This window comes from Lithobates pipiens, unplaced genomic scaffold (assembly GCF_037356315.1).
Source record: "Lithobates pipiens isolate NorthernLeopardFrog02 unplaced genomic scaffold, aLitPip1_a1.2 Scaffold_1, whole genome shotgun sequence".
Taxonomy (NCBI): domain Eukaryota; kingdom Metazoa; phylum Chordata; class Amphibia; order Anura; family Ranidae; genus Lithobates; species Lithobates pipiens.
This window is the reverse complement of record NW_027507685.1, coordinates 142435822-142507910: the sequence shown is the minus strand read 5'-3', so window position 1 is coordinate 142507910 and position 72089 is coordinate 142435822. Positions and strand designations below refer to the sequence as shown.

The window sequence follows — 72089 nt, the reverse complement described above, 5'->3', positions numbered from 1 at the left end:
TTCGGCCCCCTTGAACTTTTCGACCTTTTGCCACATTTCAGGCTTCAAACATAAAGATATAAAATTTTTATTTTTTGTGAAGAATCACCAACAAGTGGGACACAATTGTGAAGTGGAACGAAATCTATTGGATATTTTAAACTTTTTTAGCAAATAAAAAACTGAAAAGTGGTGCGTGCAAAATTATTCGGCCCCTTTACTTTCAGTGCAGCAAACTCACTCCAGAAGTTCAGTGAGAATCTCTGAATGATCCAATGTTGTCCTAAATGACTGATGGTGATAAATAGAATCCACCTGTGTGTAATCAAGTCTCTGTATAAATGCACCTGCTCTGTGATAGTCTCAGGGTTCTGTTGAAAGCGCAGAGAGCATCATGAAGACCAAGGAACACACTAGGCAGGTCCGTAATACTGTTGTGGAGAAGTTTAAAGCCGGATTTGGATACAAAAAGATTTCCCAAGCTTTAAACATCCCAAGGAGCACTGTGCAAGTGATCATTTTGAAATGGAAGGAGTATCAGACCACTGCAAATCTACCAAGACCTGGCCGTCCCTCTAAACTTTCAGCTCAGACAAGGAGAAGACTGATCAGAGATGCAGCCAAGAGGCCCATGATCACTCTGGATGAACTGCAGAGAACTACAGCTGAGGTGGGAGAGTCTGTCCATAGGACAACAATCAGTCGTACACTGCACAAATCTGGCCTTTATGGAAGAGTGGCAAGAAGAAAGCCATTTCTCAAAGATATCCATAAAAAGTCTTGTCTAAAGTTTGCCACAAGCCACCTGGGAGACACACCAAACATGTGGAAGAAGGTGCTCTGGTCAGATGAAACCAAAATCAAACTTTTTGCCCACAATGCAAAACGATATGTTTGGCGTAAAAGCAACACAGCTCATCACCCTCAACACACCATCCCCACTGTCAAACATGGTGGTGGCAGCATCATGGTTTGGGCCTGCTTTTCTTCAGCAGGGACAGGGAAGATGGTTAAAATTGAGGGGAAGATGGATGCAGCCAAATACAGGACCATTGTGGATGAAAACCTGTTGGAGTCTGCAAAAGACCTGAAACTGGGACGGAGATTTATCTTCCAACAAGACAATGATCCCAAACATACAGCAAAATCTACAAAGGAATGGTTCACAAATAAACGTATCCAGGTGTTAGAATGGCCAAGTCAAAGTCCAGACCTGAATCCAATCGAGAATCTGTGGAAAGAGCTGAAAACTGCTGTTCACAAACGCTCTCCATCCAACCTCACTGAGCTCGAGCTGTTTTGCAAGGAAGAATGGGCAAGAATTTCAGTCTCTCGATGTGCAAAACTGATAGAGACATACCCCAAGCGACTTGCAGCTGTAATCGCAGCAAAAGGTGGCTCTACAAAGTATTAACGCAAGGGGGCCGAATAATTTTGCACGCCCCATTTTTTTATTAGTTAAAAAAGTTTCAAAAATCCAATAGATTTCGTTCCACTTCACAATTGTGTCCCACTTGGTGATTCTTCAGAAAAAATAAAAAATTTATATCTTTATGTTTGAAGCCTGAAATGTGGCAAAAGGTTGGAAAGTTCAAGGGGGCTGAATACTTTCGCAAGGCACTGTACGTCGGCACATTGGCACCGACAGGCACAAGCACGATCAGACCCCCTCCCGCTGGATGCGGCGGTCCGTTTCGCTTCGGGAGCGATCCGGGATGAGGGGGTGGCCGTTGGTTTCTGGCTATCCCCTCTCGATCGCTCCTGGCGTATGAGAAGCTTCCCCCGCTGTGTATTGTAAACAGAGGCAGGAAGGAAGTGATGTCACTCCCCTCGTGTCGGTCTTTTGGACCAGACGGCGAGGAGAGAAGACATCCAAGTAAGTGCACCAACAGTCCACTGACATATAGGTACACATAGGCACACTTTTCACCCTAGTCACCCCCCGTTCACCCCCCCGATCGGCCCCCGCCCCCCCCCCCAGTCACAGTATCACTGATTGCAGTGATCATTTATTTACTGATCACTGCATTTAGTGTCAGTTGTGACTGTAAAAAGTGTCAGGGCAGCTAGTGTTGGGCCCCTTTAGGTCCAGGGTAGCCCCCCTACCCCCCCAATAAAGGTTTAACCCCTTGATTGCCCCCCCAGTTAACCCTTTCACCCCCTTGTACCAGTGTCACTAAGCGATCGTTTTTCTGATCGCTGCATTAGTGTCACTGGTGCAACTAGGAAGCTCGTTTTTTTTTAGGTTCACCGCCAAGTTTTTATAGTGTTAGCTACCCCGATATATAACCTAATAAAGGTTTTAACCCCTTGATTGCCCCTAGAGTTAACCCTTTCACCAGCGATCACTGTATAAGTGTCACTGGTGACGCTGGTTAGCCAGTTAGTTATTTAGGTCCCCCATCAGGTTTTTATATAGCGTCAGGTACCCCCATATAAATACCCAATAAAGGTTTTAACCCCCTGATTGCCCCTAGTTAACCCTTTCACCAGTGATCACCGTATAAGTGTTACGGGTGATGCTGGTTAGGTAGTTCACTTTTTATAGCATCGGGGCACCCGCCATTTATTATCCAATAAAGGTTTAACCCCCTGATCACCCGGCGGGTGATATCAATTAGGTTTTAGGGTCAGATAGGGTCTGCGTTGCCCCAGGCAGTGCTAGGTTAGTGCCAGTAACGCTACCACCCACGCACAAAGCATACACCTCCCTTAGTGGTATAGAACCTGAACAGATCAATATCTGATCTGATCAGATCTATACTAGCGTGCCCAGCAGTTTAGGGTTCCAAAAAACGCATTGTTAGCGGGATCAATCCAGATACCTGCTAGCACCTGCGTTTTGCCCCTCCGTCCAGCCCACCCAAGTGCAATATCGATCCATCACTGTCACTTACAAAACACAACACACATAACTTCAGCGTTCGCAGAGTCAGGTAGCGTTTTATACAGTCGCTGACAGCCCAGGTGCTTTTTTACCTGTGAGTCTCACTAGTGTACCCCTAAATTTAGAGCCCAAAATGGCAAAGCGAAGGTACACTAGTGAAGAGGCCTACACGTTTCTGAGCATGACAGATAGTGAAGAGGAAGACACTGATCTGTCAGATTCAGGCTCAGAATACGAACCTGTAGAGGACAGCGGCTTCATGACAGATAGCTCTGACGACGAAGATGAGGTCCCTGCTAACATCAGGTGTACCCGACCCCGATCTTCTGATGTTGTTGAGGTGCAAGAATCGCAGGTTCCTCGCATGGAGCAGAGAGCCAGTACTAGCGCCGCTCATTCTTCTGGTGAACTGGCAAGCACCAGCGGCCTAGTACACCCTGGACGTACATCCAGCACTGCAGTATCACGTGGTGACGTGGCGAGTCCCATAAGTGCAGTTCAAGATGGCGAGGTGGCAAGCACAAGTAGTGTCCCGCTGCCACCAAGAAGAAGACAAAGGCAGGCCCGTCGTTCCCATAGTGCCTTTCCTGCAGAATTCGCCAATCCTGATTGGGTGCCCACCACTTCTGCAGCACCAGTACTTCCCCCATTCACTGGCCAACCTGGTATTCAGGTGGATACAGCTGATTTTACGCCACTTGATTTTTATTCGCTGTATTTCACGGAAGATCTCTATAGATCTATTGTGGACCAAACTAATTTATATGCTGGTCAACACATCGCCGCTAATCCCCAGTTGCCTTCCCTTGCCAGAGATTGGAAACCAGTTACGGTTTCCGAATTTAAGACCTTTCTGGGCCTTTCCCTCAACATGGGCACACATAAATTCATGACGTTACGGGCTTATTGGTCCACGCATCCGACTGACCACATGCCCGTGTTCTCTAACTCCATGTCCAGGAAACGATACGAGCAGATCTTGCGGTTCATGCACTTCAATGACAATGAACTTTGTCGTCATTGTGGAGACCCTGAATACGATCGGCTCTACAAAATTCGGCCCCTCATAAACCACTTCAACCAACGTTTTGCAGACTTGTTTACTCCCCATAAAGTTGTCTGCGTTGATGAGTCCCTGATTAAGTTTACTGGTCGCTTGTCATTCAAACAATACATTCCCAACAAGCGTACCAGATACGGGGTCAAGCTCTATAAGTTCTGTGACAGGGCCACAGGCTATACAAGGAGCTTTATGGTTTATGAGGGTAAAGATAGTCACGTAGAGCCGGAGAACTGTCCTGACTACATAGGAAGCGCTGGCAAGATAGTGTGGAACTTGGTGTCACCCTTATTCGGAAAGGGGTACCACTTGTACGTGGACAATTATTACACGAGCGTGCCACTGTTTAGTCACTTGTTTGATCATCAGATTGGAGCATGTGGCACCGTGCGACCTAATCGCCCCTGGCTTTCCCCAGCGGCTTGTAGATTCCCGTCTTAGGCTGGGGGAGAGAGCCTGCTATTGGTGTAATAATTTGCTCGCTATGAAGTGGAGGGATAATAAGAATGTTTTCGTTCTTACCTCCCTTCATGCAGACACAACGGTCCAAATTCATACGGCGACTGGTATTGTGGAGAAACCCCTCTGTGTCCACGAATATAACAAAAATATGGGAGGGGTGGACCTCAATGACCAGTTGTTGGCGCCGTATCTAGTTGCCCGTAAGGCCAGACGCTGGTACAAAAAGTGTCTGTTTACTTATTTCAATTGGCTTTGCTGAATGCTTATGTGCTATATAAAGCTTCAGGCGGGACTTTACCCTTTCTTTTCTTCCAGAGAGAGGTTGTCACAGACCTTCTGTATCCAGATGGTTCTACACCTCACCATTCCCAACCAAATGCAGTAAGCCGGCTGCATGAGAGGCAGTATACTTATGCCCTCCCGAGAACCCCTACCCAACGAGCCCCCCAAAGAAGATGTCGTGTCTGTACCAAGCGCGGATATAGGCGTGACACCCGTTGTTATTGTCCACGCTGTCCTGGCAATCCTGGTCTTTGCCTTGGTGAGTGTTTTGAACGCTACCATTCACTAGTGAAGTATTAGCGTAGGGTACAGCATTTCACAGGCTAGGCACACTAACACAGGGTCTCCCAAGATGCCATCGCATTTTGAGAGACCCGAACCGTTACAGTTGTTACAGTTTACAGTTCAAAAAAAAGTGTAAAAAAAAAATAAAGTAAAATAAAAAAATAAAAAAAATTATAAAATGTAAAAACCAAAAATAGTTGTCGTTTTATTGTCCTCTCTCTCTCTCTCTTCTCTAATTTTTTATACTTTACTGTTTACTGTGTTTTATTGTTAACCATTTTTTTTGTTTTCAGGTACGCCATTCAGCTGCAGCTTGGATTTATTTATCTTGACAGCAACAGCGTTTGCTCCCACGATACATAAAGCCGTGACTCCAACGCTGTAGGAGGTGATTTTACCACTACAGTTTAAAAAAAAGAGCATATATGCCGAAGCATGGGGGCAGCAGGGGCGGAGGAGCGATTTTGCTTGACGGAGGGCTTGCCCGTGGAAAAGTTCGACCATGTGTACGCGGCATAACTTTTTTTGCGGGAGGATGCCCCCATGCTTCGGCATATATATATTTTAGGTACAGGTTGTGTTAAAAAATGTTTTATTTTTCACTGTTTTTTTTGGCATTTGCTTTGCAGGTATGGTATGGTAAGGTTTTACTGTTATACTGTAATGTTACTTTGTTTTAACGTTAACCATAATTTGCTTAGCAGGTACGCCATTCAGTTGCAGCGTGGATTTATTTATCTTGACAGCAACAGCGTTTGCTCCCACGATACATAAAGCCGCGACTCCAACACTGTAGGAGGTGATTTCACCACTACAGTTAAAAAAAAAAGAGCATATATTTCGAAGCATGGGGGCAGCAGGGGCGGAGGAGCGATTTTGCTCCTAATGCTGCGTACATACGGTCGAAATTCCGACGGAGGGCTTGCCCGTGGAAAAGTTCGATCGTGATTACGTGGCATAACTTTTTTGTGGGAGGATGCCCCCATGCTTCTGCATATATAAATGGTGCATGTATGTCCATCATTAGAAGTGTGTGGATGAAGGGAGGTATTCTAATGGGGGGCATACCCACTGATCAATCTCTTTTTTTTCGTTCAGCCAACATGACTCTCAACAAATTGCTTGGGGTGTCTACTTTCCAAAATGGGGTCATTTGGGGGGGGGGGGGGGGGTTTGTGCTATTTTGGCATTTTATGGCCTTCGAAACTGTAATAGATAGTGAGGAGTGAAATCCAGAAGGTAGCGATTGGTTTTCGGGGCCCCGTACGCAGCTAGGCTCCCAAAAAGTCCCACACATGTGGTATCCCTGTACTCAGGAGAAGCAGCAAAATGTATTTTGGGGTGCAATTCCACATATAACCATGGCATGTGTGAGCAATATATAATTTAGTGACAACTTTTTGTAAAAAAAAAAATTATTTTAATTTTTTGTCATTATTCAATCCCTTGGGACAAAAAAATAAAAATATTCAATGGGCTCAACATGCCCCTCAGCAAATAGCTTGGGGTATCTACTTTCCAAAACGGGGTAATTTGGGGGGGTTTTGTGCCATCTTGGCATTTTATGGCCTTCAAAACTGTGATAGGTAGTGAGGAGTAAAATAAAAAATGAATGCTCTTAGAAATCCCGAAGGCGGTGCTTGGATTTCGGGGTCCCGTACGTGGCTAGGCTCCCAAAAAGTCCCACACATGTGGTATCCCTGTACTCAGGAGAAGCAGCAGAATGTATTTCGGGGTGTAATTTCACATATGCCTATAGCATGTGTGAGCAATATATCATTTAGTGACAACTTTGTGCAAAAAAAAAAAAAAAGTTTGTAATATTCCCACAACTTGTGGCAAAATATAAAATATTCCATGGACTCAACATGCCTCTCAGCAAATAGCTTGGGGTGTCTACTTTCCAAAATGGGGTCTTTTGGGGGGGGGGGGGGGTTTGTGCTATTTTGGCATTTTATGGCCTTTGAAACTGTAATAGGTAGTGAGGAGTGAAATCAAACATTTGCACCCTTAGAAATCCTGAAGGTGGTGATTGGTTTTCGGGGCCCCGTACGCAGCTAGGCTCCCAAAAAGTCCCACACATGTGGTATCCCCGTACTCAGGAGATGCAGCAAAATGTATTTTGGGGTGCAATTCCACATATAACCATGGCATGTGTGAGCAATATATAATTTAGTGACAACTTTTTGTCATTATTCAATCCCTTGGGACAAAAAAAAAAATATTCAATGGTCTCAACATGCCCCTCAGCAAATAACTTGGGGTGTCTACTTTCCAAAATGGGGTCATTTGGGGGGGTTTTGTGCCATCTTGCCATTTTATGGCCTTCAAAACTGTGATAGGTAGTGATAGGTAGTGAGGAGTGAAATCAAAAATTTTCACCCTTAGAAATCCTGAAGGTGGTGATTGGTTTTCGGGGTGCCTTGCGCGACTAGGCCCCCAAAAAGTCCCACACATGTGGTATCCCCATACTTGGGAGAAGTAGCAGAATATATTTTGGGGTGCAATTCCACATATAACCATGGAATGTGTGAGCAATATATCATTTAGTGACAACTTTTTTTTGTCATTATTCAATCCCTTAGGACAAAAAAAAAATATTCAATGGGCTCAACATACCCCTCAGCAATTTCCTTGGGGTGTCTACTTTCCAAAATGGGGTCATTTGGGGGGGGTTTGTACTGCCCTGCCATTTTAGCACCTCAAGAAATGAGATAGGCAGTCATAAATTAAAAGCAGAAAATGTACTCTAGTTTGTAGATGCTATAACTTTTGCGCAAACCAATAAATATACGCTTATTGACATTTTTTTTACTAAAGACATGTGGCTGAATACATCTTGCCCTAAATGTATGACTAAAATTTAGTTTATTCGATTTTTCTTATAACAAAAAGAAGAAAATATCTTTTTTTTTTCAAAATTTTCGGTCTTTTTCCATTTATATCGCAAAAAATAAAAATCGCAGAGGCAATCAAATACCATCAAAAGAAAGCTCTATTTGTGGGAAGAAAAGGACGCAAATTTCGTTTGGGTACAATATTGCATGACCGCGCAATTACCAGTTAAAGCAGTGCAGTGCGAAATTGTAAAAAGACCTCTGGTCCTTAGGCTGACAATTGGTCCGGGGCTGAAGTGGTTAAAAAGATGAGAGAGGCCTGTAATTGTCATCATAGGTTTGCCTCAACTATGGGAGACAAAAATGTGAAAACAAATCCAGACAATCACATTGTTTGATTTTTGAAAGAATTTATTTGCAAATTTTGGTGTAAAATAAGTATTTTGTCAATATCAAAAGTTCATCTCAATACTTTGTTATATATCCTTTGTTGGCAATGACAGAGGTCAATTGTTTTCTGTAAGCCTTCACAAGGTTGTGACACACTGTTGCTGGTATGTTGGCCCATTCCTCCATGCAGATCTCCTCTAGAGCAATGAGGTTTTGGGGCTGCCGCTGGGCAACACAAACTTTCAACTCCCTCCAAAGGTTTTCTATGGGGTTGAGATCTGGAGACTGGCTAGGCCACTCCAGGACCTTGAAATGCTTCTTATGAAGCCACTCCTTTGTTGCCTGGGCAGTGTGTTTGGGATCATTATCATGCTGAAAGACCCAGCCACGTTTTATCTTCAATGTCCTTACTAGGGATGAGCTTCGTGTTCGAGTCGAACATACGTTCGACTCGAACATCGGCTGTTTGCCCATTCGGCGAATATGGAACCTTATGGACTGTTTGCGCCAAATTCGTGTGTTGCTCACGGCCCACAATGCACTGCGCCATCGCAGTGCATTGCTGGCTCATGATTGCAAGCATGCACTGTGACCCCGCATGCTTGGCCAATCACAGTGCCGGCAGCGAGGAGAGCCATGATTGGCCACAGGCAGGATGCCTGTGGCCAATCATAGCTCAGGATGTGTAGTACACGCCCCACACTATATAATGCCGCCAGTGCGGCGGCCTTGTGTAGTGTGTTGGCGTCTGTAGGAGTTAGTGGGTGTTCTGTTTACCTTCAACACAGTATACACTGTTCGTTATCGGCCGATTTTGCGTTCTTGCTCTTCTGTAGTGGGTGTTGTCTGCGTGCCCTGACCGCAGTATACACCATTATATCCACCTATATAGCTAGCTATATTGCTCTTTTTTAATAGAGCTTGCAGTCAGTTGTAGGAGATTGTGCATGCTGTCTGCGTGCCCTGACCGCAGTATACACCGTTATATCCACCTATATAGCTAGCTACATTGCTCTTTTTCAATAGAGCTTGCAGTCAGTTGTAGGAGATTGTGCGTGCTGTCTGCGTGCCCTGACTGCAGTATACACCGTTATATCCACCTATATAGCTAGCTATATTGCTCTTTTTTAATAGAGCTTGCAGTCAGTTGTAGGAGATTGTGCGTGCTGTCTGCGTCCCCTGACCGCAGTATACACCGTTTCAAAAAGCTTAAAAATTGATTTTTTGACCGCAGCTACACTTTAAAAATGTACCAGTTCAAAATTACACACAGATTCTACTTAACACTAGTGATGGCCGAACGGTTCGCCCGGCGGTCGTTTCGCGGCGAATTTCCGACTTTCGCCGTCCGCGGGTTCGAACGCCTTTTTCCGTCGTTCGCCCCGGCGGACTTACGTGTTTAATGTATACAAGAACTTTAACCTTTCGTGACACGTTTATCATGTGTTACAGGACAACCAATTGAGACATGACAGCTCATGGACACTTGGACATTCCCCCTAACCTATAAATACACCCGATCCGGTGGCCATTTTACATTCTTTCTTCTGTCACTGTAGGGAAAGGATCCTGTGTGGAGTAGGGACAGAGAAAACGCTAGCTATTTGGTACACAAAAGTTCTTTTCAGGACTGGTATAGGTGTTAGGTCAGCAGCCTGAGTTTCTTTTGTCAGTTTAGATAAAGGGACAGAGCGCTGTATGCTGCTATTTTAGGGACAGCTCAGCCAGATTAGTCTTTCTTCATCATCATCATCATCATCATCATTAGCTGTTACTATCAGGTCCACAAAAGAGCTGTTCCAGCTAATCGTTCCAGCCTACTCTTTTTTGCCAATTTGTATAGGGACAGGCAGGAAGCAGTGTGTCAGGCAGTGAGGATAATTTTAAAGACTTGCTGTTACTATTAGTTCCACAAAGGTTCTTTTCAGGACTGGTATCAGTGGTACGGTAATAGGCTTGTACACGTATAATATTCTTTCTTCCAAATATAGAAAGAATATTATACTTGACTGCTGCCCTTCTGCTGCAGTCTGCTAATCATTCACAACTCACTTGTTCCACAAAGCTCTTTATCAGGACTGGTAACTTGGTCTGTCTAGGGTGCTACGGTACATAGGCTTGGGTGCGGTACAGTCTGCTGTTCTGTAAGGACCGCTATCGGTCCACAATACATAGGGTTGCCGTGCACTACTGCTGACCGCTGCCCTATACTGCAGCAGTCCTTCATTGGTATAGGGACTGACGTACAGTCTGCTAATCACTAACACACAACCTGCTTGGTCCACAAAAGTTCTTATAAGGACTGGTAACTTGGTATAGGGTGCTACGGTACATAGGCTTGAGTGCGGTACAGTCTGCTGTTCTGTAAGGACCGCTATCGGTCCACAATACATAGGGTTGCCGTGCACTACTGCTGACCGCTGCCCTATACTGCAGCAGTCCTTCATTGGTATAGGGACTGACGTACAGTCTGCTAATCACTAACACACAACCTGCTTGTTCCACAAAAGTTCTTATAAGGACTGGTAACTTGGTATAGGGTGCTACGGTACATAGGCTTGAGTGCGGTACAGTCTGCTGTTCTGTAAGGACCGCTATCGGTCCACAATAGATAGGGTTGACGTGCACCACTGCTGACCGCTGCCCTATACTGCAGCAGTCCTTCAGCGGTATAGGGACTGACGTACAGTCTGCTAAACACTAATACACAACCTGCTTGGTCCACAAAAGTTCTTATAAGGACTGGTAACTTGGTATAGGGTGCTACGGTACATAGGCTTGAGTGCGGTACAGTCTGCTGTTCTGTAAGGACCGCTATCGGTCCACAATAGATAGGGTTGACGTGCACCACTGCTGACCGCTGCCCTATACTGCAGCAGTCCTTCAGCGGTATAGGGACTGACGTACAGTCTGCTAAACACTAATACACAACCTGCTTGGTCCACAAAAGTTCTTATAAGGACTGGTAACTTGGTATAGGGTGCTACGGTACATAGGCTTGAGTGCGGTACAGTCTGCTGTTCTGTAAGGACCGCTATCGGTCCACAATAGATAGGGTTGACGTGCACCACTGCTGACCGCTGCCCTATACTGCAGCAGTCCTTCAGCGGTATAGGGACTGACGCACAGTCTGCTAAACACTAACACACAACCTGCTTGGTCCACAAAAGTTTTTATAAGGACTGGTAACTTGGTATAGGGTGCTACGGTACATAGGCCTGAGTGCGTTACAGTCTGCTGTTCTGTAAGGACCGCTATCGGTCCACAATACATAGGGTTGCCGTGCACTACTGCTGACCGCTGCCCTATACTGCAGCAGTCCTTCATTGGTATAGGGACTGACGTACAGTCTGCTAATCACTAACACACAACCTGCTTGGTCCACAAAAGTTCTTATAAGGACTGGTAACTTGGTATAGGGTGCTACGGTACATAGGCCTGAGTGCGTTACAGTCTGCTGTTCTGTAAGGACCGCTATCGGTCCACAATACATAGGGTTGACGTGCACCACTGCTGACCGCTGCCCTATACTGCAGCAGTCCTTCAGCGGTATAGGGACTGACGTACAGTCTGCTAAACACTAATACACAACCTGCTTGGTCCACAAAAGTTCTTATAAGGACTGGTAACTTGGTATAGGGTGCTACGGTACATAGGCTTGAGTGCGGTACAGTCTGCTGTTCTGTAAGGACCGCTATCGGTCCACAATAGATAGGGTTGACGTGCACCACTGCTGACCGCTGCCCTATACTGCAGCAGTCCTTCAGCGGTATAGGGACTGACGCACAGTCTGCTAAACACTAACACACAACCTGCTTGGTCCACAAAAGTTTTTATAAGGACTGGTAACTTGGTATAGGGTGCTACGGTACATAGGCCTGAGTGCGTTACAGTCTGCTGTTCTGTAAGGACCGCTATCGGTCCACAATACATAGGGTTGCCGTGCACTACTGCTGACCGCTGCCCTATACTGCAGCAGTCCTTCAGCGGTATAGGGACTGACGCACAGTCTGCTAAACACTAACACACAACCTGCTTGGTCCACAAAAGTTTTTATAAGGACTGGTAACTTGGTATAGGGTGCTACGGTACATAGGCCTGAGTGCGTTACAGTCTGCTGTTCTGTAAGGACCGCTATCGGTCCACAATACATAGGGTTGCCGTGCACTACTGCTGACCGCTGCCCTATACTGCAGCAGTCCTTCATTGGTATAGGGACTGACGTACAGTCTGCTAATCACTAACACACAACCTGCTTGGTCCACAAAAGTTCTTATAAGGACTGGTAACTTGGTATAGGGTGCTACGGTACATAGGCCTGAGTGCGTTACAGTCTGCTGTTCTGTAAGGACCGCTATCGGTCCACAATACATAGGGTTGACGTGCACCACTGCTGACCGCTGCCCTATACTGCAGCAGTCCTTCATTGGTATAGGGACTGACGTACAGTCTGCTAATCACTAACACACAACCTGCTTGTTCCACAAAAGTTCTTATAAGGACTGGTAACTTGGTATAGGGTGCTACGGTACATAGGCTTGAGTGCGGTACAGTCTGCTGTTCTGTAAGGACCGCTATCGGTCCACAATAGATAGGGTTGACGTGCACCACTGCTGACCGCTGCCCTATACTGCAGCAGTCCTTCAGCGGTATAGGGACTGACGTACAGTCTGCTAAACACTAATACACAACCTGCTTGGTCCACAAAAGTTCTTATAAGGACTGGTAACTTGGTATAGGGTGCTACGGTACATAGGCTTGAGTGCGGTACAGTCTGCTGTTCTGTAAGGACCGCTATCGGTCCACAATAGATAGGGTTGACGTGCACCACTGCTGACCGCTGCCCTATACTGCAGCAGTCCTTCAGCGGTATAGGGACTGACGTACAGTCTGCTAAACACTAATACACAACCTGCTTGGTCCACAAAAGTTCTTATAAGGACTGGTAACTTGGTATAGGGTGCTACGGTACATAGGCTTGAGTGCGGTACAGTCTGCTGTTCTGTAAGGACCGCTATAGGTCCACAATAGATAGGGTTGACGTGCACCACTGCTGACCGCTCACCTATACTGCAGCAGTCCTTCAGCGGTATAGGGACTAAGAGTTTTGTCACAGGGTCATTTAAAAAATGACATGCAGAGGAAGAGGCAGGCCCTTCCGCAGGGGTGGTAGGGGTAGGGCAGGAGCAACAGGCTTGAGCCAAAGTGGGAAGTTGCAGAAGGTGCGTTCAATTACTTTAAAGGATGCACCAGACTTGGTTGAGTGGCTCGCTCAGCCTTACTCTTCTGCACCCTCCTCATCCTCTCGATCTGCACCCTCTTCTTCACTCTCTGCTATGTGCACCCCCAAAGACACTACCACCAACAACACGACCACCACCACCACCACCACATACCTTCCGCTTGAGTCACTGGAATTATTTTCCGATCCATATCAAGAGGACATTTCTGATGCGCAGCCACTCTTGGTATTGGATCAGGAAGAGGAGGTAGCAACAAGCGCTACTCAGCAGTCTGACGCCAGTACCCAGATCAGCCCAAGGAGGAGGTTGGTCCCCGGTGTTGCTGCCTACTCTACTTATAGCGGTGGGGAAGGTGACGTTGATGATGACGTGTCTAGTGATGTCACGTGGGTGCCCACAAGAGAGGAAGAGGAGGGGAGTTCAGAGGGAGATATGGACCAGCAGATAGGGAGGAGAAGCAGCAATGACTTACATTGCACAGCAGGGACAAAGCAGACTGCAAATGTATCAGGAGCGAGTCATCGACCATGTACGGTCACATCTGGCGCTCCCAGGACACCGGCACATGGCTCCGCAGTGTGGGCTTTTTTTAACGTGTCCGCTGCTGACAATAGCGTTGCCATCTGCAATCTTTGCAGTCAACGCGTTAGTCGCGGTAAGCCCAATACTCACCTAGGGACGACCGCCTTAAGAAGGCACATGAGCAGCCATCACCGAGCCCAGTGGGAGCAACGGAACACACAAAGCCACACTGCAGGCTCTCACCGTCCAGCCTCGTCTTCTACTTCTCCTTCTCCTCTCTCCTCACAATTGTCCTCCACTCCACCTTCCATCACGCCAAGCTCACATTTTTCTGCAAAAAGGCAGGCTTCCGTGGGCCTAATGTTTGAGCGTAAAAAAATGATGACGCCGGATAACCCTCTTGCCCAACGGTTGGCGGCTGGCTTGTCAGAACTCATAGCCCGCCAACTACTGCCATATAAACTGGTGGACTCGGAGGCCTTTCGCAAATTTGTGGCCATTGGAACACCACAATGGAAGGTCCCAGGAAGGAAGTATTTCTCAGAGAAGGGCATCCCAGAGCTATATGGCCATGTTCAGCGGCAAGTGAATGTATCTCTGGCACACAGTGTCGGTGCCAAGATACATCTGACCACAGACACGTGGTCTAGCAAACACGGGCAGGGAAGGTATATCAGTTTTACTGCCCACTGGGTGAACCTTCTGACGGCCGTCAAGCATGTAACCCGTGGCACCCGTGTAGATTTGGTTTTACCGCCACGGATTGCATGCAGGCCTGACTCTTCTTCTCCTCCTCCTACTCCATCCTCCTCCCTCTCCTCCTCAGCTGCCTCCTCCTTTTCCGCTGCTAGCGTCTCTTCCACTGCACCGCCCAAGCTCCCCAGAACCTATTCCACATGCCAGGTGAGACGTTGCCATGCCGTGCTGCGTCTGTTGTGCCTGGAAGCAAAGAGCCACACTGGCCCGGCACTCCTTTCAGCTTTGCGTTCACAGGCAGATGAGTGGCTAACACCGCTCAATTTGACAGTTGGTAAAGTGGTGTGTGACAACGGTGCCAATCTGCTTAGCGCATTGAAACAGGGCAAAATCACGCACGTGCCGTGCATGGCACACGTCTTAAACTTGGTCGTGCAGCGATTCCTTGTCAAATACCCTGGGGTCCAGGACATCTTGCGGCAGGCAAGGAAAATCTCGGCCCATTTCAGAAGATCTTACACGGCCATGGCTCGCCTTGCTGACATTCAGCGGCGACACCATCTGCCGGTCAGACGTCTTATTTGCGATTGCCCGACGCGATGGAACTCAACCTTCTATATGCTTGATAGGCTGCTCCAGCAGAAACGTGCAGTTAACGTCTACCTGTATGAACTCTGCGAAAGAAACGGTTCTGGGGAGCTGGGTTTTTTTTCACCGCGCCAGTGGCTGCTCATGCGCGACACATGCAGACTTCTGCGGCCATTTGAGGAGATCACCAAACTGGTCAGTCGCAGCCATGGCGCCATCAGTGACATGGTACCTTATGCCTTCTTTCTGGAGCGTGCATTGCGTCGTGTCATTGATCAGGCTGTGGAGGAGCAGGAGCGGGAAGATGAGGAAGTCGCAATGCTGGATGAATTCCCAGGGGGGGCTACTCTATCTGAGACAAGTCAACAACAGGAGTCTGATGAGGAGTCAGAGGAGGATGGTGCCGGGGCGGATGAGCAGGAGCAAGAAGAGCATGCTTTAAACCTTTCTGGGATCCCTGTTGTGCGAGGATGGGGAGAGGAGAATGAAGAGGACGACATTATCCTGGATGATGAGCAGGAGCCAGGCCACCACACCGCTTCCACTTTAGTGCAAATGGGGGCCTTCATGCTCCAGTGTTTTAATAGGGACCCCCGTATAAAAAGCATGAGGGTCAAGGACCAGTACTGGGTGGCAACGTACTTAGACCCCCGGTACAAACACAAAATGGCGGAAATGTTACCGCCGTCGCAGAGGGCTGTCAGAATGCAGCACTTCCAGGCCTTGCTTCGAGAAATGCTGCATTCTGCTTTTGCGTGCGCTGGCAGAGGAGCAATTCCCACTCCCAGAGAAGGATTTGCGGGTACCAATCCAACAGCGCCTGCAAGAAGAGGCCGGTTTGAAGATGTGTTGGTGACTTCGGATATGAGGTCATTCTTTCAGCCGACCCATCGACAGGTGTCATCCGGATCCAGCATCAGGGAACGCCTAGACCGTCAGGTGTCCGACTACATTGGGTTAACGGCCGATGTGGACGCTCTGAGGAGTGATGAACCCCTAGACTACTGGGTGGGCAGGCTTGACCTCTGGCCAGAGCTTGCCCAATTTGCAATCGAACTGTTGGCTTGCCCCTCATCCAGTGTCCTGTCCGAAAGGACGTTCAGCGCAGCAGGGGGGATTGTGACCGATAAGCGTACTCGCCTAGCTCACCACAGTGTTAACTACCTCACATTTCTAAAAATGAATGAGGCATGGATCTCGGAGGAATTCAACACATGTGATCAGTAGACCATGTATATGTCTATAAACAATTTTTGGAATCAAGCACACAGACCTTCTTAATTCATTTGGCTCACTTCCCTGACCCAAAAAAGCACACCGTACTATATGCCCCTACCCTCCTCTTTGAAGAGGTTGAGCGGTGTCATATTTCTACTGGGGCTGCTTATTATGAGGGGTTCCCACCATCCCTGTGCTGTGCTGACTTCCTCCTGGGTGTTCTTATTATGAGGGGCTCCCACCATCCCTGTGCTGTGCTGACTTCCTCCTGGGGGTTCTTATTATGAGGGGATCACACCATCCCTGTGCTGTGCTGACTTCCTCCTGGGGCTGCTTACGGTGCTGCTGTCAGCGCTGTATGTCACGGAGCTGCTGTCAGCGCTGTATGTCACGGAGCTGCTGTCAGCGCTGTATGTCACGGAGCTGCTGTCAGCGCTGTATGTCACGGAGCTGCTGTCAGCGCTGTATGTCACGGAGCTGCTGTCAGCGCTGTATGTCACGGAGCTGCTGTCAGCGCTGTATGTCACGGAGCTGCTGTCAGCGCTGTATGTCACGGAGCTGCTGTCAGCGCTGTATGTCACGGAGCTGCTGTCAGCGCTGTATGTCACGGAGCTGCTGTCAGCGCTGTATGTCACGGAGCTGCTGTCAGCGCTGTATGTCACGGAGCTGCTGTCAGCGCTGTATGTCACGGAGCTGCTGTCAGCGCTGTATGTCACGGAGCTGCTGTCAGCGCTGTATGTCACGGTGCTGCTGTCAGCGCTGTATGTCACGGAGCTGCTGTCAGCGCTGTATGTCACGGAGCTGCTGTCAGCGCTGTATGTCACGGTGCTGCTGTCAGCGCTGTATGTCACGGAGCTGCTGTCAGCGCTGTATGTCACGGAGCTGCTGTCAGCGCTGTATGTCACGGAGCTGCTGTCAGCGCTGTATGTCACGGAGCTGCTGTCAGCGCTGTATGTCACGGAGCTGCTGTCAGCGCTGTATGTCACGGAGCTGCTGTCAGCGCTGTATGTCACGGAGCTGCTGTCAGCGCTGTATGTCACGGAGCTGCTGTCAGCGCTGTATGTCACGGAGCTGCTGTCAGCGCTGTATGTCACGGAGCTGCTGTCAGCGCTGTATGTCACGGAGCTGCTGTCAGCGCTGTATGTCACGGAGCTGCTGTCAGCGCTGTATGTCACGGAGCTGCTGTCAGCGCTGTATGTCACGGTGCTGCTGTCAGCGCTGTATGTCACGGAGCTGCTGTCAGCGCTGTATGTCACGGAGCTGCTGTCAGCGCTGTATGTCACGGTGCTGCTGTCAGCGCTGTATGTCACGGAGCTGCTGTCAGCGCTGTATGTCACGGAGCTGCTGTCAGCGCTGTATGTCACGGAGCTGCTGTCAGCGCTGTATGTCACGGAGCTGCTGTCAGCGCTGTATGTCACGGAGCTGCTGTCAGCGCTGTATGTCACGGAGCTGCTGTCAGCGCTGTATGTCACGGAGCTGCTGTCAGCGCTGTATGTCACGGTGCTGCTGTCAGCGCTGTATGTCACGGAGCTGCTGTCAGCGCTGTATGTCACGGAGCTGCTGTCAGCGCTGTATGTCACGGAGCTGCTGTCAGCGCTGTATGTCACGGAGCTGCTGTCAGCGCTGTATGTCACGGAGCTGCTGTCAGCGCTGTATGTCACGGTGCTGCTGTCAGCGCTGTATGTCACGGAGCTGCTGTCAGCGCTGTATGTCACGGAGCTGCTGTCAGCGCTGTATGTCACGGAGCTGCTGTCAGCGCTGTATGTCACGGAGCTGCTGTCAGCGCTGTATGTCACGGAGCTGCTGTCAGCGCTGTATGTCACGGTGCTGCTGTCAGCGCTGTATGTCACGGAGCTGCTGTCAGCGCTGTATGTCACGGAGCTGCTGTCAGTGCTGTATGTCACGGAGCTGCTGTCAGCGCTGTATGTCACGGAGCTGCTGTCAGCGCTGTATGTCACGGAGCTGCTGTCAGCGCTGTATGTCACGGTGCTGCTGTCAGCGCTGTATGTCACGGAGCTGCTGTCAGCGCTGTATGTCACGGAGCTGCTGTCAGCGCTGTATGTCACGGAGCTGCTGTCAGCGCTGTATGTCACGGAGCTGCTGTCAGCGCTGTATGTCACGGAGCTGCTGTCAGCGCTGTATGTCACGGTGCTGATGTCAGTGCTCTGTATTACGGTGCTGCTGTCAGTGCTCTGTATCTCCTGCACCCTCTTGTTTGCCTACCCTGGTCCCTGACCTTCCCTCTCCTCCATTGCCTTCATTAGCTCCATAGTCCTGAATTGTCAGAACAATTTCCCAAATAAAAAAAAAATGCTTGTAGTTATCGATCCCAAATTCACCTCATACATGTATTATGCTATTGTCCAGGTGGTGGGACTACGTGCTACCCCCTAATAATTACCCCGTGGCCGCAAATTCGACCTAAAGGTTTGCGAAATTCGCCTCCCATTGAAGTCAATGGAGCCCGCGGCGAACGGTCGTTTTCGCGAACGTTTGTGTCCGTTCGCGTTTCGCGTTCGCGAAACGTCCCGTCGGAAGTTCGTCCATCACTACTTAACACAACAAATCTACACAGTCCCTGTCTTGTTTGCACCGCCTGTATACTGCTGTTCTGAGTATATAGGGCCTGGGGGCCCCACGTCTTTCCTTTTTTTAATATGGGTACGGGGTTCCCCTTAATATCCGTACAAGACCCAAAGGGGCTTGTAATGGGCAGGGGGGGCTACCCATGCCATTTTTCTCAATGATTTTCATCCATATTGCCAGAACCAGATATTACATTAAAAACGCAAGCAGTTTGAAATTACTTTTTTTCGGTTAAATGTATTTTTGTGCAGGGACTGTTCTAAACATGGGAAACACATGGCACTTCACAGGCATACTATAGACACCCCCCAGGCACGATATTTAAAGGAATATTTCACTTTTTTTTTCACTTTAATCGTCATTAAAATCAGTGCTCCCGCCAAAACGGCCATTTTTAAAAACATTTTAGGCATTGATCCATGTCCCCAAACCCTTTTTAGGATAGTGTCTTGCATATTAGCCATTAAAATTAGCACTTTTTATTTCGAACGTTCGAGTCCCATAGACTTCAATGGGGTTCTAATGTTCGTACGAATTTGCGGTCCGTTCGAAAGTTCTGGTATGAAACCGAACCGGGGGGTGTTCGGCTCCTCCCTAGTCCTTACTGATGGGAGGAGGTTTGCACTCAAAATCTCACGATACATGGCCCTATTCATTCTTTCATGTACACGGATCAGTCACCCTGTTCCCTTTGCAGAGAAACAGCCCCAAAGAATGATGTTGCCACCCCCATGCTTCACAGTAGGTATGGTGTTCTTTGGTTGCAACTAAGCATTCTCTCTCCTCCAAACACGAGTTGTGTTTCTACCAAACAGTTCTACATTGGTTTCATCTGACATATGACATTCTTCCAATCCTCTTCTGGATCATCCAAATGCTCTCTAGCAAACCTCAGATGGCCACGGACATGTACTGGCTTAAGCAGAGGGACACTTCTGGCACTGCAGGATCTGAGTCCCTGGCGGCGTAGTGTGTTACTGATGGTAGTCTTTGTTATATTTGTCCCAGCTCTCTGCAGGTCATTCACTAGGTCCCCCCGTGTGGTTCTGAGATTTTTGCTCACCGTTCTTGTGATCATTTTGACCTCACCAGGGTCTTGTATGTCTTCCATTTTCTAATTATTGCTCAGATTCAGTCTTCCCAGCTTAGTGCAGGTCTACAGTTTTGTTTCTGGTGTCCTTCGACAGCTCTTTGGTCTTCACCATAGTGGAGTTTGGAGTGTGACTGTTTGAGGTTGTGGACAGGTGTCTTTTTTACTGATAACAAGTTCACACAGGTGCCATTAATACAGGTAATGAGTGAAGGACAGAGGAGCCTCTTAAAGAAGAAGATACAGGTCTGTGAGAGACAGAAATCTTGCTTGTTTGTAGGTGACCAAATACTTATTTTCCACCATAATTTGCAAATAAATTCTTTAAAAAATCAGACAATGTGATTGTCTGGATTTGTTTCCACATTTTGTCTCTCATAGTTGAGGTATACCTATGATGACAATTACAGGCCTCTCTCATCTGCTATGCATACTAGCTCATTATGCCTTTGCCTTGCAGGTTACATTTTTTTTTATTGCCTTTACTTCCTCTTTAAAGCTTATAAAATATACAGTATATAACTTTTGAAATGCGGAAACACCTTTAAAACAAGACATAGTTGTGCTGCTTTGGTATATCTTGTTGGTGTAAGTGGACAGCTGACATTGTTCTAGTGATTGCACAGCTGGTGACACATACAATACTACAGATCCCAGAATCCTTTGTGCTCCATGGGAATTACTGCAAGGTTTAAATAGACCATCATCCATGTGAGTCCTCATGTTACCTTCCAAAACGTTCTGTTCCCTATTGGATGCCGCAGCTGGCAGGGAGCTCCTGATAGGCAGCTGACTGGGGCTGTCAGGCCCAGCCAGAGTATGGAGTAAACATCGAAGGCATTCTTCCTTGACTAAATATAACTCAGGAGATGTGTTCTCAGAGCAGCCGGCTCTCACCCATGTAAAAGTTCATTAGCTTACTTACATACAACAAAACCTTCAAGGGGCACTGCCCAACCCTTTTGCCCTGACCTTTTGTAAGAAATCTTGGTTTAGAGATCTTGGGCTATAGCAACAATGCCAGCCCCTCAGCGAAGGAGTAGAGCCAGGGACAAGAATAATGTCCTAGCCCGGCCAGAGTTTATTTCTCTCAACCAGTCAGCAACATCACCTCCGGAGGCCCGAAACTACAATAGGAAACAGAGTGGGCAATATGGAAACGCCAGCGAAGGTGCCCGGGAAAGACGGCAAAGCCAACCGCTACCAGAAGAGGACTGCATGCAACTAAATCCCTCATTTAAAGGGATTGCATGGAATTCGCTCATGGCTATTGATATAGCTATGTCCAAAAGGCTTGGAGTCTGTGCCAACAGTACATCTTCGTGGGCAAGTGCGCGCTCCATGGTCAAGCTGATTGGAGTAACAAGCCATGGTCTATCCTGGATAGTTGGCACGCTGATTTGTCTATGGAATAGCAACACACTAGCTGGACAAGAAGTTCTTGTAAATCTACTTCTAGGTAAGTTATGCTTTATTACTCTGCATTTATACCATTCGGAGCTCTTTACAGAAGTTGACATCCCATAAGGGCATGTATTTTCTAGGTAGTAGTCCCACTAAATAGTATAGAAACAAGGGTAATAGATTATACACCTATGAGCAGCTTGTGTTCCTGGAGAATTCTCCCCACCACTTGGAAATTTGAATTCTACAGTGCTACTAATACGACAAACTGATTATATATAGCACAACTGTGCTTTGTGTGTGCTGCCATTCATCCCAAGAATTTTTTTTTGTCATACTTACTGGGGATTGAATGAAATTAGGGGTATGCGTGTTACTTGCACCTAGCCTCCTGTTAGTATATAGAAGGTGGTCTCATGTCTCACAGTGCTCATCATTCTGTATTCTAACTGGAGACTGAGTGACATGATTTCATGCTGTAACAAAAAAAAAATGACCAAGACCCATGCAGGAAAGCTGTTTCTTGGTCTCAAATAAAGTGGTCTGAAAAAAAGTATATCTAAAGCCAAAAAAAGTTTTGGCTTTGAATAGAGTGGAAAAGTGAACTCGCTGTCAGGTGTTTATTGCTGTAAATCTTGACCTGACATGCACAGTCCTTGCTGTGCTGGACCAGTATAACCATGAAAAGCTGGAAGTGATTGCAATGGATGTCACCATGCAAGATCAGAATCATAAAGTAGGAAGTCATCGGCTTTCCAAAACATGCGTTTCAGCAGTATTTGGTATTAAGTCACATACATTATATTACCAAAAGTATTGTGACAGCTGCCTTTACACACACATGAACATTAATGGCATCCCGGTCTTAGTCCGTATGGTTTAATATTGAGTTGGCCCACCCTTTGCAGCTATAGCAGCTTCAACTCTTCTGGGAAGGCTGTCCACAAGGTTTAGAAGTGTGTCTATGGGAATGTTTGACCATTTTTCCAGACGCACATTTGTAAGGTCAGGCACTGATGTGGATGAGAAGGCTTGGCTTGCAGTCTCCACTAATTCATCCCAAAGGTGTTCCGTCGGCTTGAGGTCAGGACTCTGTACAGGGCAGTCAAGTTTCTCCAACCCAAACTCTCTCATCCATATCTTTATGGACCTTGCTTTGTGCACTGGTGCTCAGTCATGTTGGAAAAGGAAGGGGCCATCCCCAAACTATTCCCACAAAGTTGGGAGCCTGAAATTATCCAAAATGTCTTGGTATGTTGACATCTTAAAAGTTCCCTTCACTGGAACTAAGGGGCCAAACCCAACCCCTGAAAAACAGTAGTGCCCCTATTGGCACTATAGCAAGACTACACACTCCAGTAATTCCTGAGATTGTTGGTATATTGTAGGTATCAGCTACTCAGGGGTACTGGAAGTCACAACTCTTGGACATGCAGATTAGACGTGGGTTCAACTATACATACATTTTCACCTGCTTCTTTGTAAGGTAATCCATTAATTAGGAGGTTCAGGGTCAGTATTAGTAGACAGGTCCTCTACTCAAATGTCCCAAACCTTATGGAATCTTTTAGGGCATCCTCTCGCTAAATAGGTGATCTTGTACAGTGGTAAATTAACATAAATTTTTCTTCCATAAAGTTAGAGTTGGAGCAGATGAAGATTTCCACTGGAGAAGAATAATTTTCCTTGCATAGAACAATAATAATTCTATCAGAGTCCTGGAGGCCTGAAGATGAGCCAGAGCATCCACCAAACCCAGCAAACAAATCTCCACAGTCCGGGGCACCTGAATAGTGGTTACAGAGTGTATTACTGAGACCACCGCTGAACACCGCCAGCACTCCGCGGGAATGGAGGGATATATTCTGTGTAAACGTGCAGGCGTGAGGTAGATCCTATGTAGGAGTTTGTACTGAATCAATCTGTCCCTTGCGGAAAGCGGCTGTAGAAAGGCACATTCCCACATCTCCTCCCAACCTTCATCATCTAAGCTAGGGACGTCCAATTTAATTCATTTTTAATGTTCAACGCCAAACTAACCATCCATCCATATCTCCATGCTTTATTTTGCTAAGAAATCACTTTGAAAAACACTCTCTAGCATTGCTGTGGCCATCTTGTGTAAGGGCAGATGCTTTATTTAGCATTTACGTCCAAGAATCCATCTGCCCTTAGCTCAGACATGCTAGCATCAAGATGTGCTTAGCTAAGAAAACCTGAATACTTATGGGATTTATGCCATCACTTGCCTAAGCTTGGAAACCAGGAAGTAACTGAGAAATTGTAAAAAAAAAAAATTAAATCAAGTAAATATGAAATAATTCCTCATCTATTTATGAATGCTAGCAGCATAAGGATTAAAAATAGGCAATGTTGTTTGAAGAGAGTGAAGTTCCGCTGTCTTGCATACTCTCTGTCCACAATTTTTTTTTGAAGTGTTGGAACTACAAGTAACAGCAAGCACTGTCCACCAGCTTAACAGTACTCTAATACTGGGAAAAATAAAGACACTTTAATTCCTGGGAGTGCAGTGCTATAAATACACTGACAAAAGATTAGTTGCCTTGTGTATGGATGAGATTCTGGCCTTTCACCAAGAGGCATGAGTTCAGCATAAATGGCCTGAGTTTAAATGATTAGACTCAGTTCTACCTAAAGGATCATTTGATTAAAGTGGGGTGCCTCCTAAAAAAAATTAAAAAAAAATTAAAAGTCAGCAGCTACAAATACTGCAGCTGCTGACTTTTAATAATCGGACACTTACCTGTCCCAGGGTCCAGCAATGCGGAGGGAACGAAGCCCCCCCCCCCTCGTTCTCCGCTCCACTCGCTGTGCCGGCATTCTTACTGTGGGCACCCGGCTGTGGCTTCACAGCTGGGCACCCACTGCGCATGCGCGAGCAGCGCCAGGCACCCACTGCACCGTGATGCGCCGCACAGTCATCTGGGACACATGACAGGCCCCAGATGACTGTGCGGTGCGAGGGGAAATTATGTCACCAGCCTGGACATTGAAGAAGGCAGACTATGAGGGACCCCCTAGCAACAGGCATTTAGAGGTGTGTAAAAAAAAAAAAAAATTTCCCAATTATTTTTTATGAATTTCAAGCTATTTTTTTTTGGTGGCAACACCACTTTAACACCATGTATACATCATAGTCAAACTTGTTTAAAGGAAGAACTCAATGAGTGACAGCATAGCCTCCATATACCCTTGGAGCATTCAGTCACATATCATTGCAAGGTAGCAATCTGGAACTCATTTTGTGCAAACAGCCCATGCCCACCAAATAGCCCAGAACACCCACAAGGCAGACCTCCATATTGTTTGGAATTTGAGGCAAATCTTTTTTTCTTTGGCCCAGGTAGACATGTTGTAACTTTTCATGGCTGTTCTGTTTTTCCCCGTTGAGGAGATGGTCTGTCATATCCTTTCACCAGAGCAGAAAGTAAGCAAATTCAATTCAGTGGGGATCCATGCAGCAAAAAAAAAGTGCTTTGGTACTGTCTGTATCTGTATTTGGGGGTATTCTGTTCATCATGAGACTATTTAGAAAGCATTGATAAATCTCCCTAATGGGGGTACAAACAGCGGGAGAACCCTAAAGCCACGTACACACGAGCAGACTTCTTGTTGGATTGAACTCCGAAGGACTTGACGGAGTTACGCTGAAACGACTTGCCTACACACGATCACACCAAAGTCTGATCATTTAGAATGCAATGATGTGCGGCGGGACTAGAAAAAGGAAGCCAGCAGCCAATAGCTGCCCTTCCAACGTACCAAAAATGACTCAACAGTATACAGACGATCAGTTTTCTCGATAGGAACTGGTTCCAGCGGAAAGATTTGAAACATGTTCTATTTCTAGGTCCGTCAGAATTTTAGAAAGAAAAAGTCAGATGAAGCCCACACACGATTGGAATGTCCGACAGAATGATTCCATCGGACCTTTTCTGCCGGAAAGTCCAGTCGTGTCTACAGGGTAGAAAAGAAATTGTACCATTTCCCAACTATAAAATAAAAACACTAGAAAGAATACATCTGTGCCATATCTCTATCTCATATCTTATACTTTTCATATCTCTAGTAACATAGATAACTAATGAAGGGATTTCCTAAACCCACTCAGTGGACATTTTCTATATTTTGGATTGGTGTTTTTGAAGAACAGCTTTGACTTAAGCCCCGTACACACGATCAAACAATCCGGTGGAAAAGTCCGGCGGATTCAAGTCCGCCGGACAATCCACCCGTGTGTGGGCTCCGGCGGATTTTTTTTTACCCAAAAGTCCGGCGGACTAAGATTGTAGTTTTGCACATCAATCTGTCTGCCGGACTCGCATTTCAGGGGACAATACAGCCATGTGTGTGCTAGTCCGGCAGACAATAAGGCTGTGTGTGTGCCAGTCCGCCGTGCTTTTGAAATTAATGGACTTTTCCCGCCCGGAGGAAAGTCCGCTCATTTTGAGCACAGCTCCAGGTAGCCGGGACCAGCGACGCCTTCTTCTCGTTACCTGGTATGGAGTTAAAGGGGAATCCCTACGCCGAAAAAAGGGCATAGGGGTCCCCCCCAGGTCCATATAAGACCCTTATCCGAGCACGCTACCCGGCTGGCCAGGAAAGGGGGTGGGGACGAGCGAGCGCCCCCCCCTTCTGATCCGTACCAGGCCGCGTGCCCTCAACATAGGGGGTGCCTTGGGGAAGGGGGCGGCACGGCCCCCCACCCCAAATCACCTTGTCCCCATGCTGATGAGGACAAGTGCCTCTTCCCGACAACCCTGGCCGTTGGTTGTTGGGGCCTGCGGGCGGGGGGGCTTATCGGAATCCGTGAGCCCCCTTTAATAAGGGGGCCCCTGGATCCTGGCCCCCCACCCTATGTGAATGAGTGTGGGGTACGATGTACCCCTACCCATTCACCTGTGAAAAAAATGTAAAAAAACACAACACACAAGGGTTAAAATAGTTTATTGCACAGCTCCGGGGGTCTTCTTCCGTCTTTGGGGGTCTTCTCGCTGGACTCCTCCGCTATCTTCTGCTAGCTCTTTTACTAGCGGAGGAGCCCGGCTTTCTTCTTCGTCGCCGCCCTCTTCTTCTGACTTCGGGGGTCTTGTCCCCCTCTTCGGTTCTTGCCGGGCCTGCGCGCCTTCTTCTAGCTCTTTTACAAGCGGTGGCCCGGTCTTCTGTTGCCGCTGTCTTCTGGCCTTCTATTCTTCTCTTCTCTTCTTGAGCTGTTGCCTCGTCGCTGTCTCTGGTCACAATAACAGGGACGCGGCTTGCGGCGACTTATATAGGGACATCGCCGGATGATGTCCCCACCCATTATGATGTCACAGTCCCAGCATCCTCTGGGACTGTGACAACATAATGGGCGGGGACATCATCCGGCGATGTCCCTATATAAGTCGCCGCACGCCGCGTCCCTGTCATTGTGACCCGAGATAGCGACGAGGCACCAGCTCAAGAAGAGAAGAACAGAAGGCCAGAAGACAGCGGTGACAGAAGACCGGGCCACCGCGTGTGAAAAAGCTAGAAGAAGGCGCGGTGGCCCGGCAAGAAGAACCGAAGAGGGGGACAAGACCCCCGAAGAGGGGGACAAGACCCCCAAAGTCGGAAGAAGAGGGCGACGAAGAAGAAAGCCGGGCTCCTCCGCTAGTAAAAGAGCTAGCAGAAGATAGCGGAGGAGTCCTGCTAGAAGACCCCCGAAGACGGAAGAAGACCCCCGGAGCTGTGCAATAAACTATTTTAACCCTTGTGTGTTGTGTTTTTTTAAATTTTTTTTCACAGGTGAATGGGTAGGGGTACATTGTACCCCATACTCATTCACATAGGGTGGGGGGCTTATTAAAGGAGGCTCACGGATTCCGATAAGCCCCTTGCCCGCAGACCCCGACAACCAACGGCCAGGGTTGTCGGGAAGAGGCCCTTGTTTTTATCAACATGGGGACAAGGTGCTTTGGGGTGGGGGGGGCGCGCAGCCCAAGGCACCCCCCATGTTGAGGGCATGCGGCCTGGTACGGCTCAGGAAGGGTGGGGGGGGGCGCTCGCTCGTCCCCACCCCCTTTCCTGGCGGCCGGGTAGCGTGCTCAGATAAGGGTCTTGCATGGTCCTGGGGGGGCCCCCACGCCGTTTTTCCGGCGTAGGGATTCCCCTTTAAGTCCATACCAGGTGACGGGGCCAGCAATGCCTCCTTCACTGGTCCCGGCTACCTGGAGCCACGCTCAAAATGAACAGACTTTCCTCCGTGTGTGGGCGAGTCCGTTCATTTCAAAAGTACGCCGGATAGTCCGGCGATACCTAGTCCACCGCAAAAGTGCCGTGTGTGGGCAGGTAGCTCGTTCGGAAAGTCCGGCGGACAGTCCGGCGGTTTGTCCACCAGACTAAGTCCGACGGATAGTCTGATACGTGTATACGCGGCATTACAGACAAATCACTGTAGAATTATAGCAAGAGATTAGGCAGACTTCTTTTTAATCCCCCTTTTAACCTAGTTATGTATGCAATAAAAAAAGTCCTTATTAGCATTTTGAAAAAGTAGTTCAAGTAGAACTATAGGCAAAACTTTTTTTTCCATTTTGGATAGCATAAATAAGGGTCATAACCCCTATCAATTTGTATGTTGCCATCTGTTTCCCATTGGGGAGATTTCCCTTCATTTCCTGTCCCATAGCCAAATAGGAAGTGAGAGAAAATCCGTGCAAATTAACCACTTTCAGACCGGACCATTTTGCTGGTTTAAGACCAGACCTTTTTTGCGGTTTGGCACTGCGTCACTTTAACTGACAATTGCGTGGTCGTGCGACCTGGGTCCCAAACAAAATTAACTTCCTTTTTTTCCCCACAAATAGAGCTTTCTTTTGGCGACAATTTTGAAAAAAATACATTATTTTTTACTTTTTGCTATAATAAATATCCCCAAAAAATATAAAAAAAAATGTTTTTTCCTCAGTTTAGGCCGATACATATTCTTCTACATATTTTTGGTAAAAGAAAATCGCAATAAGCGATTATTCATTGGTTTGCGGAAAATTTATAGCGTTTACAAAATAGGGGATAGTTTTATGGCATTTTTATTAATCTTTTTTTTTACTAGTAATGGCGGCGATCAGCGATTTTTATTGTGACTGCTACATTATGGCGGACACATCGGACATTTTTGACACATTTTTGGGACCATTGTCACTTATACAGCAATTGGTGCTATACAAATGCACTGATTCCTGTGTAAATGACACTGGCAGTGAAGAGGTTAACCAGGGGGTGGCAGTGTAGGAGTTAAGTGTGTCCTAGGGGCGTGTTACTAACTGTGGGGGGCTGGGCTATGTCTTAGTGAACACTGATCTCTGCTCCATTCACATGTCACTTGTTGCTAGGCAGAACGGGGAGATGCTGTTTACATCGCCATCTTCCCATTCAGCCTCCCTGTGAGACGATCGCGGGTATCCCCGCGGCGATCGAGTCTGCGGGACCCGGGACCGGACTCACGGGAGTCCCAACAAGCATGGGCCCCTGCCATTGGCTGCGCGCATGCGATGGCAGGGCAGCAAATACAAATGGACGTACCTGTATGCCAATTTGCCTGCCTGTGCCATTCTGTCGACATACATTGTCATGCGCCGGTCGGGAAGTGGTTAATGGAATCCCTTGGTTACCCCAGGTCCCCAGAACTAGTGTCACCATTGGAAGATTTCCTGTCTATTACTGTTCTCGGGACAACCCAAAACTTGTAATTTTTTTTTTTTTCACTTTTAATGATAATGGTAAACAGGACAACAAGAGGGTGAATTTCCTTAACCACTTCACCCCTTCCTGACCAGGCCATTTTTCATGATACGGCACCACATTACTTTAACGGACAGTTGCGTGGTCGTGTGATGCTGTACCCATATAAAATTGATATCTCTTTCCCAACTCATCAATACCGGACAGACCTGTGTCTCATCGTGCACCTCACTCTTGCACCCAATATCCCCAGATCCTAGTAAACTTTTTAGGGCATTTACGACTCATATAGGTAAGCTTATACAGCGGGAGGGCAGAATCAATCAAGGCTTTCCAGTGGGCTACACTAGGTGGGTCCGATTTCTTCCACTGCATAAGAATAGTCTTTCTGGCATAGAACGCCGTATAAAACACAAGAGATCAACGACTTATAGCAGGACTGCGTTATTGTGGCCGCCAAATCAGACACCTAACTGACACTTTTTTGGGGACCAGTGACATTATTACATTGAACAGTGCTACAAATATGCACTGTCACTGTACTAATGGCAGGGAAGGTGTTAACATCAAGGGTGATCAAATGGTTAACTGTTTGCCTAGCTAATGTTTCGGTGTAGTGGGAAGGTACTTTTTCTAATGGAAGACATGGATTAGCCATTCTGTCAGCGTACTGAACAATCAGTGGGTGGCGGCTGACATTGTGTCTGCGGGCCCCCGGCAGCGCACACTTGCTCCTAAAACCCAGAAGTGCAGAATCACGTATATACACATGTTTCTGCACAGCATGACCACCCTGTAGCAGTAAATATGCGATGGGGCGGTCGGCAAGTGGTTAATGGGGGCACAGACAGCAGTAAAAACTCACAAGGGTTCTAATCCCTCTCCACTCTATCCAAAACAAAAAAAAAAGTTTTGCCTTTTTAGTTATACTTTCAGTTTGTCTTTATATTGGACTTCTGCAATTCCCTACAAAGCAGGATTGGGTAAAAAGTAACAACACTTAAAGAGGAAGTAAACCCTGATGAGTTTACTTCCTCTTTCATTCCCTGCAAAGGCAAAGCATAATGGACTACTATGCATCGCATAGTAGTCCATTATGTGTCACTTACCTGACACAGGAGCCAGCGAAGTCACCGCTGTCCCCTGTAGTCCGGCGCATCCATCTTCTCGGTGGGGTCTCGCTGCTCCGCCGCTCTCATTCGGCGAAGCCGAGATGACGTCACTCCCGCGCATGCGCACGGGAGCCGAGACGCGCGGCATTGCGCGGCATCTTCGTCATCGACGATGCCAGGCTCAGTATGCATGCGCACCGCTGTCTATGGCACATGCGCCATAGACAGTGGTGCCTGTCTTCGGGAAAATATCTCCTAAACCGTATAGGTTTGGGAGATATTTCTTGGACCTACAGGAAAGCCTTAATCTAGGCTTACCTGTAGGTCAAAGTGGTTTGTAAGGGTTTACAACCACTTTAAAGCTTAACTTCAGGTATGGTTATTTTTGCATAGTTAACTGATCCATAGTTACAATGAAAATATGCATGTGCAATACCTGGCTAAACCTCATGGAAGCCACTGGCTTCTAGATCCTGTGCCAAGTGCTGGAGTTAGTAAACAGGAATTATTTTTAAGTACATTTTTGCAAGTACAGAATACAACCTGATCCAATAGGAACCCAGGAATTTTTGGGGGGAGGTTTACATATGCTTTAATATTAATGTAAAGCATACTTTTTCATGTTAAAGAGACATACAGTGGTCAACATCAGAAAAAAGACACTACGGAAATCACAAAGCATATACAGGGCCAACTTTTCTGCCCCGTGACACTGCATAGTCATTTTCATGGGGCCCCAAAGTACTTCATTATGTGACGTGTCCGTGCATTGACTTTCAGAATGTTGATTATGGCACTGTGAGATCTTTGATGGGCTCTCCGCATGAACAGACAGTTAAACTAAAGGTATATTGTGGGACCTTATTGTGCCACCTTTCTGTAATAGAGATGTTTTTTAAAGTGATTCTTAAGGAAAAATGCAAAAAAAAAATAACAAACATGGTATGCTTACCTTCTTTACATAAAAAAAAAAAAAAACACAGCAAAAAAAACACAAAGCACTGACATTATATAGTGCCAGTGTTTCTGCCACGTGGCACATGTTATACCTACCTTCTCTGTGCAATAGTTTTGCACAGTGCAGCTCCGATCCTCTTCTTTTTGGGTCACCCGCCAGCGGCCCAGGCTCCTCCCTTCTGCCGAGTGCCCCCAATAGCAAGCCTCTTGCTATGGGGGTACTCAAGCAGGCTCACTCCTGAGCCATGCCCTATTTGTCCATTCACACACAGAGCATGGCTCGGCTCGACCCCACTCTCTTCTCATTGGCTCACTGGCTGTGATTGACAGCAGCAGGAGCTAGAGGCTCCAGCTACTGTGTGAACCAATGAGGAGAGAGAGACCTGGGAGAGCCATTTGTTCTTGTGCACATTGCTGGATTGAGATGGGGCTTAGGTAAGTATAAGGGGGAGCTGCACAGAAGTTTGTTTTTACCTTAAAGTGTTACTAAACCCAGGGTCCCTATATCTGGTCTCCCACTGTACACAGAACATGGAAATGCAATTTTTTTAGTAAATATAAATACTGTTTCTCATCAGCGGTATATAGCAGTCTTGTGACTTCTATCAGTGTCCTGCCGAAGCACTGGTTAAAACTTGTAGAAGGAGTTTTCATTCTCCTCTGACAGTCCTATGAGGCTGCATTACCCCTGACCCTCTGTTGCAACAGTGCTGTTCGGTCCTATACTGATCACATGCACCCCCCCCTCCCCAAATAATATAAATAAATGAAAAACTCTCTAGCAATACACACCAAACAGAGCGTTTGCAGAGTGCCTCCTAGGGCTCTGTACTATTGGGGACTGTAAAAGGAGAAGTAACTGATCGCATACTAGCACATTATTGGAGACTTACCTTAACCACTTCAGCCCCGGACCATTTTGCTGGTCAAAGACCAGACCACTTTTTGACTTGGCACTGCGTCGCTTTAACTGACAATTGTGCGGTCATGCGACGTGGCTCCCAAACAAAATTGGCGTCCTTTTTTCCTACAAATAGAGCTTTCTTTTGGTGGTATTTGATCACCCCTGCGGTTTTTATCTTTTGCGCTATAAACAAAAATAGAGCGACAATTTTGAAAAAAATGCATTATTTTTTACTTTTTGTTATAATAAATATCCTCCAAAAATATATTAAAAAAACATTTTTTTCCCTCAGTTTAGGCCAATACGTATTCTTCTACATATTTTTGGTTAAAAAAATCGCAATAAGCCATTATTGATTGGTTTGCGCAAAAGTTATAGTGTTTACAAAATAGGGGATAGTTTTATGGCATTTTTATTAATATTTTTTTTACTAGTAATGGCGGCGATCAGCGATTTTTATTGTGACTGCGACATTATGGCGGACACATCAGACATTTTTGACACATTTTTGGGACCATTGTCATTTATACAGTAATCACTGCTATATAAATGCAATGATTCCTGTGTAAATGACACTGGCAGAGAAGGGGTTAACCAGTGGGTGGTGGTGTAGGGGTTAAGTGTTCCTAGGGGTGTGTTACTAACTGTGGGGGGCTGGGCTTTCATTTAGTGAACACTGATCTCTGGTCCAATCACATGGAGCAGAGATCAGCGTCACTAGTTGCTAGGCAGAACGGGGAAATGCTGTTTACAACGGCATTTCTCCGTTCAGCCTCCCCGTGAGATGGTCGCGGGTATGCCTGAGGCGATCGAGTCCGCGAGACCCGCAAACAGACTCACGGGGGTCCCGGCCACCACGCGAGCGTGCCGCCGGTGGCGCGCTCAAGGTGGCAGAGCGGCATTAAAGATTGGATGTACCTGTACGCCAATATGCCTGCCAGTGCCATTCTGCTGACGTACATCGGGAACCGGTTAAAGTATATCTAAAGGAATTTTTTTTTTTACATTTAGAACGCTTGTCAGTATATATTACTGTCTGTGGCCCCATTAGGGAGATTCACCCTCTCTATTTGTCCCGTTTACCATTATCATTGAAAGTGAAAATTAAAGAAAATCCCAAATTTTGGGTTGTCCCCAGAAAAGTAATAGAGGGGTAATCTTGTGTACACTAGTTCTGGTCCTCAAAGAACTCCCTTAACCACTTACAGACCGGAAGATTTGGCTGCTTAATGACCAGGCCATTTTTTGTGATACGGTGCTGCGTCCCTTTAACTGACGATTGCGCGGTCATGCAGTGCTGCACCCAAACAAAATTGATGTCCTTTTTTTCCCACAAATAGAGCCTTCTTTTGGTGGTATTTGATCATCTCTGCGTTTTTTTTTTTTTTGTGCTATAAACAAAAAACAGCCACAATTTGGGGGAAAAAATCTTTTTTTACTCTTTGCTATAATAAATGTCCCCAAAATGTTTTTAAAAAACAAATTTCTTCTTCAGTTTAGGCCAATATATATTCTTCTACATATTTTTGGTAAAAAAAATCCCAATAAGCATGTATTGATTGGTTTGCACAAAAGTTTTACAAACTATGTTTGCTATAAAAATGCACTGATTACTGTATAAATGTCACTGGTAGGGAACGGGGTTAATATTAGGGGGCGATCAAGGGGTTAAATGTGTTCCCTAGTTAGTGTTTCTAACTGTATGGGGATAGGACTGACTGGGTGAGGAGGCATATCACTTTTCCTACTTACTAGGAACAAATAATATGTCTCCTCTCCCCTGACAGAACAGGGATTTGTGTGTTTGCTCTCTATCGAAAATGAATAAAAGTTTTGCCTATACAGTAGTTCTATTTTTTTTTTAAAAGCCCTCCAGCGGCAGCGGTCTTCTTTCCGGGTTCACGGCCTCTGGCTACATGAGTGGCTGGAGGCGCGATGACGTCACTCCTGCATGTGCCCGGGGAAACCAATGTTTACATGATATGACAGCTGTATATTACATTGAGGCGTTTTCTCAGTCTACACCACCAAGGATATGTTTTTTTTTTTTTTTTAAGGCAGCCTGCCAGGTAGAAGCCAAAAACAGTTTCAGCTGAGGAACAGCGTGTTTCTGCGTATGTGACACTGTACAGATTCATGAATGTGTTTGGATGCTCCTGTTTACGTTAAAATATCTTGCTGCTAAGGTTTGTTTAGGTCTTCTGACCTTCGGTGAATCCAGCCAGGCAAGCGCAGAAGCTCTTTCTCTCCTGACAACCTTCCTTGTTCATGGTTATTTGGGTCACAGAACATCAAGAGATGGATTAGGTGATCCCTGAGTGACTGCGCCACTTGCAGCTATTTCTGGGGGTTTGAACAGCTAAATTGCTGACACCCTGAAAAGGACCCGGTGCTGAATCACAAGAGCAGAGTTCAGGCTTAGAAAACTCAGAACAGATTGTGCATTCAAGGGCAGGCGTCTTTTAAAGTGATTCAAATGTCATTTAAATCCAGATATAAAAAAATTTGATACCTATTTAATGTAAAATACCTATACTATATCCCTAATAATAATGTAAAAAAATGTTAATATAGAACTGTCATCTGCTTTATTTTTGCTGCTTACAGACAAGGTTACCAAAAAAAGAAGATGAAAAAAATAGTTGTATTTCAAAAATATCTAAATAAGATAAAACACAAGGCTCCCAAACTTTTATACCAATGGAACAAATTCTCAGTTCAGGGACACTATGAAAATTGATATACCTTGCAATCTTCTTTATGGAACAATTTGGGCAAAGTTGAAAATTAATGTCAATGTGAAGACAGATGGCTAAACACAGTTTAATTAGATATTTAAAGTGGCTGTAAAGGGAGAAGGTTTTTTTTTATCTTAAAGCGGAGGGCCATTTAAAAAAAAAAAAAAAGTCAGCAGCTGCAAACACTGCAGCTGCTGACTTAATCAGCCCACTTACCTGTCTAGGGCGCCCGCGATGTCGGCCGCCCGAGGCCGACCCGTCCCTCGGCTCTCGGGTCCCGGCGCAGCCATTCCTTGTAAGGGAAACAGGCAGTGGAGCCTTACGGCTTCACTGCCCGTTTCCTACTGCGCATGCGCAAGTCACGCAGCGCTTTGTGAATGGGACCCATTACCCAGAAGACGCCGCACGGAGGAGAGAAGAAAGAAGATCTCCGCGGAGGAGGAAGAGGAAGATTAGGATTATGTGCCTAGCAACAGGCACTTCTGGTAAGTAAAAAAAAAAATTTTTTTTCATTTTTTTTTTTTAGATTTTTTTGTAATTTTTAATATTTTTTTTTTTTCAGGGTGGCCCTCCACTTTAATGCATTCTATACATTAAGATAAAAAACCTTCTGTGTGTAGCAGCTCCCCTCAGCCCCCCTAATACTTACCTGAGCCCCATCTCGATCCAGTAAGGAGTGCCTCGAAAAATTATGGGAAATCTAAAATGTCCCTGCTAAAAAGGCATGGCTCTTCAGTTGGGAGAGATTATTGCCGCGTACACAGGTATCAGACTATCCGGCGGACTTAGTCTGGCGGACAAACCGCCGGACTTTCTGAACGAGCTACCTGCCCACACACGGTACTTTTGCGGCAGCCTAGGTCCGACGGACTTAGTCCGCCGGATTATCCGCCGTACTTTTGAAATGAACGGACTCGCCCACACACACGGCGGAAAGTCCGTTAATTTTGAACGCGTCTCCAGGTAGCCGGGACCAGCGAAGGAGGTGTCGCTGGCCCCGTCACCTGGTATGGAGTTAAAGGGGAAGCCCTACGCCGAAAAAACGGCGTGGGGGTCCCCCTCTAGGTCCATATCAGACCCTTATCCAAGCACATTACCCGGCTGGTCAGGAAAGGGGGTGGGGACGAGCGAGCTCCCCCCCTACTGAGCCCTACCAGGCCGTGTGCCGTCAACATGGGGGGGTGCTTTAGGAAAGGGGGGCCGCACGGCGTCTTCCCGACAACCCTGGCTGTTGGTTGTCGGGGTCTGCGAACGGGGGCTTATCGGAATCCGGGAGCCCCCTTTAATAAGGGGCCCCCAGATACCGCCCCCCCATGTGAATGTGTATGGGGTACAATGTACCCCTACCCATTCACCTGTGAAAAAAATGTAAAAAAAAACACAAGACACAAGGTTTAAAAATAATTTATTGCACTGCTCTGGGGGGTCTTCTCGCCGGACTCCTCCGCTATCTTCTGCTAGTTCTTTTACTAGCAGAGGAGCCCAGCTTTCTTCTTTGTCGCCACCCGGGGGTCTTCTTCCGACTTCGGGGGTCTTGTCCCCCTATTTAGTTCTTCTTGCCGGGCCTCCGCGCCTTCTTCTAGCTCTTTTACAAGCGGTAGCCCAGTCTTCTGTCGCTGTCGCAGTCTTCTCTTCTTCTGGTCTTCTCTTCTTCTCTTCTTGAGCTGTTGCCTCGTCGCTGTCTCTGGCCACAATGACAGGCACGCAATGACAGGCGGCCCCCCTTCCCCAAAGCACCCCCCCATGTTGAGGGCACACGGCCTGGTACGGCTCAGTAGGGGGCGCTCGCTCGTCCCCACCCCCTTTCCTGACCGGCTGGGTAGTGTTCTCGGATAAGGATCTGGTATGGACCTAGAGGGGGACCCCCCATGCCGTTTTTTCGGCGTAGGGCTTCCCCTTTAACTCAATACCAGGTGACGGGGCCAGCGACGCCTCCTTCACTGGTCCTGGCTACCTGGAGCAGACTTTTCTCCGGGCGGAAAAGTCAGTTCATTTCAAAAGTACGGCAGACTAGCACATACAAGGCCATATTGTCCGCCGGACTAGCACACACATGGCCGTATTGTCCGCCGAAATGCGAGACCACTTTTGGTTAAAAAAAGACCGCCGGAGCCCACACACGTGTGGATTGTCCGGCGGACTTGAGTCCACCGGACTTTTCCACCAGATTGTTTGATAGTGTGTACGAGGCTTTACTCTATCTTCCAGTTCTCTTTTTTTTTGTTACAGGTATAACGGTTTTACATAGAAAAGTGACGGCAGTAAAAGACAGAGTAGTCCATCGAGTCTGCCCATTTTATTTTTTTATTTTTATTACCTTATTGTCTGATTATAGATCTATGTTTGTCCCAAGCATGTTTGAAGGCATTTACTGTTGACTGTCTCACTGTCTCTGCTGGTAGTTTTTTCCAAGCAACATAGTTAGTCAGATTGAAAAAAAAGACACAAAGTCCATCAAGTATAACCAAGAAAAAAATTAAATAAAATACAATCCCCTGTACACAAACCTATACCCACCCATCAACTACCCAATGATGGGGTGGCACAGTGGTGTAGAGGGTATCACTCTCACCTAGCAGTAACAAGGGTCGCTGGTTCGAATCCCAACCAGGACACTACCTGCCTGGAATTTGCATGTTCTCTCTGTGCCTGCGTGGGCTTCCTCCGGGGACCCAGGCTTCCCCCCACACTCCAAAAGCCATGCAGGTAGGTTAATTGGCTTCTGTCCAAAATTGGCCCTAGTATATGAATGGGGACCTTGGATTGTGGGCTTTTTGAGGGTAGGAACCGATGTGAGTGTGTGAATAACAGGATGGACTGGTGTCTTTATTCAACCTTACTAACTATGTAACTATGTACCCTTTTAGTAAAATAATACTTTCTAAGATTAGTTTTGAACTTTCCTCCAGTTTGTTTGAGTTCATGTCCCTGTGTTCTTGATCTTGGCTTCATATTGAAAATACAGCCCTCCTTATACTCATTTACCCCCTTGATGTATTTAAAGGTTTCGGTCATGTCTTCACTTTCCCTTCTTTCCTTCAAACTGTATATAATAAGTTGCTTAAGTCGCTCTCAATATGTTTTATCCCCCAAACCTTTCACCATTTTTGTTACCCATCTCTGGATTCGTTCTATTTGATCAATAGATTTCTATAAGTGAGGTCTCCATAACTGGACATGGTATTCTAAGTGAGATCTCACTAAAGATCTATGTAGGGGAATCAGGACCTCCTGCTGGTGATTTCTTCTAGTGATGCATCCTAGAATTGTATTTGCTTTTCCCACTGCCTGGCCACGGTGTTTGCTTATTTTGCAATCATCTGAAATAAGTACCCCCAAATCTTTATCCTCTGTAGTGCTGGCCAACACTGTACCCCCCAATGTTGTACCCTATCAGGGGATTATTTTTCCCTAGGTTCATTATTTTACATTTATAAACATTGAACTGCAGTTTCCATTGCTTTGACCACTTTTCCTCCTGAAAGCTGCTTGCTATCTTAAAGGAGAAGTACAGCCAAAAGCTTGTTTGGCTGTTCTTCCCCTGTGGATGACAGGAGTGCAGTTATTTCTCCATTCCTGTGACCCGTTTTCAGTAGACAGAAGCCCTCAGTTGGCTGAAATCACAGAGCCGGTCCTGGCTGGGGCAAGATTGCGACAATAAAGTTGGGATCCTCCTACAACACTGGACCGACACCTGGCTTAGCCTCTCAGCGAGCCCCTGAGAGCCTGAGCCAACAGTCACCTCTTATCTCCTGCTGTGCAGCCCAGTCATCAACGGGCCATGGACAAGCTGGTCTCTGCCCACCAGGCCCTATGGCTGGTCCAAGCCTGCCTTCATTTATGTAGTGCAAGGGCCTGCCTTATTGTATTTGCATTTGCAAATTGAAAGTGTTTAGGTTTGACCACATATTATATGGTTTTGGTAAATCTAAAGGAAAATTGTACAAGGAAATTGTATAATGTATGACCAGCCTTAGTGTAGAATAACATTATTGGTAGTAAAAGTCCTATATACTTACCTCCTCTCCAGCGTGCAATGTCCATGAATTCCCTTACCAGCACCAACACCTATGCCCAATCTTCTTATGGATTCAGCATCTTCTGCCAACTTGATTGACCGGCCTGGGATGCATGTGTATGGGAGTTAATTCACCCAGCACTGAGTTATGCCAACAATATAAACAGAGTTGTGCATACATACATTCTAAAGAGGTTTGACAGCAGGCAGGTAGGAAGATTTTATTGCAAACAGGACATAAATCTTAATACACAAAGCTTGGGTTAAGACAAGGATAAAGGAAAATACTTAAAATGTAACTTTACTTTTATTGAGAAAAAAACATTCCCCTTTGGGTGATCTATGTACATTGCAAGGAGTATAACAAACTTTGTTGCAGATTTCTACCTTTTGTTAGTCTGAAGAAATCCCTGTGCTTTTGTCTGTGCCTCTGTTCTGAATGAGTCTAATGGGAGTGGTTTCATAATTAAAGCGGTTCTCCACCCTAAAGGGGAAGTTCCGCTCATCTGATCCCTCCCCCCCTCCAGTGCCACAATCGGCACCTTTCAGGGGGGAGGGGGATGCAGTTACCTGAATAATCCAGGTATCTGCACCCACTTCCGGGACAGACCGCTGCAGACCGCCGCAGATGCCCTATGCAATATTTGCAATATTTGTAGCTGCTGGCTTTTAATATTTTTTTTTAAGGTGCAGAACCGCTTTAACTGTCAGGGGTAGCAGTAGCAGGGCACTAATGAGGAAATCTGCTGGGCCTGCATCTCTTTAGTTGGGTTCCTATTGAAAGTATCTCTCCAAAAATGAAATTTTTGTTGCACTGGGTGCCTGAATTCTGACGTTCATCTTAGTGCTGATTTCTGGGAAAATTGGTGAGCCAATCACACAAGCAGGAAATTATGTTTCTCGGGAGTGGTCAGTACACATTCTGTTTACAGAACAACCCCAGGTAGCCATATTGCAATGCATTCTCAGAAAATTACAGAGCTGCAGACTGAAAAGGAAAGGTAATTTTTAATAACATTCAAATACAATATGATTATTTTTTATTTATTTGCTATTTTTTTCCCCATGAAAGTGGAGTTACCCTTTAAGCCATGTGACTGCACTTTGCAAACCTCATTGGGCTTAATAACAGATAATTAAATAATAGCTGTCACCTACCTGATAGAAGCCAATTTGAGGAGAGGTTGTGCCTTACAACTTCTGGCCAATACCCCTTGGAGTTAGAGATAAGGTTTAGCAGGGCAAGGAATAGCACAGATGCTTGCAGTCACAGCAGAAAGTGAGAAGACAGTCTACGAGCTGATTAAATAATAGCTGTCACCTACCTGATAGAAGCCAATTTGAGGAGAGGTTGTGCCTTACAACTTCTGGCCAATACCCCTTGGAGTTAGAGATAAGGTGTAGCAGGGCAAGGAATTGCACAGATGCTTGCAGTCACAGCAGAAAGTGAGAAGACAGTCTACGAGCTGCTATGTTGCTGGAGTAACTTGGGCCAGGCCTGTGCAGGAAGTAACTTGCAGGTGCAAAGGTAAGAGTTGTATTTATGATGAACAGGGTCCGCAACAGCAGGGCCACAGAAGATGTTAGAGGCTGCGGACATAGTACAGGAGGTGGTCATAGGCTGTGCGGACATGGTATAGGAGGTGGTCATAGGCTGTGCAGACATGGTATAGGAGAGTAACAGGAGGGGGTCAGAGGCTGCGGACGGCCGTGATGTGGAGAGGCACGTGCCACCGCCAGGATGATTGCCTTACATTTAAAAATAATGCCACGTGGCGTCATTATGTCACTGTGCATGCACCCACCTGCCCGAAAATGGCCGAGCATGTATGGGCCTTCCCAAGCCCGGCTAGCTTCGGAACCGTGTATTCGCAGTTGACATGTCGACCCATAGCCATATTTTTTTAAGGGTGCCGCTGCCCGTAATGGCCATTTACGGACAGCCCTAAAATAGGCTGAGATTTACGGGCTGCCCGTAAAGTAACGAACAGTTGGCAACACTGGGCCGACGCCCAGGTGGTTGCAGCCACAGCTCAAAGCGCCCCATTCGGCCATTTCAGCCCTGATTGGGAGGTATGTTACATTGCGCTGTGGAGGGGCCAAAAGTTGCCTCTCATATACTTGGTAGCAACCCTTTCTTAACTACCAAACCCCAAGTCCTTACTGAAGCTTGGTAGCCATGCATTCTTCCTCACCCCCTTACGGAACACAGATGGGCACAGCCCCTCCATTCTTCCTGTTGTCAATCTGAAGGCCAAATAATGCCTCCTGACACTGCAGTCCTTCTCACTGGACACTGCTGCCTGTTGTGGGCAATTTATGGAAAGTGAATTGATTGAGTTTCCTTACTATAGCTCAATCGTAATATTTCCTGAAGCGCTTTAGCACTTCAACACATCATTTAACATGTTGAATGGAGTTATTCTTTAATTGAATTAGTTTAAAGTAGAACTTTTTTCATTTTGGATAGAGTAAGGGAGGGTGCTATTGCTTAGATTTTCCTTCACTTTCTGTCCCATAGCCAAACAGTAAGTGAGAGGAAATCCCTGCAAATTAAAGGAATTCAACTAGTGTCCCCATTGGAAGATTTTCCCCCTATTACTTTTCTGGGGACAACCCAAGATTTGGGATTATCTTTTACTTTAACTTTCAATGAAAATTTAAACAGGACAAATGGAGAGGATGAATCTCCCTAACATTCTAATCCCTCTCCACTATATCGAAAACGGAAAACAAAAGTCTTTAGTTATACTTTCAATTTATACTAAAAGGAGGTCTCTGAAAGCAAACCTGCAATGAGTAGAGGTAGGCTGCTATTACTGACCTCCTTATGAAAGTACTAATTTCTTGGCTGTCAAACCAATCTTCTAGAGCAGTGGTTCTCATCTCCTCCTGTCCTCAGGACCTACTAACAGGACAGATTTTAAGTATTACCTGGGGAGATGCAGGCTAGAATAGTGCAATCACTGAGCAGCAAATTATATCACCTGTGATGTATTTAAGTTATCTTGCAAACCTGGCCTGTTAGTGGGTCCTGAGGACAGGAGTTGAGAACCACTGTTCTAGAATAAATACATCCTAGGCTCCAGCCCTAGAACAAGTATACACAAACCGGTTATCAGCATTCCTTTCCTCATGCTGTCAGCGTGAGTAGAGGAGAACTGATAACCGGCTTGTGTAAAAGGGACATTGACACTGATAATCAGGGCAGTGATTATCAGTGTCCTGATTATCAGTGCAGTCTCAACAGTGCCCACCAGTGCTGCCAATCAGTGCTCATTAGTGCTGCCAATCAGTGCCTCCTCATCAGTGTCATCTACCAGTGTCACCTATCAGTGCAAAAATTGTTAGTTTTTTTTTCAAAATTTATGGTCTTTTTTCGTGTATTTAGCTAAAAATAAAAAAAACAGTGGTGATTAAGTAACATCAAATTTGTGTGAAAAATATTATAAAAATGTAATTTGTGTACAGTGCTGCATGACCACTCAATTGTCATTCAAATTGTGACAGTGCTGAAAGCTGAAAATTGGCCTGGGCAGGAAGGGTCTCTTCAGAAAGTGCCCAGTAGACAAGTGGTTAATACATACTTGAACTCAGCCAATGACTCAATGGATTAAATCTAGAGGGGTACCCAACATTTCCAGTAAGATGTCAACGATGACAGCCTCTGTATATGTTTCTGTATAGGTTTCCTTTAAGTGTAGAAATAGTGGTGCTTCTTGGTCCAAAGAGCAGCTATGCAAAGAGCAGAATCTTATAGCATATAATCAGGATTTACCATTTATCAGTATACATCAGCCAAAGCAGTAGAATATTATTAGTTTTGTTGCCATGGGTTTTATATGTGTACATTGCTCTTTCATCATGAGATAAACCCATAAGCGTGTAACATGAATTGTATGTGAATTTGCACATTTTGATTTGCATTAAGTCTTGTTTTTCCATTTTTTTATTTTTTTAAAGCTTTGCTGTTGGATATCCTGACAGTGGCTGGACTCCAAAAGTTGGTCAAACGTCGTGGCCCCTTTGAGATGTCTCCAGGTATCTTGGACTACCTCGTCCTTGACGTCTACTCCTTCCCAGCAAGCCATGCCAGTAGAGCCACCATGGTGTCCAAATTCTTCCTAAACCACTTGGTCCTTGCTATTCCTCTACGTATCTTGTTGGTCCTGTGGGCCTTTTCTGTTGGATTCTCCCGCATTATGATTGGCCGGCACCATATCTCTGATGTCATGGGAGGATTTGTGATTGGCTACATGCAATTTAACTTTGTGGAAATAATTTGGCTGCCTTCTAATACATGTCAGATGCTTATCTCTCTCTGGTAAAGATTTCCATTCTGAAGATGAATGAGACTTCTAATGAAACAAGACTAAGAGGAGAGAAGCTATTCCCTCAAAAAATAAACGGACTTTAATGCATATTTCCTTGTTCTATGGTCAGTGTAATTGAAAACTGTTTTTACGTAATGTCCTGTCTTAGAAACTATTAAAAATAGTGTTACTCCATATCGTTATGATCTTAATTAGTTTTAGAGAAGAAAAAAAAAAACTACAATACCATTGTTCTCCAAACACCTCTCAGATTTGGTGTGCTCACTCAACAGCTGTCTTAAAATGGAACTCTGGACAAAATAATGTAAGAATCTTAATTGTAAGCATACACATACAGTATACAGGTGCATCTCAAAAAATTTGAATATCATGAAAAAAATTTATTTCAGTAATTCAATTCATAAAAGTGAAACTTATATTATATAGATTCATTACACAGACTGATGTATTTCAAACATTTCTTTATTTTAATTTTAATGATTATGGCTTACAGCTAGTGAAAACTCAAAATTCAGTATCTCAAAAGTAGAATATTGTGAAAAAGTTCAATATTGTAGACTCATGGTGCCACACTCGAATCAGCTAATTAACTGAAAACACCTGTAAAAGTTTCCTGAGCCTTTAAATCAGGGGTCTCAAACTAGTGGCCCTCCAGCTGTTGCGGAACTACAAGTCCCATCATGCCTCTGCCTGTGGGAGTCATGTTAGTAACTGTGAGCCTTGCAATGCCTCATGGGACTTGTAGTTGCGCAACAGCCAGAGGGCCGCCAGTTGGAGACCCCTGCTTTAAATGGTCTCTCAGTCTGGGTCAGTAGGTTACACAATCATGGGGAAGACTGCTGACTTGACAGTTGTCCAGAAGACAGACGTTGACACCATCCACACGGAAGGCAAGTCACAAAAGGTCATTGCTAAATAAGCTGGCTGTTCACAGAGTGCTGTATCTAAGCATATTCATGGAAATTTAAGTAGAAGGTAAAAGTGTGGTAGAAAAAGGTGCACAAGCAACAGGGTTAACCGCAGCCTTGAGAGGATTGTGAAGCAAAAGCCATTCAAGAATTTACAAGGAGTGAACTATGGCTGGTGTCAGTGCCACCATACACAGACATATCCAGAACATGGGCTACAACTTTTGCATTTCTGGTGTCAACCCACTCCAGAACCAGAGAGCATGTCAGAAACATCTTGCCTGGGCTAGGGAGAAAAAGGACTGGACTGTTGCTCAGTGGTCCAAAGTCCTCTTTCGAATGAAAGTAAATTTTGCATTTCATTTGGAAATCAAGGTCCCAGAGTCTGGAGGAAGAGTGTAGAGGCACAAAATCCAAGTTTCATGAGACCCAGTGTGAAGTTTCCACAGTCAGTGATGATTTGGGGAGCCATGTCATTTGCTGGTGTCTGTCCACTTTGTTTTATCAAGTCAAAATTCAACACAGCCCTCTACCAGGAAATTCTAGAGCACTTCATGTATCCCTCTGTTGACCAGCTTTATGGAGATGTTAATGTAGCTGACAGCGGACTACAGTTATGTGGCATTGCAAACTTACCCTCTCTTTTCTTAGGCTGTCTCTGTGTTCCTCTAGTGCTGGGCTTGGATTACATGCATCATCTTCCTGAGCCAAGCAGAGAGCTCTGTGGGAACTGTAGTCTTTTGAACAGATATCCTTGATCTGCAGAACTATCCCTGGACTATATCTCCCAGCAAGTCATCTTCTTCAAGGAAAAAACTCTGGGAGAGGCTATAAGGGGGTCAGCAGACCACGCCCAAGCCTCTTGCTTCAAGTAGACACCCATCTGCTGCTGTGCGAGAGGACTGCAGCCTACCATGTAGTAACATGGCGATCCCAGCTCAGACCCAGGCGGGTATAACGCTGTTTGCTACATGAGGGGCATCAACGCAGCATCACTGTAACTAACAGGATCAGGCAACTCGCAGCAGAAGGAAGAATTGACTTGGAACGCTTTTCAAGAGGTCCTACACTGTTCTCCAGTTTGGTGAGAGGGCATCTGCCCACCAATTCAATCTCTGCCACCATCATATTTCACAGGACACTGTTTATAGACATCTTACACCTGGAATTACCTTATCATATTTCGCAGGACACTGTATACAGGCACCTTACACCTGGAATTGCTTTAAAAATTACTGCTGGCCAGGCTCAGCTGCTTTGCCTTGACTATGTATCCCTGTGCCACACTCAGAATTATTGTTCTTTGAGCTCCAACTTTCCAGTGATGATCATTGCAAGGCCTTGCATCCTGGACACTGCTATTGTAATGCTATTTAAAGGGAAACACCACTAATACCTATATTACCTCATCTCTCATTAGGATTAAAGGTATAATAGGCCGGCATGGGGTTCCCTTTTAGCAGTGGTATTATAGACAGCAAACAGTAACAATAGTAACAGTTCTCTTAAATAAGTAAATCCGGAAAGAGCTAATCAATCTGCATTGTGTCAGTGTGTTATTTAAAGGTGTACACCATGTCTGAGCCTACAGTGTCAGGGGGGGCTGGAAAGTTCACATAGTCAAGGTAAAGTCAGATAAACATGCAAAAAGGTATAGTCAGATAAACATGCAATTCTAAGCAACCCCAAAGGGGGCAGTGCTACACTGATTTAATTTTCCAGCAGGGTTTGGCACCTGCCCACACTTCCATAAGTACCAATGTCTGGTTTAATGATCGTGGTATCACTGTGCTTGATTGGCCAGAAAACTCACCTAACCTAAACTCCATAGAGAATCTTTGGGGTATTGTCAAGAGGAAGATCAGAGACACAAGACCCAACAATGCAGGCGAGCTGAAGGACGCTATCAAAGAAACCTGGGCTTCCATACCAACTCAGCAGTGCCACAGGCCTCCATGCCATGCCGCATTGATGCTGTAATTCATGCAAAAGGAACCCCAACCAAGAATTGAGTGCATACTGTACTGTACATGGACATACTTTTCAGTAAGCCAACATTTCTGTATTAACCTGTTGCCACCCGCCCACCGTCATATGACAGCGGAACAGTACGGCTCTTGTTCTGGGCCGCCGTCATATGACAGTGGCTGATAAACACAGGGCATGCACGCGATCGTGCAGCCCTGCTCTGTCGGTGGTGGCGTGTCCCGGAGACACATCGTGTCACCAACAGGGGTGAACAGTCATTGGGCATGGCTGTTCACCATGTGATTGGCCGCGATTACGTCACGGCTGATCACAATGGGTATTCCCCACTTTAGACTGCGCATGTGTGCGATCGGGAGTGCGCAACGCGGTCATGTCAGTGGCTGCATGTTCTCAGGAACACTGCTCATCACCAACAAGGGTAAACAGCCAATGGCTGGTGGCTGTTTACCACGTGATCGGCTGTGATCCATTCACAGCCGATCACTAAATGTAAACATAGACCGCTTACTAGCTGTTACCGCCTCTTCTCTCCTCACACACCATTTCCATTGTGAGGAGAGAAGAGCCAGGAGCAGTGAGTTACCGATCTATGTGTCTGTAGTGTATTGCACGAACACCACAGTAAAGAGAACCTGTCATGTCGCCCTCCTCCCCAATTACAGCTGTCACCCAACAGTCACCACATCAGTGCTTATAAAAGTGCACCCAACAGTCACCACATCAGTGCTTATAAAAGTGCACCTGTCACCCTCAAAGATTGCCGTCAGCGGTGCACCTGTCACCCATCAGTGACCATTGCCAGTGACCGTCATCAGTGACCCTCATCTGTCACCTATCAGTGCCCACAAAGTGCACCTGTCACCATCAGAGACTGCCGTCAGCGGTGCACCTGTCACCCATCAGTGACCGTCCCCAGTGACCGTCCCCAGTGACCGTCATCAGTGACTGTCATCAGTGACCCATCCGTGACCCTCATCTATCACCTATCAGTCACCATCAGTGACTGTCACCCGTCACCTGTCACCCACCAGTGACCGTCACACATCACCTGTCACCCACCAGTGACCATCACACATCACTGGTCACCCACTTGTGACCGTCATAGTCATCTGTCACCCACCAGTGACCATCATCCGTCACCTGTCACCCATCACCTGACGCCCATCCGTAATATTAATTTGTCACCTGTCGCACAGCCCATCAGAAAAGATTCTATACAAGTGAGGAGGCGTTCCAAATCCTCTACATGACTGATGAGAGCAGTGGGGAGTTCTCATCAGATTCAAATGCCAATTCCGATTGTGAATAAAATGCAGCATTTGAACCGATCAATAGTAGTGGATCGGCAAATGAATCAGAGGAAGAATGGATCCCTCCTAAACGAGCACGGCGCTCTGGAAACCAGGCAGCCACCAGCAATATACCCCAGGATCAAATTCCCAGGCCCAGTACCAACGCTGCCACCAGCGAAAGGCCACAAGAAATCCCCAGGCCCAGTACCAGCACTGCCGCATCAAATGGCAGCACAGGAGTGCCATGTCCCCCAAGAGCCAGGTCCGCTACATACCTCCCAGATGGTCTTGCCAATCCAGCATGGCTGCCTTCTGACTCAGGATCAGCAAGAATCCCCCCTTTCACCGCACAGCCAGGTGTGCAGGCCAATACCTACATTTTTTCTGCAATTAATTTTTTATTTATTTTTGCCCAACACTTTGCTGCAACTCATTGTGGACCAGACCAATTTATATGCCCAGCAGCATATTACCAACAACCCCCAATCATCATACGCCCATCCATTTGAGTGGAGAGGTTTGACTCTGGAGGAGTTCAAATTGTTTATGGGCCTCATCATAAACATGGGGCTTACAAAAAAAATGAAGGACATGCCTATTGGTCCACTAACCCCATACACCACATGCCCATTTATTCTTCTGTAATGTCCAGGTCCTGATACGAGATGATAATGCGCTTTCTTCATTTCAGTGACAACACCCAGTGAGCCCCCTGCAATCATCCAAATCATGACAAATTATATAAAATTCGCCCATTCATTAATTTATTTTCCCAACGATATGCAGAACTCTATGTTCCCGGAAAAGCATATATGCGTAGATGAGTCCCTGGTACCCTTTTCAAGCCAGCTAGAAATAAAACAATACATTCCTAGCAAAAGGGCCAAATACGGAGTGAAATTTTATAAGCTTTGCGAGAGAGTCACAGGATGTCTGTATGCGTTCAGGATATACGAAGGAAGAGATTCCCAGCTCCAGTACCCTGAGTGCCCGGCCTACAAAATTGTATGGTACCTGGCATACCCACTGCTGAAGAAAGATTACCACATATACCTGGATAACCTCTACACCAGCCTGCCCCTTTTCAAACACCTATACCTCGCCCTGGCCTGTGGAACCTCCAGAAAGAATAGGAAGGGCTTTCCGCAAGCTTTAGTAAATAAGAAATTGCGAAGGGGAAAAAGAGCAACTTTGAGATGCAACAAAGTGCTGGCCTTGAGGTGGAAGGATACCAGGAACGTGTCCACCATTCATGATGACACTACAGTTGAAGTTCAGAGAAGACAAGGTCCCATTGTAAAGCCAACATGTGTACAAAATTACAATCTGTACATGGGGGTTGGATTTCAAAGACCAAATGCTTCAGCCCTATTTAGCAAAAAGGAGGTCCCGTTTCTGGTACAAGAAAGTAGCACTCTATTTAATTCATTTGGCCATTTATAATGCCTACATAATTCACACCAAATTCACAGAAAACCCTGCCCTCTTCCTAAAACTCATAGAAGAGGTTGTTACGTCTCTCATCTACCATCAAAGACCTCCCCCGAAAACCTTTGCTCTGATGCTGTTAGGTGACCCAGTGTCCCTCCGAACCTGGCCTTTGCATTGGTGAATGCTTCAGACTATATCACACATCCTTAAAATATTAGCCCGTATTCTTAACCATTTCCCCACTTTCATCATCTGTGCTGACCATTCCCCATGATTCCTCAAATAACCATGCCACTGCCTTCCACGTGAACCTGGCCTGTTTTTTGACTATGCCAACCGTTTGGACTGCTTCCACGTGAAAGGACCCTGGCCTGTTTTATCAACTATGCTTCTGCCTACTGCTTGGACTGCTTGCATGTGAACTGACCCTGGCCTGTTTTATGGACTATGCTTTTGTCTACCGCTTGAACTGATCTGTTGTCCTGCTACTGTAGTACACAGGGGTCTCCAGAAATGTTTTTCCGGATGGAGAAAACTATTTTTTTGTTGTCTCCGGGTTTTGTAATTTCTGGATTAGGGTCTGGAGTCTGGAGGCTTCATAGAGATTTGGGTATGTTGAAGCCTCTACCTCTGTGCCCCTGTGCACAGGTCTTACCTGATTGCGGCCCTCAGCCTGCTGCTGACTTACTACCGCTATCTCCCTGCCTACAGCATAAACTGACCACACCTCTGCCTGCTACCTGGACTATGGAAATAATTAGCCATATCAAGAGGCAGTATGTTTATGAAGGGCTGGGGAGCAGTACAATGAGTGCAGGCAGGTAACGGTGTACCGGGACCAATATTATGGATGTGCTGGCTGTCTCTGCCTGGACAATTTCTATGGACAAATGCTTTGGCTGTGCTGGCGATATCCTTCTGCTGACAATATTCCTGCCTGCTGCCTGGATAATTGCTATTGTTGCTAAGCACATTCCTGCCTGCTGCCTGGACCAATTCCCTTTTTACCCTTTCCTCAATAGAATTTATTTTAGAGTGTAATTTTTGGTATGTAAATGCTATGTGTTATAAATATAAGGGTCTTCAAAAATAATAGGTTGTCAGGAAATGAGATGTGTAATTTATGCTTGTAGGATGCCTGAAGATGCTACTTCACTGGCAGGCCTATGTATGTGGGCAGGCTGTGTGAAAGTCTCACACATGTGGTATCCCCATACTCAGGAGGAGTAGCAAAATGTATTTTGGGGTGTCAATTTTGCTAAAAGTGCGAATCCGACAGTAAAACGCTGCTAAAAATAGCGGCGTTTTACCGCCGACGCTATGGGCGCGGCAGTGAGAAAGGGGTCTAAGTAGGGTTATTTTTACCAAAGATATGTAGCCGGATAAATGTTGGCCAAAATTTATGAAGAAATATTACTAATTTGAAAATTTTTATGACAGAAACAAAGAAAATGGTATTTTTTCACCAAATTTTCAGTCTTTTTTTATTTATAGCACAAAAAATAAAAAAAACCTACTAGTGATTAAATACCACCAAAAGAAAGTTCTATTTGTGTGAAAAAAAGGACGCAAATTTAATTTGGGTACAGTGTTGCATGACTGAATAATTGTCCTTCAAAGTGTGAGAGCGCTGAAAGCTGAAAATTGGTCTGGGCAGGAAGGGGGTGAAAGTGCCCTGTAGACAAGTGGTTAAACATCCTTTTTTTATTGATCTTATGTAATATTCAAATTTTCTAAGACACTGAATTTCAGGTTTTCACTAGCTGTAAGCCATAATCATCAAAATTAAAATAAAGAAATGCTTGAAATATATCACTCTGTGTGTAATTAAGCTAAGTAATATAGGAGTTTTACTTGAAATATATCACTCTGTGTGTAATTAAGCTAAGTAATATAGGAGTTTTACTTTTTGAATTGAGTTACTAAACTAAATTAACTTTTTGATGATATTCTAATTTTCTTTTCTTACATCAGGGGACACAGAGCGGTAGTACTTACTACGTGGGTTATATCGGCGTATCAGGTGCTGGACACTGGCACGCCCCTTAAGGCATGAACTTCCCCCATATAATCCCTCCCACTACTGGAAGTCCTCAGTTTTTTCGCCAGTGTCTAAGGTATTGGGCACGTGTAAGGATGTGTGTACTGAGCTCCATGGGCAGTAGTGAGGCCAATAAAAGTTTACTGGCAGGGTCTTCTCACAGGTCCAGGATTGCGGGATTACCTGGGTGTACCTCTGTTCCTGAAGGTTTCCTTTCAAGGTCTTGGTGCCTCTGCTTTGTTCTGTAAGCTATGAGTGGAAAGGGGGCCAGGAACTCCTATAAGGGTTCTAGGGGGTCGCAAAAAACTAAGACCCTGTCCAAAAGAATGTCTTCCTCTTCTGAGAGTTTTGCAGCCGGCCAGATTGAGCCGTCAGGGGAAGCTGTTATTGTAGTCGCTCAAGACACTTCAGCCCCTGAGTATGTCACACGTGAAGTGTTGTCCTCTACCATTGCTGGCTTAGGGAAAAAGCTTGATGTGATTTTATCTCTTCAGAGTGGGGTTAAACGCAGTAGATCCCCTTCAAGTGCTCAAGATCCTCCTCAGGAGGTTGAGGATGCCAAGGATCAGGCAGATCTTCCTAGAGATATGGAAGATACTGGCTTATCCTCTTCTGAGGATCCTAACATGGAAGGAGTATCACCGCAAGAGAGCTTGCTTGTGCACGCTCTCACTGGGTTGGTCTGGTCAACCTTTTTGTTACCTGCAGCGTAGGCTTCTGATGATCCCATCTCTAATGCCGCGTACACACGATCGAATTGTATGACGAACTTAGTCCGTCATACAATCCGGCGGACTTTCTACCGAACAGACTTGGCCACACACGGATACACAAACAGTCCGACGAAAGCTTGAGCGATGACGTACAACACGTACGACGGGACTAGAAATAGGAAGTCCAAGACACAGCAAAGCACCCTTTGGGCTCCTTCTGCTGACTTTGCGTTAGTGGAAGTTTGGTTAGAGACGATTCGCGCTTTTCAGACTTCAGCTTAATTCGTCCGTTATTTTTTTTTATTATTTATTCTCGAATTGGAATATTAATCGTAAGATGAGGATGAATAAAGACATTTGTGATAACTCTGTGTGAATATAAGCAGCAAAGCAACTTCACTTTTCTCGCATTATGAAGAAGAAAAGAATGTGCTATATTAAAAGATCACAAAATTAGCAGCATGACGAATATGCTAGCTTCAATACGAACACTAGTTTTACAAGACAGAACGCTTCCGCCCTGTAAATCCTTTCTGGGCATGCGCCATTCTTAGTCCATCGGACTAGCATACTGACAAACGTATTGTCCGCTGAAACCAAAGTACGATGGGAAGATTGGTGTGCAAACCGACCTTCTTAGTACTCCGGACTTCACGCTGAAAAAGTTCGCTGAAGCCCACACACGAGCGGATTGTCTAAGTACGTCATACAATTCGATCGTGTGTACGCGGCATAAGTTAGGATCAATAAAACCTCCTCCGGCTGGAGATGCCTTTCCTATCCATGCGTGGCTAAGAAAGCTTATGTACGCAGAGTGGGAGCATCCGGATAAGCAGTTTTATCCTCCTAAAAGGTTTGCCAAACTGTATCCTATGGAGGAGGATTTCTATAAGAAATGGGGGATTCCAGCGGTTGATGCTGAGATTACCTCCGTAAATAAGAATCTCACATGTCCAGTTGATAATGCACTCATGTTGAAGGACTCAGCAGATAAGAAGCTGGAGCACCTTTCTAAGAACCAGATGGCTTTAGCAGGTTCAGCAGTGCAGCCGATTCTGGCCACAATGGGTGTATCTCAGGCCATTAAGGAGCAATTTGAGGAGATGCTTACATTTTTACCTGTTGAACAGGTTCAGCGGTATGCTGATTTATCAGACGCACTGTGTTTCACAGTAGATGTTATGAGAGATGAGTCCATTCAGATTTCACGTCTGATGTTGGGACTAGTGCATTCTCGCAGAGTTCCTTGGCTTAAAGAGAAAGTAAACCCTGATGGGTTTACTTCTTCTTTGTCTCCCTGCAACGGTAAAGCATAATGGGCTACTATGCATCGCGATAGTGTGCCTGCGCATCGCTGTCTACGGTGCATGCGCCGTAGACAGCGGTGACTGTCTTTTAGTAAATATCTCCTAAACCATGTAGGTTTAGGAGATATTTCTTGGACCTACAGGTAAGCCTTAATCTAGGCTTACCTGTAGGTCAAAGTGGTTTGTAAGGGTTTACAACCGCTTTCATAGTTGGTCAGCTGAAGCACCGTGTAAGAAGCTCCTAGCCAGTTTCCCTTTTCATGGTGAACGGCTATTCGGAGAAGATTTGGATAAATACTTACAAAAGATTTCCAATGGCAAAAGCTCTCTGTTGCCAGTAAAGAAAAAATTTAGACATTTTTCATTTAAGTGGGCCTCTTCTCCTGTATCAGGGACATCAGCCTCTAGGCAGTCTCGAAGGCCTCAGCCGTCAGGTTCAAGGGGGAAACCCCAGGGACAGCACCAAGGTCAGAAAAGATCTTGGAGAAAAAAGCCCACCAAGCAGAGTACTAAAGCCTCCTTATGAAGGGACGCCCCCGCTCGCTCGGGTGGGGGGAAGGCTCCTGCAATTTTCAGAGATCTGGCAGTGTCAGGACAAATGGGTGGCTTCTGCGTTGTCTCTAGGTTACAAACTAGAGTTCCGAATTTTGCCGTCTCCCCGGTTTCTAAGGTCAGGGGTTCCCAAAGACCCAGAAAAGAAGAAGGCTCTCCTTCTAGCACTGGATCATCTGCTAGCCAAGGCAGTCATATCAGAGGTTCCCTTAGAGGAACAGGGCACAGGTTTTTATTCAAACCTCTTCACAGTCCTGAAACCAAACGGGGAAGTAAGACCTTTTTTAGATCTCAGAGATCTAAATCAGCACTTATGCATCCGATCCTTCCACATGGAATCGATTTGGTCTGTAGTAGCCATCCTCCAAGGAGGAGAATTTTTGGCTTCAATCGATATCAAGGATGCCTATCTTCATGTGCCAATATTTCCCACTCACCAGAGGTTTCTACGCTTCGAAGTAGAAAACTGTCACTTTCAGTATTCTCAAAGATTCTGGCTCCTGCTTTAGCCAGATTAAGGGCTCAGGGCATAATGGTCCTAACCTATTTGGACAACCTACTCTTAGTAGATCATTCGGTTTCCGGGTTAGACCATGGTCTGGTGACAACGGTAAACTACCTGGAATCTCTAGGCTGGGTAATTAACCTAGAGGCCATCAAGGAGAGTACAGTACCTGGGACTAATCATAGATACCAGGCAGGGAAAGGTATTTCCACCTCCAAAGAGAATCAGTTCCATTGTAGAACTAATCCATCTCATCAAGGCAAAGAAAAAGCCTTCCATTCGGTTGTGCATGAGATTATTGGGGAAGATGGTGGCCTCTTTCGAGGTCGTCCCTTACGCACAGTTTCATTCAAGATTGCTACAAAGAGCAATCCTGTCAGCCTGGAACAAAAAGGTTCAGGCCTTAGATTTTCCAATTCAGCTTGCGTCAGAGCCTGAATTGATGGCTGATATCCAGCAACCTTCAAAAGGGAAGGACATTTCTGCCTTCCACCTGGAAGGTAGTAACCACAGATGCCAGTCTTTCAGGCTGGGGAGCAGTCCTGGAATAGTATTCTGTCCAGGGAAGGTGGTCCAGGTTGGAAAGGACCTTCGGGCAATCCATCTGGCTTTAAGAGCCTGGATGGCCAGACTCCTGTCAGGATTCAGTCCGACAACGCCACGGCTGTGGCTTACATCACCAGGGGGGCACAAGGAGTCGCGCAGCCCAGAGAGAGGTGAATCATGTTTTGTGTTGGGCAGAACACAACGTTCCTTGCCTATCAGCAGTGTTCATTCCCGAGATAGAGAATTGGCAGGCGGACTACTTGAGCCGCCAACAACTGTTTCCAGGAGAGTGATCTCTTCAACCCGACATCTTTCTTGCAATATGTCAAGGATGGGGTAATCCGGACGTGGACCTGTTCGCGTCCAGATTCAACAACAAGGTCGACAACTTTGTGTCAAGGATAAGGGATCCGCTGGCTTGCGGAACAGGCGCATTAGTCTTCCCATGGGATCAGTTTTCTCTGATCTATGCATTTCCTCCAGTTCTTCTACTTCCGTGTCTTCTTCGCAGGATCAGGCAGGAACAAAGGGAGGTGATTCTCATGGCCCCAGCGTGGCCCAGAAGGCCTTGGTTTGCCGAGATCATAAGGATGGCAGTAGGAGTTCCCTGGACTCTGCCATTACGGCCAGACCTTCTTTCGCAGGGTCCGTTATTCCATCCTACCTTACAGACGCTAAATTTGATGGTCTGGCTGTTGAGACCCACAACCTAAGGGGTCGTGGGTTATCTTCTTCAGTCATATCTACCTTGATTAATGCCAGGAAGCCAGCTTCCAGGATCATCTACTATAGAGTCTGGAGGGCATATGTTGCCTGGTGCGGATCCAGGGGTTGGCACCCCAAGCAATATGTTATAGGTAGAATTCTTGAATTCCTACAGATGGGATTAGAGATGAATCTGGCCTTGAATACCATCAAGGGCCAGATCTCGGCCTTGTCAGTGTTTCAACGGCCTTTAGCTTCTCACTCTTTAGTGTGTAGCTTTGTGCAGGAGATAACAGGGATCAGTCCTCTGATCAAGACACCCCTAAATCCTTGGGATTTAAACTTGGTCCTGTCAGCTTTACAAAAGCAGCCTTTTGAACCTTTACGAGAGATTCACTTGGTTCTGTTGACCAGAAAGATAGTATTTCTGGTTGCCATTTCTTCTGCCATAAGAGTTTCTGAACTAACGGCTCTATCTTGTAAGGAACCATATCTGATTATGCATAAGGATAAGTTGGTGTTAGGCCCTCATCCTGAATTCCTGCCAAACGTAGTTACAGGGTTTCACATAAACCAAGATATTGTTCTTCCTTCATTCTTCCCAGAGCCTCAATCTAGGAAAGAGAGGTTGCTACATTCCCTTCATGAAGTAAGGGCAGTCAGAGTGTATTTAAAGGCGATCGCTCAGGTTTGTGAGACATATATTTTGTTTATTTTGCCGGATGGTCCAAAGAGAAGACAGGCAGCATCTAGATCCACTATTGCCAAGTGTAATCGTCAAGTCATTCTGCAGGCTTATGGTTTAAAGAGGAAGATTCCTCCTTTTCCTATTAAGGCACACTCTACCAGGCCGATTAATACCTCCTGTGTGGAGCATCATCAGGCCTCTGTGGCTCAGATCTGTAAAGCCGCGCCATGGTCTTCAGCTCATACATTTACCAGATTTTATTAAATCAATGTTAAGGGTCAGGAGTAGGGATAAGCTTGGTGTTCGAGTTGAATGCAAGTTTGACTCGAACACTGGCTTGTTCGCCCGTTCGGCGAATCCAGAACTCTGTGGGGCGTTGGCGCCAAATTCGGATGCCTGTTGCCAATTATAGCTCAGGGTGTTTAGTACATGTCCCACACTATATAAGGCCGTTAGTGCGGCGGCCTTGTGTAGTGTTCCGGTGTCTGCAGGAGTTAGTGGGTGTTGTGTGCCTCCAGCGCAGTATATACCTGTATCTACCCTTTATTGCTGTTCTCTAGCCATCTGCAGGAGTTAGTGGGTGTTGTGTGCCTCCGGCACAGCACAATATACACCTGTACCTACCCTTTATTGCTGGAGTTCTCTAATACAGCCATCTGCAGGAGTTAGTGGGTGTTGTGTACCGCCAGCACAGCACAATATACACCTGTATCTACCCTTTATTGCTGGTGTTCTCTAATACAGCCACCTGCAGGAGTTAGTGGGTGTTGTGTGCCTCCAGCACAGCACAATATACACCTGTACCTACCCTTTATTGCTGAAGTTCTCTAATACAGCCATCTGCAGGAGTTAGTGGGTGTTGTGTGCCTCCAGCACAGCACAATATACACCTGTACCTACCCTTTATTGCTGAAGTTCTCTAATACAGCCATCTGCAGGAGTTAGTGGGTGTTGTGTGCCTCCAGCATAGCACAATATACACCTGTACCTACGCTTTATTGCTGTTCTCTAATACAGCCATCTGCAGGAGTTAGTGGGTGTTGTGTGCCTCCAGCATAGCACAATATACACCTGTACCTACGCTTTATTGCTGTTCTCTAATAGAGCCATCTGCAGGAGTTAGTGGGTGTTGTGTGCCTCCAGCACAGCACAATATACACCTGTATCTACCCTTTATTGCTGGGGTTCTCTAATACAGTCATCTGCAGGAGTTAGTGGGTATTGTGTGCCTCCAGCATAGCACAACATACACCTGTATCTACCCTTTATTGCTGTTCCCTAATAGAGCCATCTGCAGGAGTTAGTGGGTGTTATGTGCCTCCAGCACAGAACAATATACACCTGTATCTACCCTTTATTGCTGTAGTTCTCTAATACAGCCATCTGCAGGAGTTAGTGGGTGTTGTGTGCCTCCAGCGCAGTATACACCTGTATCTACCCTTAATTGCTGGTGTTCTCTAATACAGCCATCTGCAGGAGTTAGTGGGTGTTATGTGCCTCCAGCACAGCACAGTATACACCTGTATCTACCCTTTATTGCTGGTGTTCTCTAATACAGCCATCTGCAGGAGTTAGTGGGTGTTGTGTGCCTCCAGCACAGTATACACCTGTATCTACTGTGAGGGGTTAGCTTGGCAGCGGGTGTGTGTGACCCCCTGGATGGGTTCACAACACAAAATCAGGCACAGCAGACAGCGTTGTAGGTGGAAAAAAACAAAAGGTGCGGTTTATTTATGCTACATGCAGTGAAAAATATAACAGCCAAACCAAACAAAAACATGAAAATAAATCCTGGTCAGCTTGACCTCTAATTACACACATAGATTCCCTGTCTAACAACTGAGTGCAGCCTTGTGCTGCACCAGTCCCTGTCTCTGTCTTTGTTGTAGAGGTTTGCCACACAGGCGTTAACTCACCGCACACAGAACAGGTGTCACACTCCCCAGTCTATACAAACACAAAACTGGTTCCAGAATGGAGCATCTCCCTAAGCATGCTGGGGTTTTTTGTAGAGGTCTTAATGAGCCCACTTACTTCAGCTGGGCTCATTAACTCTTCCCCTATAGGACTCCAAGCACTCCCCTCTAGTTGTACAAGTCCGCATAAAGCCTGAATCTAGAGCATACATATTTTCCATCCTGGATACAACCAGGTGATTTTACCTGCCTGCTTCCACACTACCCTTTATTGCCGGTGTTCTATAATAAAGGCATCTGCAGGAGTTAGTGGGTGTTGTGTGCCTCCAGCACAATATACACTACCCAATTGCTGGTTTTCACATCTCCCTGCAAGCCATTACTATGTCTGGAAGGCCAACAAAGAGAGGCAGACAGTCACGAGCCAATAAAAGAGGGCAAGCAGGCTCTGTGTGTAGACAACAGTGCTAGTCGTGGACGCGGTGCATCAGCACGTGGCCATGGGACGTGCTTGTCCTTATTTTCGGCAGCTGGACGTGTTGAGCCGCATCATGCCGAAGACTTGGTAGAGTGGATGACCAAGCCCTCTTCATCCTCCTCATCCTCTCTCTCCCAGGCTCAGGGTACTAGCAAAGCAGCTGCCAACGCATCCTCTTCCCTCGTCTCAATGTCATCATCAGTTACTCCTTCCCTAGACCCACCATGTCCTCCTGAGGAGTCCCCCGAACTGTTTGAGCACAGTGTTGGGTACATGCTCCAGGAGGATGCCCAGTGTTTTGAAGGCTCTCATGATGATACTCAGCTAGAAGAAGGCAGTAGCGTGAGCGCTGAGAGAGGGGATGCTCAAGAAGGACAGCAATCTGGCAGTCATGTTCCACAAGCTGCAGCATACTGCCAGGTTTGCTCCAGTGATGAAGAGGGAGGGGATGATGAGGTCACTTCACTGACTCCACGTGGATGCCTGATAGGAGAGAGGAGGAGGAGAAGGCACATCTCCAAGGAGGCAGGATGCCCTCCGGGGGCCAGCTTAGGGGCAGCACACCGACTGAATCACACCACAGAGCTCAGCCTGTGCAGGGTGCTTCCTCTGCACCTTATTCCAAAAGTTCTGTGGTGTGGGCCTTTTTTGAGACAAGTGCATTCGATCGTACCACTGCTATTTGCAACATATGACTCAAGCGTATCTCGCGTGCCCAAAACATTAGCCACTTGGACACAACATGCTTGACCAGACATATGTTGACCTGCCCTGCATCTTGTTGGCAAGCATACCTTAAAGACCCACACCAAAGAACAAAGCGGACCTCTCCTGCACTGAGAGGAATGAAGGTGTAGAATTAGGTGTGTCACAGCAAAGTGCTTGCGGGCACTCACTAGCAGTACACCCACGTCCGATTGTAGCAGGCAAATGTCCCTGCCCCAGCTGCTGGACCGTAAAAAGAAGTTCACTCCCAGCCATCCACATGCCCAGCAGTTGAATGCTAGATTGGCTAAATTGCTAGCACTTCAACTGCTGCCTTTTCAGTTGGTAGACTCGGCCCCCTTCCGTGAGTTTGTGCAATGTGCGGTTCCTCAGTGGCAGTTCCCCAAACGCCACTTTTTCTCACGGAAGGTGATTCCGGCTCTCTACCGGCATGTGGAAGGCAATGTCCTTGCCTCGCTGGACAGGGCAGTCAGCGGTAAGGTGCATATTACCGCTGACTCATGGTCCAGCAGGCATGGACAAGGAGGTTACCTATCTTTCACGGCCCATTGGGTCACTCTTCTGGCAGCTGGGAAGGATTCAGGACAAGGTGCAGTAGTGTTGGAGGTTGTTCCGCCACCACGCCTCCAAAATGCTACTACTGGTTGTGACACACCTCTCTCCTCCACCCCTCCTCTTCTTCTTCCTCCATGGCCTCTTCCAGTACTCTGTCCTTGGAACCAGCGGTGCTCCGTAGGCTTTCAAGGGGCTACGCAAGTACGCAGACAAAAGATGCCATGCCATGCTTGCATTGGTTTGGGATAGGAGCCACACTGGGGCAGATATTTTGTCAGCTCTGCAGGGGCAGGCCAAGAGGTGGTTGACGCCACGCCAGCTTAAGCCAGGAATGGTGGTTTGCGACAATGGCACCAACCTCCTCTCCGCCCTCCGACAGGGACAACTGACCCATGTGCCCTGTGTGGCTCATGTCCTTAACCTGGTGGTGCAGCGGTTCTTGGGCAGGTACCCAGGCTTACAGGATGTCCTGAAGCAGGCCAGGAAAGTCTGTGTGCATTTCCGCCGATCATTTAATGCCATTGCTCAGCTGGCTGAGCTCCAAAAGGAGTTGAAAATGCCCAAGAACCCCCTTACATGTGACATGCCACCAGGTGGAACTCAACGTTGGCCATGCTGCAGTGGCTGCACACGCAGCAGAGGGCCATCAATGAGTACCTGTGCGACTACGGCACCAGGACAGGGTCAGGGGAGCTTGGATTTTTCTCACCATGCCAGTTGGGCATGATCAGGGATGCATGCACCGTCCCGTCACCGTTTGAGGAGGCCACAAGGATGGTGAGCAGTGACAGTTCATGCATCAGTGACACTGTACCTCTTGTCCACCTGTTAGAGCATATGCTGCGTGGAATAATGGACAGGGCACTTGAGGCAGAACAGAGGAAGGAAGAGGAGGACTTCCTTGCCTCTCAAGGCCCCATTTATCCAGACAGTTTTCCTGCTGTCCCACCCATCACACAGGAAGAGGACGAGGAGGAGGATTGTGTCAGCATGGAGGTGGATCCTGGCACTCAGCATCAGCAGCAGCAGACTTGTAGGGATGATTCACAGTCCCAAGAAACCCGTGGACTTCTACGTGGCTGGGAGGAGGTAGCTGCGGATCATGTTGTCCTTAGTGACCCAGAGGACTCCGGACCGAATGCCTCAGCTAACCTACACTGCATGGCCTCCCTGATCCTGCACAGCCTGCGGACGGATCCTCGTATTCTTCGGATCAAGGAAAGGGACCATTACTGGCTGGCCACTCTCCTTGATCCACGGTACAAGGGTAAGGTTGCTGACCTTATCTTGCCATCGCAGAGGGAGCAGAGGATGAGACATCTCTGGGTGGCCTTGCAGAAAGGTCTGTGCAATGCGTTCCCAGAGACTGGGAGGTTACAAACTCCTGGTCCTGGACAACGTGTTGCTGAGGCTTCGGTCAGAAGGAGCGGTGGAGAAGGTGGCCGTCTGACCGATGCGTTCAGACAATTATTTAGTCCGCAGCCCCAAGGTGTGATCGGTTCCAGCAACCATCGCCAGCGTCTGATTTACATGGTGCAGGAATACCTAGGGGCAAGGTCAGACTTGGACATCTTTCCCACCGAAAATCCTCTGGCTTACTGGGTCTTGAGGATGGATCACTGGCCAGAGCTTGCACAGTATGCAATTGAGCTACTGGCCTGTCCTGCATACAGCGTTCTTTCGGGAACGCACCTTCAGTGCTGCTGGTGGCTTTGTAACCGATCACAGGGTGCGCATGTCCACCGACTCAGTTGATCGAATGACCTTCATAAAGATGAATCAGTCTTGGATCACCACCAGCTACCAATCACCTGAAGCTGATGTAATAATAATAATAATAATAATTTTTTTGGAAATGTCACATCCCTTCAAGACTGCCTATGCTGAGAGACTGTCCTGTTATGTTGACTATCCTCTTCCTCCTCAATGATCCGGCTGATATTTTGGAAGAACATTTTTGGTTCTGCGTGATGCCACCAGCCCAATTTTTCAGCCCCTGTTTAACAGGGGCGTGTAATTACAATTTTGATGCAATGCTTTGCAGCGGGGCTCATTCCTGCACTCCAAATAGAGTATATGGGAGAGGTTGCAGTGTCGTGGCACCAGCACCAGTGCCACCAGCCCAATTTTTCAGCCCCTGTTTAACAGGGGCATGTAATTACAACTTTTGATGCAATGCTTTGCAGCGGTGCTCATTCCTGCACTCCAACTAGAGTATATGGTAGAGGTTGCAGTGTATAGGCCCAATTTTTCAGCCCCTGTTTAACACGGGCATGTAATACAATTTTTGATGCAATACTTTGCAGCAGGGTTATTCCTGCACTCCATCTAGAGTATCTGGGAGAGGTTGCAGTGTTGTGGCACCAGCAAGCAGTGCCTAAGGCCTATTTTTTCAGCCCCTGTTTAACAGGGGCATGTAATTACAATTCTTGATATAATATTTCACAGCAGGACCCGTTCCTGTGCCCACCGAGAGTAACTGTGAGGACTAGTGTTGTGGCACCAGCACCACCACCACAACCACCAAAGGCCCAATTTTTCTACCACTGTTCAACAATGGCATGTAATTACAATTCTTGATATAATCCTTCACAGCAGAGCGCTCCAGCGCCCACCAAGAGTTACTTTGAGGGCTTACAGTGTTGTGGCAACACCAACACCTTGTCCCGCCATTTCTGCAGAGCATATAGGGCAGGCCCCTACTTTCAAACATCCAATTTACAAACATCTCCAACTTGCAAACAGAAGGAGACAACAGGAAGTGAGATGAAAAAAGACGGACGGCCAAAAAAATTATACAGGGATGATAACCCTTCCCATGTTTTCCAAAAAGCTTAAAAATTGATTTTTTGACTGGAGCTACACTTTCAAAATGTACCAGTTCAAAATTACAAACAGATTCTACTTAACACAACAAACCTACATAGTCCCTGTCTTGTTTGCACTGCCTGTATACTGCTGTTCTGAGTATATAGGGCCTGGGGGCCCCACGCCTTTCCATTTTTTTATTTGGGTACGGGATTCCCCTTAATATCCGTACAAGACCCAAAGGGGCTGGTAATGGGCAGGGGGGCTACCCATGACATTTTTCTCAATGATTTTCATCCATATTGCCGGAACCAGATATTACATTAAAACCGCAAGCAGTTTTAAATGACTTTTTTTACGTTAAATGTAATTTTGTGCAGGGACTGTTATAAACACAGGAAACACGTGGCACTTCCCAGGTTTGCTATAGACACCCCCCAGGCATGATATTTAAAGGAATATTTCACTCTTTTTTTTTCACTTTAATCGTCATTAAAATCAGTGCTCCCAAAAAAACGGCCATTTTAAAAACAATTTTGGCATTGACCCATGTCCCCTGGGGCAGGAGCCAGGTCCCCAAACCCTTTTTAGGACAATATCTTGGATATTAGCCATTAAAATTAGCACTTTTTATTTTGAACGTTCTAGTCCCATAGACTTCAATGGGGTTCTGAAGTTCACACAAATTTTCAGTCCGTTCGAAAGTTCTGGTGCGAACCGAACCGGGGGGGTGTTTGGCTCATCCCTAGTCAGGAGGATTCTGCCTTTGGGCACAGCGTACTGCAGGCTGCAGTATAAGTCCTCTGACTTCCTTTTTTGTTGTGTCTCCCCTCCTTCAGTTGCCATTGCTATGGGACATCCCACGTAGTAAGTACTACGACTCTGTGTCCCCTGATGTAAGAAAAGAAAATAGGATTTTTAAAACAGCTTACCTGTAAAATCCTTTTCTTTGATTTACATCAGGGGACATGGAGGTCCCTTCCTTCTTTTTCTTATACACTTTGATTGCTTGGCTACAAAACTGAGGACTCCCAGTAGTGGGAGGGGTTATATGGGGGAAGTTCACGCCTTAAGGGGAGTTCCAGTGTCCAGCACCTGATACGCCGATATAACCCACGTAGTAAGTACTGCGGCTCTATGTCCCCTGATGTACATCAAAGAAAAGGATTTTACAGGTACGCTGTAATCCTATTTTTTGAGATGCACCTGTATATTTAGGTTACCACCTCATCCCTTTAACCAGTTAAGGACCAAGCCTCTTTCTGAGATTTGTTGTTTACAAGTTAAAAACAGTTCTTTTTTGCTAGAAAATTTTTTAGAACCCCCAAACATTATACATTTTTTTCTAACACCCTAGAGAATAAAATGGCGGTTGTTGCAATACTTTCTGTCACACCGTATTTGCATCTTACAAACGCACTTTTTTTTGAAAAAAAATACACTTTAAGTACTTTACAAGTAAGGCAACAGTAAAGTAGCCTAATTTTTTTTTTTATATTGTGAAAGATAATGCTACGCCGAGTAAATTGATACCCAACATGTCACACTTCAGAATTGCGTCCGCTCATGGAATGGCGAACAACTTTTACCCTTAAATCTCCATAGGCGACGTTTAAAAAATTCTACGGGTTGCATGTTTTAAGTTACAGAGGAGGTCTAGGGCTGGAATTATTGCTCTCGCTCTACCGATCATGGAGATACCTCACGTGTGGTTTGAACACTGTTTTCATATGCGGGCGCTACTCACTTATGAATTTGCTTCTGTTCGCAAGCTCGTGGGAACAGGGGCCCATTAAAAATATATATATATATTTTTCTTCTTATATTTGACCTTTTATTTTTACACTGTTTTTTAAAAATATTGTCACTTTTATTCCTATTACAAGGAATGTAAACATCCCTTGTAATAGAAAAAAAGCATGACAGGACCTCTTAAATATGAGATCTGGGGTCAAAAAGACCTCAGATCTCATATTTAGACAAAAATTCTATTAAAATAAAAAAATAAAATTGTCATTTAAAAAAATTATTGAAAAAAAAGGCTCTTTAAGACGGTCGCTTTCGCCCAGCAATTGTATGGAGACAGATGGGGGCCATCTTCACCTCACTCATCTCCATGCCCAGCTAGTGAAAGCATCTGATCGCCGCTGCCGACGGCTCCGGTAAGCGGGGTAAGGGCACCTGATCACGGTGGGGGGGCCCTCTCCCACTGCCGTAAAAAGTGATCTCGTGGCGAATCTGAGACCACTTTTATCTTGTAGCGGACTGCCCGCTGAAGAAGGGGATACCAGGGTTATGGCAGCTGCTGCCACCATAACAACGATATCCTCCTTCAAACAGCCAACGTAAAACTGCGCCGTTCGGTCCGTAAATGGTTGAACCCAAACCCATATTAATTACACAGGTTCTGTGGCTGATAAAGGTGGTAATTAAACTCACTTGGTGCCTTATCTACATTTAATTAGCCTCAGAACTTGTGTAATTCAAAGGCATTCTGGTTTAAAGGGATGAGGTGGCAACTCTACTGTATAATCTGCCTTACCATTATAGCTGCATACATTATATCTTCAATATGCACAGTTTAAAATCAGCCTAAAAATGGTGCAATAATGGATCCATCTAATGGGTAACTGTACGTTTTTTTAAACTTTACTGTGAACTAAAACTTCCAGAGTTTGTGACAGGTTCAGAATTTGTATTTGTGTCTATCCATTCCACAAAATTTACAAAACTCTGCCAGGGAGACCTACAAAAGAAAAGGGTGAAAAGAGAGCCTCACCTGCAGTAATTACTAGGTACCATGCATGCATGCCTTATAGATAAGGAAACTTTATTACACAAAAATATCAAATGGTAATGGTAACACCTCAGTAAAAAATGTATTGAAATAGACAACGTTGCCTGATAAAGATGCAGCTGCATCATTAAAATCCACACACATACATAGGTCAACATAACATCCCTGGGGTAATAAAGCACCTATGGTGACGTGAAATCACTGTTGAAACACCATAGATAAGGAATATTCCCACAATGTATGAGATGGTTGAGCAAAAATGGGGGCTCTGCGAGTGTAGCAAGTGAGGGGGGGGGGAGCAAGTTTTCTTTGACCACCGTGGATAGCAACTCCAGTAGTGCAAGTATGTGTTCCAAATCCAACGTTTTCCACAGGAGGGAGAAGCTGGGAAGTGGTGATCCAGTAAGGTCACACAGTATATAATTATTAAGGATGAGCTCAGGCGTGTTCGTATGGTCCATGTGCAGGGCCCGCCAGGAAGTCGGCGCAGCGCTGCGCTAATCACACGGAGTGAGACATTGCCCGATCTCTGCAGCCGTGCATCGAGGCAATGTCTCACTGCCTGTGATTAGCGCAGCGCTGCGCCGACTTTCTGGCAGGCTCTGCGCGTGGACAATGCGTACACGCCTGAGCTCATCCTTAATAATTAACACTCTAATAGTGGTTAGGATATCAGTCCAGCGTATAACATGAAATATTGTTCTCACCGTGACCAGTGTTCACTGCAGTGCAAAAAGACACATCATAGGAGTATAGTGCATGGACCAACAGGTCCGCTCACTTAGCCTGGAAGCAGTGTGGATACTGGCTGTTGCTTTCCCGCCTGTACGTCCATTGGATTTTGATCAGGGATGCGGCCGTGTTGCCGGTCGGGCACTAGGTCAGCGGCGGGTGCAGTGAAAATTAATGCCTTGGTACTCGCAGATTCCCGTGAACATATACAGGCTAGCAAGCTGACATGGATGGTGACATCAGTGCGTCATTCACGTGGTGTTGTGACAAGTGACTAGTTTCGCCCAATCAGCTTAAAGTGGTTGTAAAGGTAATTTTTTTTTTTTTTTTAAAACAAACATGTTATACTTACCTCCACTGTGCAGCTCGTTTTGCACACAGTGGCCTCAAACCTGGTCTTCTGCGGTCCCTTGGCGGCTGTCTCGGTTCCTCCTCACAAGGAATTCTCACCTTCATGCGAGCTCCCTCGCATGGTGTGGAGTGCTTGAAGGCACGCTCCCGTGATACAGCCAGTGGCTATAGCCGCTCACTGTATCACTCTGCCCCGCCCCCCAGCATTCCGCATCATTGGATGTGATTGACAGCAGCGCGAGCCAATGCCCATATATTCTTCTGTTATGTCCACGACACGGTACAATATGATTATGGATTTCCTACACTTCAATGACAATTTGCAGTGGCCTCCCCAAGATCATCCCAACCACGACAAATTATATAAGCTTCGCCCCTAATAAATTATTTTACCAAACGATTTTTTGAGGTCTTTATCCCTGACTAAAATATTTGTGTAGACGTATCCCTTATCCACTTTACTGGCTGGGCTGCATATCAGGCAGTATATCCCAAGTAAGAGAGCCAGGTACGGGGTGAAATTGAATAAACTATGCGACTGAGCCACTGGATACATATACTCATTTCGTATTTATGAGGGCAAAGACTCCCAGCTCCAGCCCCGTAAGTGCCCCACATATATAGGAACCAGTGGTAAAACTGTGTGGGAACATGCATACCCCCTGTTCAAAAAAGGTTACCACTTATATGTAGATAATTACTACAGCAGCTTGCCCCTTTTCCGTCACCTGTATCGTGAAAAAAAACCCTGGCCTGCGGTACCTTCTGAAAAAATAGGAAGGGCTTCCTACAGAATTTACTATCAAAATGGCTACAAAAGAGGGAATGAGGAATGAGGAAGCGTTGGTCATGAAGTGGCAGGACAAGAAGGATGTTCACATGATGACTACCATTCACAATGACACCTTGGTGGAGGTTCAGAGAAGATGTGGCCCCATAGTAAAGCCTGAATGTGTCCATGACTACAATCTGTATATGGGGGGGTGGATTTATATGATCAGATGCTACAACCATATTTGTCAACCCGCAAGTCCAATTATTGGTATAAAAATGTTGCATTTCATCAGTTTCATATGGCCATATTCAATTCATTTGTCTGCTATCAAAAATCACCCAAAAACCAACCCATCACCTACCTCAAATATATTGAAAACATTGCCACTGCCCTTATTTACCAGCAAGGACCCTACCAAGGAAGCATTCGCTCTAATCGTGTGAGTCGACTTCATGAGCAACATTTTCCCTATAACATTACCCCCGCAGAATCCGGAAGAAGGCGGCAAAAGAAATGTATATGCTCAAGTGGAGGCGCTAGAAGAGATACAAGTTATTATTGTCCCCAATGTCCCTCCCAACCCGGCCTGTGTATCAGTGATTGCTTCAAAAATTATCACACATCCATCAGATATTAGTTCCACTTATTAGCAACAGACTGCCATTTTCCCATTTCAATTACCTGTGTGGATCATTTGCCTGCCACCATGTTTCTACCGTCCATGTTAACTGACCCTGGCCTGTTTACCGACAATGTCTTTGCCTACCGTTTTAACCACAGTTTTGACTTCTACGTGCACCAACCTCAGCGTGTTTACCAACGATGCCTTTGCCTGCTGTTTTAACCATGTTTCTGACTTCCATGTGCACCAACCTCAACCTGTTTACCAATGATGCCTTTGCCTGGCCTTTTAACCATGTTTCTGACTTCCACATGCACCGATTGCAGCCTGTTAAATTGACTATGTTTTTGCCTGCCACTTGGACTGATCTTTTGCCCTTCTACTTCAGTACACAGGGGTCTCACATATGTAAGGGGCTTCAGAACAGTGTTCTGAGTAGAGAAAATCAGTTTTTGGTGTTCTGTGTTCCCAGAACAGGGTCTGGTTGCCCGGAGGCTTCAATGAGATTTGGATGGGAGAAGCCTCTACCCCTGTCCCCCTGGCCCTAAGCTTGATGGTCCTTCCTGCTGCCTGGACCAACGCTTTGGCTGTGCTGACCATATCTTGGCCTGCTGCCTCTACTGACTATAGATAATATTTCTGCCTAGACATCTCTGCCTGCTACCTGGACCAATGCTTTGGGTGTGCTGACAGCATCTCTGCCTGAACTAACTATGGACAGTATTCCTGCCTGCTGCTTGGACAATTGCTTTTTCTGTCGCTGACAACATCCCTGCCTGCTGCCTGGACCGATGCTCTCCTCTGTTGACCACTACACTACTAAAACCACAGGTAATCTTTTGTTATTTGGTATGTACATGTTATGTGTTAGAAATATGAAGAGCCTTCAAAAATGCGATGGGTAGTCAGGAAATGATATGTGTAATTTATGCTCCTAGAACGACTGGAGGTGCTATTTGGATGTTGGGCCTCTGTATGTGGCCAGGCTGTGTAAAAGTGTCAGACATGTGGTATTGTTAAACTCAAGAGGAGTAGCAGAATGTATTTTGTGGTGTCATTTTTGCTATGTACATGCTATGTGTTGAAAATATCTTATAAATGGACAACTTTGTGTAAAAAAAAATGGGTTTCATTTTTTCCCCACAATTTCCGAAAACTTCTGGAAAAAAATTAACCGTTCAAAAGGCTCATTATGCCTCATAGATTATACGTTGGGGTAATTTTGTGGGCGTTTCCATCGTCCTGGTGCTCCACGGCCTTCAAAAGGGAGATAGGTCGTCATGAAATTATATGTGTCATTTTGCTCCTAGAATGCCTGGAGGTGCTACTTAGATTTTAGGCCTCTGTATGTGGCCAGGCTGTGTAAAAGTCTCACACATGTGGTATCACCATACTCAGGAGTTGAGGCAGAATGTATTTTGGGGTGTAATTTTTTCTATGTGCATGCTGTGTGTGGAAACATCTTATAAATAGACAACTTTGTGTAAATAAAAAAAAAAAATGTGTTCTAATTTTTTTCCGCCATACTCAAGAGGAGTAGCAGAATGTATTTTTGGGTGTAGTTGCAAGTATGCACATGCTGTGTTCAAGAAAAAAACTGTCAATACAATAAGTTTGTGTTAAAAAAAAAAAAAAGTCTTACTTTTCCCAAGAATTGTGTGAAAAAAAATTACAACTTCAAAAAACTCACCATGCCTCTTACTAAGTACCTTGGACTGTCTACTTTCCAAAAAGGGGTCATTTGAGGGCTAGTTGTACTTTCCTTGATTGTTAGTGTTTCAAGAAATGAGATGAGGCCTTCAGTACATCAGGTGTGATCAGATGTGATCAATTTTTATTGATTTGCACCCTAACTTGTAGATTCTTTAACTTTCACACAGACTAAATAGTATCCACTAATTTGGGTTATTTTTACCAAAGATATGTAGCAGTGTAAATTTTGGCCCAAATTTATGAAGAAAAACTACTTATTTGAATAATTTTACGATAGAAACTAAAAAATAGTGTTGTTTTTAAAAATGTTCGCTCTTTTTTCGCTTATATCACAAAAAAAAACCCAGCAGTGATTAAATACCACCAAAAGAAAGCTCTAATTGTGAGAAAAAAATTATAAACATTTTGTTTGGATACAGTGTAGCATGACAGAGTAAATGTCATTCAAAGTGTGAGAGTACTGAAAGCTGAAAATTGGTCTGGCCGGGAAGGTGTTTAAGTGCCCTGTATTGAAGTGGTAAAGACGGCCCTGGGTGTACCCCAAGGTTCAGTGTTGGGACCCTTACTTTTTAATACATTTCTAAATGATATATGGTCTGGGATTAAAAAGTACCATTTCAGTGTTTGCAAATGACACCAAACTTTGCAGTGGAATAACGTCCTTGCAGGGTGTCTACACAACCCGACCTCAATGCACTGGACAGCTATGTGGCAGATGAGGTTTAATGTTGATAAAAGTTATGCACTTGGGGGGCTAAAAACATGCATGCATCATACATACCGTGTTTCCCCCGAAAATAAGCCTGGGTCTTATATTAATTTTGGCAACCAAAAACACAGTAAGGCTTGTTTTCGGGGTAGGGCTTGCCATTTTGTTTGCTGTCTTCTCTCTCTATCTCCCTACCTGCCTGTCAGGAATCACCAGTGAGAACATACTAAAAGTGCTTGTAAATTGCTGGAATCCTCTCTATTACTGTAGTTTATAATGTAATGTGTGCTACTGTAATCTAATTTTGTCACATACCTTCTTATAGCAGCGATTGGTGCATCCTGTGACCCGCCCTGAGCGGTCTTCCCTGCCACAAGCACTGCAGAGGGAGGGGGGCCCAAGATCCCCCACTGATAGCTGGCAGAAGAGGAGAGCAGCAGGTAATCAGCTGAACACCGCTCAGGCGTTTCCATGGCCCGTTTGAGCTCTCTTCCCCGCTTGAAGCACTGCGGGGGGGGGGGGGGGCGAAATCCCCCCACTGACAGCTGGGAGAAGATAGAGGAGAGCAGCGGGAAATCAGTTGAGCGGCGCTATAAGAAGGTATTTGACGCAATTATATTACAGGAACACGCTCCTAGCAGTTTACAAGCACTTTAAACTAGAGCTTATTTTTGGGGTAGGGCTTATATTACAGACCTCCACCTAAAAAAACACTATAGGTCTTATTTTCACGGTAGGTCTTACTTTTGGGGAAACACGATACTGGGGGAGGGGGGGGGAGATTAGCTGGGGGAGTCAATGGTGGAGAAGGATCTGGGTGTTCTGGTAGATCATAAGCTTAATAATGGCATGCAATGTCAAGCTGCAGTTTCCAAAGCAAGCAAAATCCTTTCTTGTGTTAACAGAGTTATGGAATTCAGAGAGAGAGCTATCATTTTGCCCCATGTACAAATCATTTTTAAGACCTCATCTGGAATACACAGTTCAGTTCTGGGCTCCAGTTCACAAAAGAAGTTCTTTAAGAGAAGTGTAAAACTGGTTAGCATGGTGTTTTCTGTGAATGAGTTAAGAGGAACAACATTTGCCCATCTGACGTCTGCAAGTTTCAGAAAGTTACAGCATCTGTGCACTGCTTCCTGTGATATAACCACATGCTGTGTGTTCCAAAATGCTTATCTGCTGACCGCAGCCCATACTGTTACAGGAAGAAGCACATTAGGCAACAACAGCAATCTAGATTGCAATAAGGACTGAGCCTACCATGACGCAATGTGACTACCAGGGGGGTGCCTATAAGGGCAACATAAGGATCAGACCAGGGCTGGCAGAGACCGATACTTTAGACTCAACTCCAGAGTGGCTTCCTCATTAGGGACTCATCTGTCTCCTATTATGGTCTTTTGGCAGCCATTGTCTCCTATTACCCCTTGTACACACAATTGGAGATTTCAACGACCAAATTGGAGTTATTCCGACTGATTCATTCCGGACCAGGTCCGGAAGTGATGTTGCATACACACGGTCGGACCAAGTTGTCTGAATTTGCGGTTGCCAAGAACGCGGTGACGTAAGCCGTGTACGGTGGGACTAGAAAAGGGAAGTTCAGCACCACGTCCGGCACCCTTTGGGCTCCTTCTGCTGATCTCGTGTTAGTAGAAGTTTGGTGAGAGACGATTAGCGCTTTTCAGATTAGTGATTCAGATCGCTACTGCTCTTCGGTTTGTGCTTGTGTGTGCGCATCCGATAATCAGTGCGTGCAGTCAGTATTTGTTTCTCATTGTGGACTATATCTTGGTATAGTACGCTTTGAAAGGCATTTCTTATTGTCTGCTTGTTTCTGCTATTCAGGTCGTTCTTTCAGGCCTTGCTGTTTATCGGTGCTTTCTGTTGTCCGTTCTGACGAGCCGACCATTTTG

At 46.0% G+C, this 72089-nt stretch overlaps 1 protein-coding gene across 1 annotated transcript; it reads left to right on the top strand.

Moving 5' to 3' along the window:
* The first annotated feature begins 20957 nt into the window (after window positions 1-20957).
* On the top strand, window positions 20958-43488 carry PLPP7 (phospholipid phosphatase 7 (inactive)). Its single transcript, XM_077477982.1, has 2 exons — window positions 20958-21584; window positions 42944-43488. The coding sequence occupies exons 1-2, from the start codon at window positions 21143-21145 to the stop codon at window positions 43306-43308; spliced, it is 807 nt and encodes a 268-aa protein (XP_077334108.1). The 5' UTR covers window positions 20958-21142; the 3' UTR covers window positions 43309-43488.
* Window positions 43489-72089: the final 28601 nt, after the last annotated feature.

Bases quoted from the DNA above. Each gene is read 5' to 3' on its own strand.
- PLPP7 (XM_077477982.1), top strand. From the start codon at position 21,143: ATGCCAGCCCCTCAGCGAAGGAGTAGAGCCAGGGACAAGAATAATGTC. The intron at 21,585-42,943 runs GTAAGTTATGCT...ATTTTTTTAAAG, and splicing joins TCTTGTAAATCTACTTCTAG to CTTTGCTGTTGGATATCCTG.